Source organism: Theropithecus gelada, chromosome 1 (genome assembly GCF_003255815.1).
Source record: "Theropithecus gelada isolate Dixy chromosome 1, Tgel_1.0, whole genome shotgun sequence".
Classification (NCBI taxonomy): domain Eukaryota; kingdom Metazoa; phylum Chordata; class Mammalia; order Primates; family Cercopithecidae; genus Theropithecus; species Theropithecus gelada.
In genome coordinates this window covers 123,514,751-123,586,839 of record NC_037668.1, presented here as the reverse complement: position 1 = coordinate 123,586,839, position 72,089 = coordinate 123,514,751, and the positions used below count along the sequence as shown (strand labels likewise).

The 72,089-nt window shown below is 38.1% G+C and overlaps 1 long non-coding RNA gene across 1 annotated transcript; it reads left to right on the top strand.

The window, feature by feature from the left end:
- Positions 1-38,743: 38,743 nt before the first annotated feature.
- Positions 38,744-45,989, top strand: LOC112613117. The gene is made up of 2 exons (XR_003116918.1): positions 38,744-38,859; positions 45,806-45,989. It is a non-coding gene; the product is annotated as an uncharacterized LOC112613117 (long non-coding RNA).
- Positions 45,990-72,089: the final 26,100 nt, after the last annotated feature.

Genomic DNA, 72,089 nt, shown 5'->3' with positions numbered 1-72,089 from the left:
GCTACAGTGAGCCAAGATCTCGCCACTGCGTTCCAGCCTGAGCAACCCAGCAAGACCCTAGGGGGAAAAAAAACCTAAATCTATTGTCAGGAGGATAACTATAAGAATTACTAAGGCTAAAAAATTATAATTTGTTCACAAATTTAGCATAATACCTTAGAGTACTGTTTGTCACCCTATGTTCCCATTACCCCAGAGAGAAGTGACAAAATGCCAGAAGAACCACAGTCCATCTTCTCTGGAAAACCAATTTTGCTTCAAGGTTTTGGTATTAAAAAGTTAAATAATTTAACTAGTAAGTAATTTAAACAACATATGTATATTCTTAAATGTAAACATCTCAGATTGGAATGCAAATCCTATGAAATTTGAATAAAAACATAAACATTTAGATAAATATTTTCTTCCTGCAGAAGACGCCTTGAGCAAAGCCCCAGAGCCCTTGAACTGTCTGTCCCCCTCCTCCGACATGATGGGTAATCTGATGGAAGCTCTGAGAGGCACTGCCTAGAATTAAGCCCTGTGCGTAAACGAAGCAAGGAAGAAAGAACATGTGCTATCAAATATGATTCATGATTCAAATATATTTTAATATCTTATTCTTTTCACACTCTGAGAAACCATTCTGATAATGTGATTGTTTTGTAAAAGAGTGTGTCTTCAGATAATATACAGATTTTATAGCTATTGCACAGTTTTAATAAGCAAAAGACTTGCTAGGTTGAACTGGGTTCAGCCCAAACCACTGTACAATTTAATTCAACACAATATTCCTCTGTTTAAAGTGCATGTAATTGCCAATTTATACAGTCACCAAGACCAAAGGTTTGCTAAATAGAGTTCTGCAAACATAGTATGGAATGCTTTATCCCCAAGTACCGTAAACTAAAAATGAATGAAACTAATCATTAATCAATCATGTATCTAATTCATTTCAAGGGCTTCTTTCAACTGTACAATTATCCAATGAATAAATTCAAATCCACCTGTGTTAGTATTTTTCTAGATCTTATCACCATAAGTTTTAAAAAATCCTTAGAAACTCCAGGAAATGTGTAAAATGAAATTGACATTATCTTAAACAGTGTTAGATTGTTATTCCCTCTTCTTTCATAAAGATTTTCTTTATGGAGAGTTATTCTTAAATAGCACTGATAGTTCTGAAAGTTTCCCCAAGTGCTCCATTCTTAAAGAAAATTTTATTTAAAGGATGAACAATGCATAACACTGCTTAGTGTGTGTGTGTGTTTCAGTGAAAGGCGTTATACTGTAAAAGCTCATTCTACAACTTTTTTTCCCTCTAAATTGTAATTTTTGAGATGTAGTAAATACATTGTTTTGTGTAAATAGATCTAATTCTACTAACTGGAAAAAACACTCAACACTCATGACAGAGATTATTTCTAGGCACCTAGGGAGGGGAATGAGGCTTGGAATGGCAGACAAAAGGCATGTGAACTTTATATATAATGTGTTATTTATTTTATTAAATATTGAAGTAAATCTGGCAGAATGGCAACAATCCTTGGATGTTTTCTTTGTGCTTTTCTGCAATTTTAATTTTTTTCTAAATTAAGTAAATATATTAAGGATTTGAAAATATAGTCTTATTTTCTCACCGAAGTAAACAAAGACAAATTTTCCTTTTATATGCAAACAACTTTTTACAAAATTCACAAAGAAAGATTTTGCTGGCTGTTTAATGTCTCCTTTGCTCTTTGCTCTGGGGGCTCTGGCCCCTCATGCTCATGTGCACAGCAACACAGCTCCAGTTAGCTTCCCTGAAACCTGCACTGGACATTGATGCATATCTTACAGGCTCTTCAGGCACCCTATTCTGTTCTCTGCATCCTTGCATCCCACACAACGCCTCCTTAGTCACCCTGGGAGGAGGATGATCGTTCTGAAACTCGTGCCTATGGACATGCACTTTCTGGTATTTTCCAGTGCTCTTTGTGGGCCCTTGATCAGCAATTGACCTTGAATAAGATCTTTCCCTGTGAGGGATGAAACTCCAAAGTAAAAGCAAGAAATCTATGTTTACAAGATGGCAAAGCCCCTGATTCTATGTGCTTCTTCCCTCCATTCATTCAGTAACTCTTTTTTAAGAGACCGCTCTATGACAGACACTGTCCTAGATGCTGGGGATACAGTGACAAGACGAAGATCTGTCCTTGGAGTTTCCCCCCTTATTGGGGAGTTGGTAGACAGGCAATGGACAAATTAAGTAAGTAAGCATCTGATACATGAGAAGGTGGAAAATACTATGGACAGTAATCACAGATACGAAACACTTAGGGGTGGTGGAGGAAAGCCTCACTGCAAAGGCAACATGTGAGCATGTTGAAGGAAAAAAGTTGTGATGCATGTGAATATCTAGGGCTAAAAACATTGCAGGCAGAAGAAAAAGCAAGAGCAAAGGGCCTGAGGTAGGAGTATGAATGGAATGCTCAAAAAACAGCACCCCCATATATGAGGAATGCAGGGTATGGCTAGAGAGATACCCAATTGCAAAGTTTGCTCTCCTCTCTCTGTGAATGCTACTCAGTGTAGTTATCAGAACAGCAGCATTGGTCTCACCTGAGAATCTGTTAGAAATGCAGATTCCTGTATGTCACCCCATACCTACTGAATCAGAACCTCTGGGTTTTTTGTGTTGTTTGTTTGTTTGTTTTGAGATGGAGTTTGTTTTGAGACGGAGTTTCACTCTTATTGGAATGCAATGGCCCAATCTCTGCTCACCGCAACCTCCGCCTCCCAGGTTCAAGCGATTCTCCTGCCTCAGCCTCCCGAGTAGCTGGGATTATAGGCATACGTCACCATGCCCGGATAATGTTTGTATCTTTAGTAGAGATGGGGTTTCTGCATGGTTGGTCAGGCTGGTCTCAAACTCCCGACCTCAGGTGATCCTCCCACCTTGGCCTCCCAAAGTGCTGGGATTACAGGCATGAGCCACTGCGCCTGGCCCAGAATCTCTGGGGATATTTTAACTCTCCACCTGATTCTTATTCATGCTAAACTTCTCCAACACTCCTAATAACAAAAAAAAAATCAATTTTTGGCTTCAAAAATTCTAAGATGAAAATGTAATTCTGTCCCTTACTAATACTCCAACATTGAATTCATTGCACAATTTATCTAGGCCTCAGCTTCCTTGTATATAAGGCAGACAAATCCATGTCTGCTCATTTGAACCAAGAGAGTTACTTTTAAAAATTTAAATATCATTATATGACTAATTAATGTGTGCAGCACACCAACATGGCACATGTATACATATGTAACAAACCTGCACGTTGTGCACATGTACCCTAGAACTTAAAGTATAATAAAAAAAAAATTGAGAGATACAAAAAAAAAATTTAAATATCAAATGTGATGGCAAATATTAAAGGAATGTGGTGACTGTAAATCTCTTGACAAATGTGGGTTTTTATTATTATGAACATAAGCTCCCAAGTCCATCCACCCTCAGGCATTTGTACTTTTCTGTACCCCTTACCCTATACCCCCACCCCCTCATCCCCTACAACTACCGCCAATGCCATTGGGCTGGTAAAGACTTGCCCACGGAAAGCTTACAGCGAGTCTGATCTGGTTTTGTTCAATCTGGCACAGAGCCTTGGCATTGGAGACTGCAGCTGGTGTAGCGCTGTCATGATATATATCATACCTGTCCTCGCTTTGGCAGGCAAGACTCTTGCCACCAAGCATTGCAGACTAGGATAATGGCACAACAGAGATGCTTGCAACACTTAGCCCAGAACACTTCCATCACTCTTTCTATCCCAAAGTATTTGTTATGTTTTATGCAAGCAATACATGTTTGCTTGGTGTATGCAGTGGAGAGGACACTGGGTTTGGAGTCAAAAGAAAAGGGTTCCAGCCCCCAAGTTCACTAGATGACCCAGAGAGCTCACATTACCATTCTGAGCTTGCCTTTGCTATCTACTTCCCAAGTGGGTGAGAGTTATGTAAACTAACATACATGAAAGCTCTTTGTAAAAAATAAAGCACTACGTAAGAGAATAGGACATTGTTATCATAATCCAGTTCCTCAACAGGTCAGTCACTCAATAAACAGCTGACAAATATTTACTGAGCCCACAAAGTACCTGGCTCTGTGCCAGTCTCTGGGACACAGCAGTAAATGACAGAATAAAACCACACCACATGTGGCACTTACATTCTAATAGAAGAACAGAGAAAACAAATGCAGCAAAAGTGAAATACGTAGTCTGTCCAATAGTTATAAGTGCTTTCAAGAACAATAAAAAAGAGGAAGCTGGAATGTAGGAGGAAGGGGATTATAAGGTCAGAAAGGGTAGCTAGGAAAGGCACTGCTGAGAAGGTGCATTTAACCAAAGATCGAAGGAAGGGATCGAGTCCGCCTTAGTGTTCCAAGCTCAAATCACGCTCAGAACATGTTCAGACCAGTTCTAGGTCTGCTTGACCTTCTGGATCTGTGATGCCAGAATTTTCCTTATTTCTAGCCTTTTGTGACATATTTGGGATAATTCACTGAATATCATCGGTGCCATGGATAACTCATACAAAGACACAAACCCAAGCCATGTGAACAGCCTATTTGAAAACTTTTTTTTTTTTACTGAGGCACCTGGACAGTGGCTGTTGAATGAACTCCTCTTCTACCAACCCCGGAATCCAGTGACTTTTCACCAGTATGAAGATGGGAACCACTTGCTATACTTACAGACTAGAGATAAACTTCATGTCCATCTTATTTTTATTGTTAACATACTGTTTTGATTCTATCCTTCACTCCTGCTTGCTGAGCATCTATTATGAGCTTAGTATTTTGTGGCTATATTGAGAAAAGGAATTTTTTTTAAAAAATGACTATAGCACTCTCACATTGTAGAGGGACAGGATTCATATTTAGATATCTAGATGAATTTTTCATTTCTGCAAAGGTGGACTCCAGAACCTAGTGTGGAATGGGCATATTGAGTATGCTATGTAATCAACTAAGAGAATATTTTCATTTTCCATTCGCAGATGTGGGGGTTGGGGTTCAGGGAACCCAGAAATAGAAGGAGCTAAGAGAAGGTGACAGGGACTATGGGAGCAGGTCCCAAGAGATGGAGGGCAGCCAGAGCTGAAAGAGCATGAGAGTAATGAGAATCCCCTGGGGCCAGAATGGGCAAGAAGTTTAGGAACAGTAAAAACTAACATTTTATTTTAAATATATTTTCTATTCCATGCTGTAGAGCTCCTCCATCATCAAAACCCCCAGTAAAATCTGTTGTACACAACAACTTTCCTATTGTCTTTGGGGAATGAAGGAGAATGGAGCTGGATCTGTAACAGGTGCTACAGAAAACAAGACGGCAAACAAGGTCCCAGCAGAAGCCAGAGTTGAAAACAAGAGAACCAGGCAAATGTGAGCACCCACCACACCCACCCACAGAGAATCCTAGGGACTGAAGTCATTTTATGTTTGCCTTCAACTTAAGATAGGTCCCAGATAATTGGAGGATGTGGGGACCAGGATGCCTCATTGCACAACTCCAGCAGGCACATTACAGTCGGTGCGCAGGAGGGCATGACCCTCAAGTTACAAACACATCATCTCATTTAATCTTCACAACACTCCTGGAAGAAAGGCATTATTATCCTTGTCTTACAGAGAAAGAAACCGAGACTCCAAGAATATGCCATATGTCAAAGTCATTATGTGTCTAACAATTAGGGGGAATCAGTGTTAAGACTCAGTTCGTTCCAACCTCAGAATCGATTCCTATTTGTATACGACCTATTTCTATGAAGCCATGAATGCAAGCCTGTGCCCCACAGACAGTTCTTCCCACAGTCCCTTCCCTCTTCTCTAAGATCCTCGTGGTTCTAGGTTCCCCACACCTCTATCTCCATATCTGCCACTAGAAAATGAAAACATTTTTTATTTTATTTTATTTTATTTTATGGCATATTTAATACTTCCATTTCACACAAGGTTCTGGAGTCCACCTTTGCAGAAATAAATGTAGTTCTGCAACTTCAGAACTATACTTCTCTACCTCAATTCAGGCAGCAAGAACCAACAGAAACTTAAAAGGACCCCAAAATCCAGTAATTTTGAAACACCACATCATAGCTTACCCAAAAACTTTGCCTGTTTTTTATTCAGACCTATGTACATGCAAATGTATACACATAGGTCTGAATAAAAAAACAGGCAAAGTTAGGCAGAAGTGTAGAGGAGTTCATAAGTGAAGGGAAATTATGTTGCATGAAATACTCTGCTTGCTTCTTTCTGCCTTAGTGTCAAATCCAAACCCCACTCCATTTTAAATATATAATTCAGTTTTCTAAGGCAACTCCAAAAGATCATTGTACTCTCCTCTTTCCCTTTCCCCTATGAAAGCTACAAATGCAATCAATTTAAATTATCACCAAGGCTATAGATTGACTGTAGCCAATCAACTCTCAGCACCAGAGAGTCCTGAAAGCAAATCTTATTTCCCTGGAGCCTTTCCACCTTCTCCATTATCTTCTTCTCTCCCCAATAACATCCTCAATATCTTCCATTCTGCTTGCAGTCAGTGCATGTGCTCCAGGCATCCAATACTAGCCTTCTCGACATTTTCATTTTCATGTTTGTATCTTCATTTCCATTCAGTCCTTAGACCTCTCTCTATGTGACTCAACCTTCAATCAGGACAAATGTTTCTTTGTTTCTTTGATGCTGTGAGTCTAGTGGAAATCAAGTGGCTGCAAACAAGTGTTCTATGGCTTGTCACTCTGACCAACCAACAAAGAATTTAGGCTTGTGACAAGCTGATTTGTTAAGATAAATCAAATCCCACCATGTGCCGGAGTACTCACTCTGAAGGACTCCCTGTCATTGCTTCCAGAGAAGCTTGTCCAGGCTTTAGTCATGATCCAAAAGACTCTTCATCAAGCAAAGACAGAGGATGCTATTAGTGGAAACTGAGAAGGTGGACACATCCTTCCTCTTGCTAGGCTAGCTGTTATTCTTAGACCACCCAAATAAAAGTACCAGATCTTATATAAGCCCTGATGCCTGTTCTCTGAAGGGAAATCTGTTTTTGATAGTTCAAGTTTCCCCAATTAAAATTTGCAACATAAAAATAAGCAAGTGGAAGGAGAAACGAATGCTTTTCTTTTCACACAATGCTGTTGACAATCTAGTTATTTCTCTGCTAAAATAATCCAAACCATGATGTATCTCCCACCCCATGGTGGCATGACTGCAGAGACCCTCACCTTGATCACCTGCATAGATCTTTTCTATTTTATTTCAAGTTGACAGGGAAGTCATTGTACCACTTCTTTAAAGAAGCTGCATAATGAAAGATACAGGAAGCACTGTGGAAGCTGAAAGAGTTCCTGTCTCCAAAATTTACTGGCCCTCTCTTCTGTGGACTGCAATCATCCCAGAGCTAATCAGAACTCATGGGGAGTTGATCTGTTAGAAACCAAACCACTTAAGGCAAAAAGGAAATATATCAGTTCATGATAGTGAAAAGCCTAGGGTAGCTCTAGACTGGCAAGGCTGGATTCAGGTGTTCCAACACTGCCGTCAGAAAGCTGTCTCTCTACAATTCCATCTCACCACTGCACAGTGAGAAGGCTGCCAGCAGCTCCACATCCATTTTCATCATCTCGTAAAGCCTACTGGAAAGACAGCCTATTCCCAGAAGTTCCAAAGAAAATCTTAGCATTGTGTGTCATTGCCATAGCTTGAGGAGGTGAAATGGCTAGACCTGTGCTTATCCAGGAGCTGACAGTGAGGTTGTAGACTGAATCACATCAGCTGAAAATCACAGAGAAATGTTCCCAAATGTAATCGAGTTTTTATTACCAGAAAATGAGTGAACAGGTACTGGGCAAAGACGTGAATGAAGGTGGACAACTGGCCAGCCAAGAGACACTGGCTCATTTCAAGTTTACCCTAGAATTCGTCAAGTGTTCCATGTTCAGTGTTTCAGAGGCTCTGCAGAACCAGAATGCTGAAGAGAGGAGGGAAACAGTGTACACTACCAGCTGTGATAGAAAAGAATGGCATCTTTTATTGAGGAGCAAAATTGCACACCCAAACACCACCACCACCATAGCCTCAAACCCCACCACCATTCCACTGGCTTTTCTCCTCTTCCCTCCAGTCCACCCTCCAGCTCACCCTCATTCATCCCAAAGCTGCCAAGTCGGGGCTTTTTTTTTGTTGCTCTTTTCTTTTTCCTCCCAATTTGTGCTTGAAAGTCATCTAAATCTAATATTCTTTTAAAGTAAGTAACCTCTTATGGATGACTGCTGGTGAGTTCAGCCATACCAATAACTAACAGAATTTTGCATTCCCAGGTATAAAACAACACACATCTGAAACCAGTCATGTCAAAATAAAATTTTACACGCAGCAACACCAGAACAAGGATCAAGAATCGATGGGATAAGCCAGAGTTCTAACTGTGTAAAATTGGAGGAGGCAGGACAAAAATGCAGCAATTTGCTTCAGATGCTCTATCTCCTTAAAGCAGACTCTAGATCTCACACTCCCTGGAGGATGATCCCAATGGCCTCCTGTGTTGGATACAAAAGAATCAGAATGTTCCTTCCTTCAAGGAAGGCAATCATATACTTATTGAATGGTTACTAAGAAAGTCCAAACCCTAAATGACAAAAAATAGAGTTGCCTATTATGGTGAAGAGTCTAGCTACTATAGGCAGTTAAAGAAGGAAGCTATATCACAGGACTGCTCAAAGTTATTCAGGAAGGTCTGTCTCACAATATGGGATAAATGTCAGTGTTATTAGTTATGTCTGATAGGATTCTTTGAGGAAAAACTACTGAAATCCACACTGGTTAACTTAACCATAAAGTGGGTTATCAAAAAAGCTACAGTGTGGCCCACAGAATTGAAAGAATAGCTAAAGAATGAATGAATGTAACAAGGGCAAGACCTCTCCAGGGATCAAGGCTGCAGCAGAAAATTGATACCCTAGCAGGGTGCAGCTTTTCCATCCAGATATCACTGCTCAAGAGTTTAGTATCCCTGAAGAGAAACTGATTGGCCCAGACTGGGTCACATGCCACTACCTGGTTGTCAGGGGTGGTAGTATGTGGGGTGTGGAGAAGAAGACACTTAGACACCTTGATTGACTGTTCAACCAAGGCTGCACCCAATGTGGAGAAGGAATTCCAAATGACATTGGAGTACTATTACTTGAAGAAAAGGGCAATGGTGCTCAATAGAGAAGGAAGGAAGAGGGAAGGAAAGAAGAAGAAAGGGAGGAAGGAAGGAAGGAAGGAAGGAAGGAAGGAAGGAAGGAAGGAAGGAAGGAAGGAAGGAAGGAAGGAAGGAAATAAGAAAGGGAGGGAGGAAGGAAAGGAGGGAGGGAGGGAAGGAAAATGGGAAAAAGGAAGAAAAAAGAAAGAAAGAAGAGAGGGAGGAAGAGAAGAAGCAGGGAGAGACGAGAAGGATGGGAGGGAGGGAAGGAAGTTACTTAACCTCTTTATATTGTAGTGTCCTTTCTACAAAATGGATGTAATTACTGCATATACTTCCTAGAAGTGTTATGAATACCACATAAAGCACTTAGCACAGGGTCTGGAACATAGGAAATGCTCGATAATTTTAAGCATTTATCCTAGATGGGAAGACACAGAAGGGACATTTGTCAAAAAGAAACAAACTACGTGCTGCTCTGAAATAATTGCTAATTTTTTTAATTATTAACTTACTGAAAATCATCAAATGATTAACTATCCAAGATATACAGCAGAGCAATAGAAAGAGATACATAGTGCAGTGTGTCTCCAAACTGGAAAAACTCAGGAGCATCATGGCATATAAGAAATGTAAGTTGACAGGGTTGTCTACCCATGAAAGTGGGATTGTAATCTGAGTTTTCAGCAAGTATTTTAATGCAATGGTGAGTACTTAGTCCAGGGAGAAAGTCCTAGAAGCCAGACATCCCTGACATATCCAAAGAATAGCTGCACATTTAATCCCTCAGCCTCCTTGCATTGCCCATTGACATGCCTGCTCTGCTACTCAGCACAAGGTTCCAAGTCTGTCACACTTGGCTTCCGCTTAAGTCTGTTTGGAGTGATGACAATCAGGGTCCCATACTGGCTGGCAATCCCTTCCACACAGCTGCACTAAAGGAAACCTCCAACACAGTAGGAGTGTTATTAGAGGTGAACCAGCCCTTTGTTAGGTCCCAATTAGGCACAGTCAACTATGATGGTATGGGGAGGAGAGATATTTCAGGTAAGAACTCTGAATTACATAGAACTTCAACGGAGGAAGCTGACCTTCTAGGAACAGTGTTCCTGTGCTGGTACCTCAGCCACGCAGACTGTCAACTAGCCAGTCCTTCCTATGCACAAACCTACGCATGTACATGATATGCATCTGATGACCATTTCTCAGCAAATAAGTGTATTATTGAAAATGGAGAATTGGGTTGAGGTGAAATGAGAAAGGGGGAGGCATCCCCATCAGCCTGCTATGTTTCCATCACTGGTGTCGGCTGTTCTGTTCCATCCTAAAGGGGAACTGCTCTCTTCCGCATCATCATGTCATTTTTATTATGCTGGCAAATGATAAGGAAAAAACCCATCATCACAGACCAGCCTGTGAAAAACTAACTAACAGTATGTAGTTGAAAATGAAGAAGAAAGTCTTGCATTTCCTTTCACCTATAGGGGAAAAAAATGATGAAGCCCAAGGCAAGCTCCTCACCATTCAGCAGTCCATCTTACTTTAAAATATACGGCATACAGACTGAACAGGAAGATTTCTGCTATGCACGGCAATTGTTCCATTTTCTGTATTTCATAACCTGCAATTTTGAAGCCATGCTTGGTACACACGCTTGTAAAATAGTCATATCAGATAAAAGCAGAGGGATGCTAAACTATTGGAAAATAAATCAAATTCTCAGCAAGCCGTTATATCCATCATGTTGCAGCAAGCGCACGTATAGTTTAAGCTCTGTGCGCACAGTCTATCCATTGTAATGATTTGGGGTCAGGATCCTGCCACATGCATTTAGCATTCACTAAGAAGTAAACCCAGGAGTGTAGCAGGGAAAAGTGCCGAGCTATAGCTTTTGGTCCTGGAAGTTGCCCTCGATGTATTTGTTTGAGTATAGCCATTGTATCTAAATAGCAAGGCAGAGAAGAATTAACACATGCATAGAATGTGACTGTTTACAAGGAGCTTGCATGAGCATTATCTCACTTGATCCCCCAAAGAAACTCAGAAGATGAATGGAGAAAAGCACTTGCGTGTTACAGTAGCACAAAGACATTTGGAAACATCTGTGAAATGTTGAGTAAAAAATCTGAAAACCCATCCACACCCACCCCCATTCAAAACTAGGGTGGGAGTGTTAGAGTGATAGTTCAGCAGTGTCTTGTCCTGGAGCCAACATATTCACATTTGACCACAACAAATATTCCATGTCTTTGATTTTTTTTCTTTTAACACAAACATAAGACTAGTTTATTAGATAATTGCACAAGACTTTGTGAAGCCTTATGTAAGCACCAAATATGAAAATTATTCAGAGAGAGAAACCAAAACTTATAAATACCATTAAACAAAACTACACATTACACTGTATACTAATATGGAGACTTAAAAAATATTTCAAAATGTTCACTGTAAAAAAGTAGAAAAATATAAAAACCACAGATTTTACTTGAAAAAAACATAAAGCTTCAAATTCCATGTCTGGAAATCACAGAAAAGCCAGTTTGTTCACAAGGCTACATAATAAGTCTTAACCACATCAATATAGCACTCTCCCAGAAATAAATGTCCAACAATTAGCCTCCAATTCCCTCAAACCTCCACTTCCTTTCAGGATGAATTCTTCCTGATTCTTTTCTTCCCTGCTTGCCAAGACCCCAAATTTGATCATCCAAAACATTTTCTTTCCCCTGCTTTCCACTTTGTAGTATTTGTTCTTCCCCTTTACCATTAATTGAAAACTCAACCCTGGAACCATGCTGTAAACCATGCATTTCACCTCTGGAGAGGATCACAGGATTCCATAATCTGGCCCCTATATTAATCAGCTTGACTGCTACAACAAAATATCATAGACGGGGTGGTTTAAACACCCTACATGTATTTCTCACAGGTCTAGAGGCTGGATGTCCGAGATTGAGGTGCCAGCGTGACTGGGTTCCTGGCAAGGGATATCTTTCTGCCTTGCAGACGGCTGCCTTCTACCTGTGTCCTCATGGCCACAGAGAGGAAGCTCTGGTATCTCTTTCTTTTCTTACAAGGGCACTAATCCCATCATGGGGAAATCCACTCTTGTGACCCTATCTAAACCTAAGTGTTTCCCAAAGGCCCCATATCCAAACACCATCACACTGTGGGTAGAGCTTTCAACAAATGAGCCTTGAGAGGACAGAATTCAGTCCTTAGCAGCCCTGTTTCCAATTCCTGATGTCATCCTCTAAATGGCCTTCAATGCTAGACAGCAGTTCTTCTACTAATTCCTGTCATATACTCTCATATACTCACTCTCCTAAATTTATATATGAAACCAAAGAATTGCCCTGGCCATAGCTAAGGTTATATAAATACAATGCTACTAATACACTTCCGTGAAAGAATAGAACATCAAAAGCCAATGTATTAAAGAGTCCACACAACAAACTCTTCTCATGATTCTGAAAATCCCTTCAGGGGCTCTCCTAAAGTTCCAAAAATTCTCCTATAATTAAAAATTGTTTTTCTCCAAATCTAGCATTTAATATAAATAAATATTGACTTCCTTTTCTGTTTTTACAATTTTATTCTTAAATTTGCTGTTTTAGCAACTGTTTTTCTTTCTACCTTACAATATAAATGTAAAATATTCCAGGTACATTATGGATGAAAACAGTTGTTTAGAAATATAACCATATTCATAGTATTTCTTTGGATAAGTGCTTTCTGAGTTTCAAGTCAGCAAGTTTTGAAATAAGCTTATAAGAAATAAATAATCTGTAAGTTGGGGACTATCCTATAGGAAGCATCATATTTTCCAAAATAATATTTAAGATTTGAGGCAATATAATTAAATTTAGAAAAAAATTTCAAATTTCATAAGGGGAAGGGAAATACATACATGGATCAGATGACAGCAAATACCAATGTGTAATTACTGATTCTTTATGAAAGTGGAAACTTTGCTGTAATACCAGGCTTCCAAATATGAATTGAAGAATGAACCTGTTCAACTTATTAGAAAAGTTGACACGGGCTCAAAACAACTTTTTTAAAAGTGTGTTCTAAGAACAAACTATTAATATTTCTGTAGCATTTAGAACCAAGAAGGACAATCAATCAAAATGAGAAGTATAACAAATATGCCAGAAAGATCTAGAGATGATGTTCCCTTAAAGCATAGATGTGACCTGGTGGAAAACTTCCAGTTATCAATCTGAAACTGTAAGACAATTCCAAGAAATTTTACTGTCTTGTAGACCTCCTGTTGCCCAGAGCTAGCCAAGATAAGTCATGGGCTCACTTGTCACATTACCCTTAAGAGACACATCAGGTCCTGCTGAAGAGGATATTCAAATCAATCCACTACTGCTTCCCACACCCTGCTCCTTCCAACCCACTGTCAAGTTCTAAGAAACTACCAAAAGATCTAAAGTCATCTTGGGAGGAAGTGCCCTCAGCCCTGGTTAACAAGTGATACCTGATCACCACTCACCTAGTCTTTTATTTCTACAAATTTCAACTCCACTCCTTAGAAAGAATCAGAACCAGGGGATGAGCACCATGAACTGAGTTTTTCTAAATCCTGAAAAATTTTCCTTCTCCATTTTGAAATCATTTAGCCCCAAACCTCAGGTACATATCAAACAAGGAGACTGAACTGAGAAGGAGACAAAATGAAAGAAAAGGTCTGAGACACAGGGCAGGCAAGAGATGCCTGGACCCTTTCAGCTGCTCCATCCCTTGAAAGCTTTCGCCCCACTGGGCTAGCAGCACTCTTACCTTCCTGAAGAAAAGTGCTTTTGATCCATTATTTTAGAGAATAAGAATATCACTTGTCATTGCCCTTTTTAAAAAGTCATCTATAAGTTAGTAAATTAACAAGTAGTTTATATATCAACTTTAGTCACATGGGTTTCACACCATATAACAAGTCTTTGAATTTTAGAATTTGAGAATTTTTGAATATGTCTTCTTTGCGATTATTACAGTCAAATGTAAAATATTTTGCCTACACACTTAAAAATATGCCATATAAATTATGTTAAATGCTTATGGTAAATATCTGCACTGGAAGGAAAAATCTGGTCTCAAAGAAATTAGGGCCTAAAACTTCATACAGATTCAATAAATACATGCCAAATGAATAAAGTGAGAATTAATGTGTATTAATTTGTGCTAAACCTAATGCTACATCTATACATATTCTCTCATTATGATATGATTTGGCTGTGTCTCCACCCAAAATCTCATCTTGAATTTTAATCCCCATAATCCCCACGTGTCAAAGGAGAGATCAGCTGGAGGTAATTGAATCATGAAGACAGTTTCCCCCTTGCTGTTCTCATGATAGTGAGTTCTCATGATAGTGAGTTCTCACGAGATCTGGTGGTGTTACACATTTTTAGTAGTTCTTCCTGCATTCCTTCTCCTTCCTGCTGTCTTGTGAAGAAGGGGCCTTGCTTCCCCCTTTGCATTCCGCCACGATTGTAAATTTCCTGAGGCCTCCCCAGCCATACTGAACTGTGACTCAATTAAACCTCTTTCCTTTATAAATTACCCACCCTTGAGCAGCTCTTTATGGCATATGAAAATGGACTAATACAAATCATTTGGGTGTTGTTCTTATTTTATGAATGAGGAAAGAGCTACTTGTCCAAGGTTACGAAGCTGATCAATGATGCCACAAAAACTCAAGAACAAACTATATGTAGTTAGAATGTTGACATAAGACCAATGTCCAGGAACATAGGTTCTAGCTCTGGCTAGGCCACCAGTTTTCTATAACCTTGAATATGATTCTTGGTTTTTCTTATCCTCACTTTCTTTATCTAAGGTTCTCTTCCAGTTCTAAAATTCTCTAATTCTATAAATTTATGCCATCTCGCACCTGCATTTCAGTTAAAGATCCTTTCAGACAAGTGGCTGGATGAAATCCTCCCACATGTGGTGTAAAAACCACACAGTTCTTCTACCGTGCAACACTCTCATATTAGTCATGCCTTGAGTGCACTACCTCAATTTTCTAATCCATGCAAGTGCTTAATTTGTTGTATGTAATTTGTTCTCTTTCAAGTTAATATCCCTGTATTATAAAAATCAATAAACACATATTGAAAATAATTACAAAGATATAAACCTCTTACTTTGCAAAAATACGTTGTAACACATGCATTTTTCTACTCAGCAACATTTACTATGTGTTAAAAATGATGCTCTGTGCAATCTTAGGCAGGAGAAAATGTTTCCTAGAGAAATTTTAAACATCTACATGAAAAAAAGAGAATACACATAATCAACATAACGATCTCAAGAATGGAATCAACAGAAATAAAATCACCTCCTTTGGTTCTTCTGGGAAAATAGCTAGTTAAAGATAAAATCAATGCTAGCAAGAGGGGTGGCTTTGTTAGCCAGCATCAACTAACTGCTGTTCAGTGGGTGCATTTGTTTATGGCTTTACTACTAAAGCAATGCAGGATCAATAAAGTTGTTTGAGGGCCTGGAATTTCTTACTCTATATAACTACTGATGCCAACCCAGGGAGGGCTAGTAAGGTGGGCAGTACAGCAAAACAGGCCCATTTAACTGGAGCTTTTCTCACAGGCTCTGACCACTGCCTCTAAGGAGACCTTAAAGCAAGACCTCAGTGGATTCAGGCATCCACATTACAAATTGTACTTCATGAGACACTCATTCAGGTCAATTAACTGTGAGAAATATTGCATATCTATCCTTTTCTGAATACATACAAGGCAGATTAACTTATTAAAGTCTTTAAGAAGTCCTTCATAAAGACATATACTTAAATTTGTTTATATCACTTTCTCCAAATCTATTGCCCATAGGACCCCTCTTATCCAATATCTATTAACACCTCACAAAGTATTCTAGGGAACATGTTCTCTTTAGCCACTGCTAGGGCTACTGATTTCATAACATGAGGACTGAACAAGGGAAAGGAGAAAAGGGACTACCATTCATGGATCACTTACAAGGGGCCTCACTTTACTCTCAGGGTTTTAAATGCACAATTTCATATAATCCTCACAACAATCCTGTGAAATAATGTCATATTATCTTCATTATCTTCAGTTAAGGGAACTGAAAATATATGTGAAATTGACTGGGAAAAGTACTTACAATTAAGTGAAAAAAATCAGATTATAAATATGTTTATAAATATATGCATATATCTATTTTATATAGTCTAAATATTGTTAACTAGCGGCATGTAGGGATTTTTAATTAAAAGACATTGGTTTCCCACATTTAAAACTGAGGAAGTTTCCAATATTTTCAAAAAACAGAAGCTTTAGCAATGAGGGGACCCTTCTTTTGGGGAACCTCCCTCTAATGCTAAACAGTAGCTACTTCTTTAAGTGAGGTTTGAAATCTCCACTTGCCCAGATTCCATCTGGCTCACTTAATTCACACATGCCAGCTGTCTGGTCCACACAAACATTCAGGTGTCTGGTCTAAATAGAGATATGCCAAAATGCTCTAAGAAAAGCACTGTGGTTTGGCCCTAGGTTATAGCACATCAGAACAGCTCCTACCCTAACAGAGCTCAGACTCCAGCAGGAAATACAGACAATTCAGCAAGCAATTTCATAATTGCTTGGAAAGTATTAAGTTGTAAAGTATTGAGAAAATGAAGGAATAACTTAGGAGCTCAGAATGGGAGCACCCAAAGAAAGTGATTTTTGAGCAGAGACTTGAAAAATGAATAAGAATTGTCTAGGAAAATGAAGAGGGTAAAGAGTATTATAGGAGGTAAAGAATATTGTCGATGGACCCCACAAATAAACATTTTTTGAGCACTGTTACACATAGGGAGTAAATGCAACCTCTACAAGCTGGTAATCATTTGGACAGACAAGACAACAGGCCATCAGAAATAGGGCACACAACGTCATTGATGAGCATGGGGGTTCATAATTTCAACTTGGGACTCCGGCAAGGAGGTCTTCCATAGCAAAGTCACTCAGACCATCAAGAAAAAGGCTGAGAAAACAATATAATACGATAATAAGAGCAGACTGTCCCAAATGCATGGCAAATTCTGGTTCCCCTCACTCATGGCATTCTCATGACTGAGGAAGTATGAGTGCCCAAGGCTCATACCCCTAGGGAGCGCACCCACAGGGTGAGCTTGCGGAGACAGAATGTGTTCAGTGAGCATGAGCGTGGGAAGTTACACAGCCCACAGGAACGACGGTTAGCCAGGAAGGTTTGATATGTTAGCAAGTGATGTATCCATCACACCACAGCTTCTGAGAAGTTGGATCACCTGATCTTTTGCTTATGCCAGGACTTATCTTCCTAACCAAAAAGAAAGTTTGGATCCTTTTGATTTATGACCACTTAAAATGTTGCAAGAAACATGCCTGGCCGTTTATGTTATTGTCTCATTTAACTTAATCACAAAATAGATCATTAGGCAGAAATTAGTATCCCATGTTATAAAAGAAGTAACTGAGGCTCAGTGGTTATACATCTTGCTGAATATACATCTTACTGCCATGGCAGTAGTAAGTGGCAGAATCAGACTGAACTTAGGCATTCCAAACCCAAAGCTCATACCCTTAGTCAGCATTTTGCAAACTGTAGATAAAAAGACCCATTACTTAGTAATAACATCTACTGAGTAGCTTACAATATAAGAATCTGTAAATGAAAAATGTAAGATAAAACAGAATAAAGTATCATGTTTCACATATAATAACACTAAGTTCACTTGACCCTTGAAAAATATAGGTTTGATCCATGTGGGTCCACTAATACACAGACTTTTTCCAATAAATATATTGGAAATTTTGGGGGAGATTTGCACCAATTTGGAAAAACTTACAGATGAACTATGTAGCCTAGAAATATTTTTTTTAATTAAAAAAAGTTAAGCATGTAACAAGCAGATAAAATATATGTAGATACTAGCCTATTTTATCAAATAAAATAAAATATACACAAATCTATTATAAAAAGTTAAAAATTTGTCAAAATTTACAAGACTTCATGACCAAGAACCCAAAAGCAAATGCAACAAAAACAAAGATAAATAGATGGGACTTAATTAAACTAAATGGCTTCTGCACAGCAAAAGAAACATAGCAAGCACCTAAGTTAAAATCAGATTTATTTCTCAAAATCACTGCATGCCCAGTGTTCTAACTCACACTCACTCACTCAGGACACCTGGCTGATGGAGGCTCTGCGTTGAAAAGCACTTTTACAATCACTACGGTACTGAGGAAGACACATAGAGAATAAGACATAGTCTCTTAAAGCTTCCACATTGATATGACATCTGTCACTTACATTTTATTAAGCAAAGCAAGCGATGTGGTCACATCTAATTTCAAAAGTATAGCAAGTACCACTGTTCCATGTGTCTGGAAAGCAGAAACCTGGAAGTTTTGGTCAAACAGCACTGTATTAGTCCATTTTCACATTGCTGATAAAGACATACCTGAGATTGGGTAATTTATTTTAAAACAAGAGGTTTAATGGACTCCCAGTTCCACATGGCTGGGGAGGCATCACCATCATGGTGGAAAGTGAAATGCACATCTTACATGGCGACAGGCAAGAGAGGGAATGAGAACCAAGCAATACGGGTTTCCCCTTATAAAACCATCGGATCTTGTGAGACTTACTCCCTACCACGAGAACAGTATGGGGGAAACCGCCCCCATGATTCAATTATATCCCACCAGGTCCCTCCCACAACACGTGGGAATTGCAGGAGCTACAATTCAGGATGAGATTTGTGTGGGGACACAGGCAAACCGTATTAAACACTAATGACTATCAGGGGAATCACTGTCATGTTGGCAATAGTTGAGGCCATGAAGATGAATTAGATCTTATTCTATTCCCAGGGAAGAAAATGCCAACATATGTTTTAATAATATGGTGCCTATACTCAACATATACTCACTAGGCATACAAATGTGCCTAGGACACATTTCCAAATGTCCTACTAGTATCTTAAATACAAAATATCCTAAGCCAAACTACTTATCTTCCCTGCAAAAATGAGTTCCCTGTCCTCATTTGGATATAATTTTGATTAATATCATCTCTATTCACTCAACTGCCCAGGTGAATCACTTTGGATTCATCTTTAACTCCTCCTTGGCCTTCACTGGCAGACCCAATCAATCACAGCTCTGTCCACCCAGTAAACAGCTCATGAATCCATCCTTACTTCTTCATTTCCACTCTCACTACCTTAGTACCAGCCCACATCATCTCAACCAATGCCAACTATCCTAAATAAGGTTGTACTGCTTTTATACAATGAACAAACTCAGAGATCTGTCTTACGAAAATTGGCTGTTATTGTGCCATAAATAGTTTCTATAATCTTTTTCTTAGTATCTTCTTGAGATTTGGCGAATATCTTTTCTTGAAAATGCCTCCTATTTTGGAAAAAAATCCAGGTATAGTGATTGAAGAGGAAGAAAATATTTAGAGAACCCTTGAGAAGAAAAAACAGGAAAAGAGGAGCAAGAAGAGTCAAGGATACTTATGACTGCCCTGTCTCATGAGAATAGTCACCTTTCAAAGTTCTCTCTGCCTCTAACTTAGAGGGTTTATAGTTTTATTTTAAAGAGAGAAGCTGATTCCTTGTGAAAAACTTTTATAGTGCTGTAGGAGTTGAAATCACAAGACTGAGTAGAATCTCCAAGGAAGATAATGAAAAACAAAAAAACAAAAAAAAAACAGAGAGATGAGGAGTAAACTTGGAAGTGTGATGATGAGGGAGGAATGAGAAGAAAGCAGAGCCAGAGCAGGGCGGGAAAGGAACAGACAGGAAGGTGGGGGAAGCAGAACAGTGAGGTGTGTGTTACAAGAAGGGGTAATCGGCAGAGCTAAATGCAGGTGCAGTCCCGGAGAAAGAGCACCTCTAAAGCTTTTGATTCAGTTATTGGGTGGTTGCAACCTTGAAATCAACATTTACAATTGGAGGATGGGGTGCTGGAGTACAGGCAGCAAGGAATAAGCGGATGGTCCCATGGCAGCAAAGGTAACATACTCCGCCAAAAGTTTGGTAGTGTGTTAACAAGGAATGACAGCTCTATGAGGCAACAAGTTCTAAAAAAGATGTCTTCAAAGGCAAGGAATACAAGTAACATATGTTTCATGAAGGGGAAAGAAAGAGAAAATGGGTGAGAATGAAAATGGCAGAAAAAAAGAAAATACCAATGAAAAAAGATTCCTCTCATCTAGACATTCTCCCCAGCCACAAAATAACTCATTGGTATGACAGCAGCTAAGGATGGGTAAATTCATATTTTTATCATTTCATTTTTTTCTGCCATAGCCCTTTAAATGTTTCCATTACTTCACTTAAAATTATTACATATAATAACTTAAAAAAGAAACCAGTTCACATTAACAAGAAAGATCTACAAGTGAAATTTTGGAAAAGATTCCAAACCTCCTTCTATCCCCTCTCAAAAAATTCTACTCTTTTATTAAGAGTAGAGTTGTGTACTATTAATGATAATAATAGTATCATTATATAATATTAATGATAATAATAGTAGCTAACATTTATTTTATTCTTATTATGTATCAAAACCTCTGCTAATTCTTAACACAAACTTATGAAGCAGGTGTTACTAGATGAGAAATCTGAGACTACCACCGCATGTTTTCTTCTAGTACTTTCATAACTTCCTGTTTTAGCTTAATTCATTGAACCCTTTGGAATGTACTCCACCATAATGGTTGAGAAGAAAATCTAATTATGTTTTTCAAATATCTACACAGGTGGTCCAAAACTAATTCCAAAACTAATTTTTGAATAGTCCACTTGCACCATGTACTAAAAGTCCATATATATTTAGACCTATTTGTGCGTATACCTGATTATTTCTAGATTTTTCAATTTTGTTTAATAGATCTGTCTCCATTCATTTATACTGTTTTATCTACTTGATTTTTAAAATATGTTTTGATATATGGTAATGCTTTTCTCATTTCCTTACCATCATTATCAATATTGTTCTTTTTCAGAGTTTTGTTAGTCTTTATTTTTCATGTGAAGATTTTTTGTTTTTTCTTTTTTTTTTGAGTCAGGGTCTCACTCTGTCACCCAGGTTGGAGTGCAATGGCATAATCTCGGCTCACTGCAGCCTCTGCTTTCCAGGTTTAAGCAATTCTCCAGCCTCAGCCCCTCAAGTAGCTGGGACTTCAGGTGCGAGCCATTAACATTTGGCTAATTTCTGTATTTTTTGTAGAGATGGGGTTTTGCCATGTTGCCCAGGCTGGTCTCAAACTCCTAGGCTCAAAGGGATCTGCTCACCTTGGCCTCCCAAAGTGCAGGGATTACAGGCATGAGCCACTGCACCAGGCCTGAACTTTATAATTCAATTGTCTAGTTTCAAAAAATGAATTCTTATTTTTGTTGCAATTAACTTAGAAAAAAATTGACATCTTTATGATGACTTCTATCTGTTCAAGGTTTTTCAATATACTTATTTGGCATTCTGTGGAAGTGTTTTAAAGTTTATTTTGCTATTTTTTAATAGATCGCTCACATTTCTTCTAGCATGTACTCTTAGGCATTCAGTATTTTGGGTTGCTACTGTAAATAGCATATCTTCTCTTATTCTATCTACAAGCTATTAATTTATTTGTATTAATTTCTTCTCACTAATTACAAAATTCTCTCATTGTAGTGTTTTTTCAACTAATTCCCTTGGGAATTCCAGGTAAAACCTCACATTATCTACAAATAATATTAATTTTATTCCCTCCTTTTCATGTATCTGCTTTGGCTCATACTTAAATAATGTAAAATAATATAAGTGATAATGGACATCCTTCACATTTTTTTTCCTTTAAAAGGAGTGTCACTATTGTGTGCCATTAAGCTCATGATTCTGCCTTTTCTACTGAGCCTGATATATTTTATCACATTAAGGAAAATTCATCTATTCCTATTTTATTAAATACATAGATATTAATAACTGCTTTTTAAACTATAGTTTAGATTCCTTAGCATTGTGGCAGATCTAAAACATGGTCACAAATTATTTGACAAATTATTTGTCCCCTAGAGAAGTGAGATGTTTGCCACCTCTCTTGAATCTCTGCCGGCCTGTGACTACTTCAACCAATAGAGCACATGTACAGTGATGCTATGTGATTCTGAGGCTCGGTCTGGTCTGAATGTTTGTGTCCCCTTTAAATTTATACATTAAAATCATAGCCCCCAAAGTGATGGTATTAGGAGATGGGGCCTTTGGAAGATAATTAGGTCATGAGGGTACAGCCCTCAGGAATAGGACTAGGAACCTTTTAAAAGAGGCCCTAGAGAGCTAGCTAGCCCCTTCCACCATGTGAGAACACAGAGGAAAGCACCATCTGGGAACCAGAAAGTAGGCCCTCATCAGACACCAAATCTGCCAGCACCTGATCTGGGACTTCCCAGCCTTCAGAACTGTGAGAAGTCAATTTCTGTTGTTTATTATGGCCAGCCAGTTTACATATTTTGTTATAGTAACCTGAATATACTAAGACTGAAAATTGGTACTGAGAATATGGATATGGGGCGCTGCTATAACAAATAACTAGAATATAGAAGTAGCTTGGGTGGCCATGGAGGGTGGATCACGAGGTCAAGTGATTGAGACCATCCTGGCCCATATTGTGAAACCCTGTCTCTACTAAAAATACAAAAATTAGCCTGGCGTAGTGGTGGATGCCAATAGTCCCAACTACTTGGGAGGCTGCAGCAGGAGAATCACTTGAACCCGGGAGGTGGAGGTTGCAGTGAGCCAAGAGTGCGCCACTGCATTCCAGCCTGGGTGACAGAGTAAGACTCTGTATTGAAAAAAAAAAAAAAGAAGAGGAAAAAGTGGCTTTGGAACTGGGTAAAGAGTAGAAGCTGAAAACATTTTGAGGTACATGCAAGAAAATGCCTGATTGCCATGAACAGACTATTAATGGCAACTCTGTGAGGGCCCAGAAAGCAACAAGGAGAGCTGTAGAGAAAGCCTCAGTCTTCTTAGGGAATACTTAAGTAACCCTGAACAGAATGTTGTTGGAAACATGAACGGTAAGGTCCTTCTGATAAGTTCTCAGCTGGAAATGAGGAACATGTTTTTGGACAATGGAGGAAAGGTCATCCTTGTTATAAAGTGGTAAAGAACTCGACTGAATTGTGTTCATGTCCTAGTGTTTTCTGACGGTAGAACTTATGAGACTAATCTCCTTATCAGATGATTGTTTGGTCACACCTTTGGTTTTCTCTCTCACTATTCTATCTTATTCTTTACAATATGATAGGCTGAGAATATTTCAAATCTTTAACTTTTGGCTTCCCTTTTGATTAATGTTAAGAGGGCAGTCTTATGTGCAGTCTTTTGACCCCCACTTGGCCACATAAAAATGGGTATGGAAACTGAAACACTTCCTTACAAGAGGTAAAGTGCTCACATAGCCTTTGTCAGGCTCATCACCTTGTGTGGAAAGCTATTTTCCTGTTCCATTCTCAGTAAGTATTCTTTTGTTCTGTTTCAGCGTGTGTGTCCACGCTATTGAAGCTGACCTTGCTCTGTATCTTGTCTATATAAGTAAAGCATTGCTACATCCAGTGCTTGATTGTACTGTTCCTTCCTTAGCAATTTCTATAGCAAGATGCAAGAGGCAGAAGTGTTTACAGTCCTCCTCTAGGATGCACAGTGTTCTAACATGCACAGTGTTCTTGTCCCCTGGAATTGATAACCCGTACACAGTGTTCTGTACAGAGTGTTCTGCCAAGTGATTGACAATTCCATCTTAAATCATTTCTCTCATCTCAAATTTTACTAGAAACAGTCAAGAATAACCAGGCTACTCCTTCAGCATTTTGATTAAATATTTTCTCAACCAAATATCCAATCTTCCAGTGCCTTGATTTTGGACTTCCCAGTCTCCAGAACTATAAGTAGTAAGTTTCTTTCTTTTATAAACTGTTCCATTTATGGCATTTTGTTATGGCCATACAAATCAACTAAGGTGGTGTATTTGTCTGTTCTCACACTGCTATAAATAACTGCCCAAGACTGGGTAATTTATAAAAGAAAGAGGTTTAATTGACTCAGTTCCATATGGCTGGGGAGGCCTCAGGAAACTTATAATCATGGTGGAAGGCACCTCTTCACAGGGGAACAGGAGAGAGAACGAGTGCCAGCAGGGGAAATGCCAGATGCTTATAAAACCATCAGACCTTGGCAGGGCATGGTGGCTCATGTCTGCAATCCCATCACTTTGGGAGGCTGAGGTGGGCAGATCACGAGGTCAGGAGATCAAGACCATCCTGGCCAACATGGTGAAATCCCATCGCTACCAGGCATGGTGACAGGTGCCTGTAATCACAGCTACTCAAGAGGCTGAGGCAGGAGAATTGCTTGAATGCGGGAGGTGGAGGTTGCAGTGAGCCAAGACGGTGCCACTGAACTCCAGCCTGGGCTACAGAGCAAGAATTCGTCTCACCAAAAAAAAAAAAAAAAAAAAAAAATCAGATCTCATGAGACTCACTGACTATCGCGAGAACAGCATGGGGGAAACTGCCCCGAAGATCTGATTACCTCCACCTGTTCCTGCCCTTGACAAGTGGGGTTATGGGAATTAAAATTCAATAATTCAAGATGAGATGTTGGGTAGGGACACAACCAAACCATATCCAACAATTATAAAAGGTCATGAAGCTTCCTCCTTTTTCCCTGTGGGCATTTGCTGTTGGATTGCCAATGTAAGAAGTCTGGCTGGGCACGGTGGCTCACGCCTGTAATCCCAGCACTTTGGAGGGCGAGGTGGGTGGATCACTTGAGGCCAGGAGTTCAAGACCAGCTTGGCCAACAAGGCAAAACCCCATCTCTACTAAAAATACAGAAGCTGGGCATGATGGCACATACTTGTAATCCTAGCTACTCAGGTGGCTGAAGCAGAAGAACCGCTTGAGCCCAGGAGACAGAGGTTGCAGTGAGCCAAGATCCACTCCACTGCACTCCAACCTCGGTGACAGAGTGAGATTCTGTCTCAAAAAATAAAAATTGAAAAAGGAAGTCTGACAATCCTGAAGCCAACATGCTGTGAGGAAGCCCAAGCCATATGAAGAAATCATGCTCAGGGGCTCTGGTTGACAGTCCCATATGAACCAAGACTTCAGTAATCCTAGCCTGTGCACAGGCCATGTGAGTGAAGCATCTACAAGATGTTTCTAGTCCTCATCTATTTGTATCTTCCCAAAAGAGGTCTCAGATATTGTGCAGCAGAGACAAGTCATCTCTGCTATACCCTGTTTGAATTCCCACAAAATCTGATAATTTGATGAAATGGTTGTTATTTGTCACTAAGTTTACAACAGTTAGTTTTGAAGCAATTGAAAATCAGAACTGATGTAATAAAATGCTTTATGCTTTATCTGTCTCATTTAATGATTTTTGACCCGAATTCTACTTTGTCTGACATTTAGATTGCAATCCTTAATTTCTTTTGTTTGAATTTGCCTCTTTTGCCATTTACAACTTTTCTAAATCATTTTGTTTTAAGTCTTTGGAATACGGCTTACAGTTAGGTGTTTCTTCAGAATCTAATCTGAAGGTCTTTCTCATGTAATAGTTGAGTCAGGCTCATTTATAATTTTTAATGTAATGGATATATTTTGTTTCAGTTCACTTGTATTATTTTATATTTTTTCTTAAGTTTAGTTTGGTCAACTTTGAGAAGGAAAAAAAGAGAAGGAGGGATGGTGTGCTTTATGTGTGTATAGTCATTCTGCTCTTTGAGGAATTTTCTATTTTTATGCTATTGGTGCATTTATAGTTTTAACTTTTTAAAAAATCCTCAGATTTTTAAATTTTTCTATAACATCTATTAGTTTCTTACTCTCTCTCTCTCCTCTCTTTCTTCTCATCATCTCTCTCTTTCTCCTCTACCACTCAATGACATATTATCTTTGTCCTTTGAAATAAGCATTTCACTTTTATTACTTCACTTATCAATAAAATAGTTTGATTGTCAGCTGTTGCCCATGAGGACTCGGCAAACTTAACCTACCTGCCAACTTCTTTGTCTCTTTCTTTTCTTCATTGTAGTTAGTTGTTCATGTAGGAATGACGTTCCTACATGGTCATTTATATAAGATTTGTATTCTGTTCTGTTACCCTAATTTACACAGTTGTCTTTCAAATATCAGTTAGCTTCACGGTTATAAAAGAATAAAGCTGGATTCGTATCTTATACCACATGGAAAAATTAACTTAAAACACATCAAAGACCTGAGTGTGAGAGCTGAAACCATGAAACTCTTAGTTAAAAACACAGGGGGAAAGTATCATGACATTGGCTTGGCAATGATTTTTTGTACATGACACCAAAAGCACAAACAACAAAAGACAAAATAGATCAATTGGACTCCATTAAAATTAAAAATTTCTGTGCATCAAAGAGAACAATCAACAGAGTGAAAAGATAGCCAAGATAGCCACAGAATTGGAGAAAATATTTGCTAATCATATCTCTGAGGAGGGGCTAATATCCAGAATATATAAAGAACTCCTACAACTCAAAAACAGCAGAAAAAAATAAACCCAAATTTAAAATGGGCAAAGGATTTGAATAGACATTTCTTCTAAAAAGATATATAAATAGCCAATACGCACATGAAAAGATATTCAACATCACTAATCATTAGGGAAATGAGAATCAAAACCACAATGAGATGCCCCGTGACACCCATTAAGATGGCCACTATCAAAAAAATAAAATAAAACAAACAAAACGAAACAAAACAAAAATGACAAGTGCTAGCATAGCAAGAATGTAGAGAAATTGGAATCCCTCTGCATTTGTTGGTGGAAATGTAAAGCTCTGCAATTGTTGTGGGAAAAAAACAGTATGGTGATTCCTAAAAAAATTAAAAATAGAACTACCATATGATCCAGCAATTCCACTTCTGGGTATATGCTTGAGTCTTGAAGAGATATTTGTACATCCATGTTTATAGCAGCATTATTCGCAGTAGTTGAAAGGTAGAAGGAACCCAAGTGTCCATCGGTGGATAAATGGATAAGCAAAATTTTGGCATATACCTACAATGGAATATTATTCAGCCCTAAAAAGGAAAGAAATTCTAACACATACTACAACATGGATAAATCTTGAAGACATTTATGCTAAGTAAAATAACCAAGTCACAAAATGATTCCACTCATATAAGGTACCTAGAGTAGTTACATGTGTAGCGGCTGAAAGTAGAATGGTGGTTGCTAGGGGATAGAGAAAGGGGGATGAGGAATTATTGTTCAATATAATCAAGTTTTAGTTTTGAAAGATGAAGAGCCCAAGAGATTGGGTGCACGACTATGTAAACATACTTAACACTACTGACCTGTACACTTAAAGATGATTAAGATCATAAATTCTTTGTTATGTGTTGCCATGGTTTGACTGTGTCCCACAAAGTTCGTATGTTGGGAGCTTAACTCTCGGGGCAACAGCACTGAGAAGTGGGATCTTTAAGAGATGAGTAGGTCATGATGGCTCTGCCCTCATCAGTAAATCACCGTTCTTATCCCGGGAGTGAGTTCATGATCACAGGAGTGGGTTACAAAAGTGACTTTGGCTTCCTCTTAGAGAGAGGAACTCACAAGTGTTCTCTCTCTATGTGATGCCTTCTACCATGTGAAGATGCAGCAAGAAGACCCTGATCGGGTGCAGCCGCTCAGTCTTGGACTGCCCAGCTTCCAGACAGTGAACCAAATAAATTTCTGTTCATTATCAATTATCATTATCATAACAGAATACCAGGCTGTGGTATTCTGTTATAGCAACACAAAATAGACTAAAACATGTATATTTTACCACAATTAAAAACAAAATTTAAAAAGAGAGAGAAAACATATACACTAAAAGAAACTCAAAGATGTAATCAATTGCAAGATATGGCCTTTATTTGTAGCTCTATTTAAACAAATTAACTATTTTTTTAATTATTTTTAAAAATTATTTTAAATTGTTTTTTAATTGTGAGGCAATCACAGAAATACAACCACTAACTGGATATTTTATGGTATTAAAGAATTGCTATCATTTATTTTTAGGTGTGATAATGGTATTGGCATTGTGTTTTAAAAAATATTTTTGTGTAATAGAGATACATACTAAAATAGTTATGGAAGAAATGAAATGAGGGGTTATTATTCACTGGAGGATGGGGAGAGAATGATGAGATATAGATGAATCAAGATTGGCCATCCAAACTGTTGAAGTTGAAGTACATGAGATTTTATTAGACTATTCTCTCTACTTTTGTATATTTTCATTTTTCTCCTAATAAAAATTTCAGTTCCAGAAAGAAAAATAAAAAGCTCACTGCCAGTTCTTTTGCCACAGTTATACAAGCCGTCACTTGATGGCAGAACTTCTCCCTTGAGTTGCTTATTCACAAAAAGATCCTGGCAACAGAATTCCCTGAAATCTTCTGTGCACATGGGTGGATATAACATCCTTGACTCACACTTTCTTTCTCTGAGAATTTGAAAGGTACCACTTTTCCACCCTCTAGTGTTGAATATGGCCATGGATATGAAGATGAACTTAGCTGATGGTTTTCCCTTTCCAAGTTACTTCATCCTTTTACTGCCTTAAGAATTCTTCCTTCATTTCTTAGAGTTCAATAATTTCACTAGGGTATTACTTGTTGGTGATGATCTGGGTCACTTTTCCCTGGGACACGCGGTGCCTTTTCAGTGTGTAGAGTCACATATTTTATTATCAGAAATTTTTCCTGAATCATATCTTTAAACGTTTGGGTTTTGTTTCATTGATTGTGTTTCTCATCTACAACTTCAATTGCATGTGTCTGGGATCTCCTTTTCTTTTCTTTTATGTTCATTATTTCCATCACTGTGTTTTTATCACATCTCTCTTCATGTTTCTTCCAGTTGTGTCATCATTCTGGAATTACATATTTCCTGAATTTCAGCACATGTTTCATATTTTTCATTGACTACTCACTTCTCCTCTATGTTCTTGTGTTTCTGCTTTGGGGTCTTCCTTCAAAAGTAATTGCTCAATTATGACCATTCTTGCAGGAGTAAGATGGTATTGCATTGCGGTTTTGATTTGCATTTCCCCCATCATTAGTGATGTTGAGCATTTTTTATAATAGATGTTGGCAAGGATGCAGTGAAAAGGGAACATTTCTACACTGCCAGTGGGAATGTAAACTAGCACAAGCACCATGGAAAACAGTGTGGAGATTTCTTAAAGAACTAAAGAGTAGATCTACCATTTGATCCACCAATCCCACTACTGGGTATCTACCCAGAGGAAAATAAGTCATTCTACAGAAAAGATACTTGCACATGTATGTTTATAGCAGCACAGTTTGCAACTGCAAAAATATGGAACCAGCCCAAATGCCCCATATATTTTTATGTATATATATATCGATATATATACACACACACATAAATATGCAATGTATGGCCTTTATCTGTAGCTCTATTTAAACAAATTAACTATTTTTAAAAATAGTTTTATATATTATATATATTTTTCTTTTATTTATTTATTTATTAGCATATAAATATATTATATATTTATTTTATATATATATATGATGGAATACTACTTAGCCATAAAAAGGAATGAATTAATGACATTCAGAGTAACCTGGATGGAACTGGAGACCAGTACTCTAAGTAAACTAACTCAGGAATGGAAAACCAAGCATTGTGTGTTCTCGCTCATAAATGGGAGGTAAGCTATGAGGATGCAAAGGCAAAAGAATGATACAATGGACTTTGGGGACTTGGGGGAAAGGGTAGGAGAGGGTTGATAAAAGACTACAAATTGGGTTCAGTGTATACTGCTCGGGTGATGGGTGCACCAAAATCTCACAAGTCACCACTAAAGAACATACTAATGTAACCAAATACCATCTGTTCCCCAAAAACCTATGGAAATAAAAAATTAAAAATAAATAATGACGTCTCTAAAGTCTTATAAAGCACAGCACAGAGTGGATGATCAATAAGTGAATACACTTTTTAAAAAGGAATTGCTCAAGGTAATGGCCTCATTGCATATGTTTTTATTTTAATTCATGGCAAATAGTTAGGACATGATTTTCATCCATTTATGAGTGTCCTCCATCTGCCAGTGATTTCGCTGCTTTTTCCCACCATTTTTCATATAGTATATTTTTATCAATGCCCCTTTTAAAAACTTTTTCACCACTGAATGAGTTACATTTTCCCAAACAATTTTCAAGAGGTCTTTTACTGGGGAGGGGCCAGGTGGCCTTTCAGGCTTCATTCCCCTTCCTGTTGCCCCAGAAATAAACTGCTTCCTCCAAATATAGCTCATCTTTGGTTTCTTTGTTCAGCCTTCTATATTTCTCAGAGCCAAACCAGGGTAGGAACACTTTTGCATAGACCCTGCAAACCTCAATTCCAGAACACTGTGTTAACGTTAGCACTTCAGGTGAGTCCTGCGCCTTCAGGATGAGTATTTTTGCTGGCACTTCCTCCAAGCTGCCAACCCTGGGCTCTCTCGGTGCTGCCTCCTTCTGCTTCCTTCTTGGCAGCCACCGCACAATTTCAGTGTCTCCTGGCAGCCTTTACAGATGTTGCAGAGTCTATGGTTTATATTTGCCTTTTGAGCTTTTCCTTTTCAGTTTGGTTTTTGGTTTTTCTTTTGCATAATTTCTAGGACAGGAAGGGGGAAATGCTGCCATGCATAGCCTGGTTTATATCAGAAATCTGACAACATTTTTAGGAATATACTCTTGAGAAGCTTTCTGCTTCCCATTTTATCATGGTTGACTTTAGTTTTGTTACTCTGATTTTAATGAATTTACCCTCTATAAAAATAGTTCGCTTTTTTCTCACATTATGTGTGTATAAAACTTGCTTTGTCCATTGGAGGCTTTCTTAGCAAGAGTAAAGCATCTCACCTGGGAAAGCATAAAAATAATGTAAAGGGAATGATAAGCCCAGATGCAACAGAATTCTTCCACTCAGTCAATCCTGAAACGGGGGCAGGATTATTGCAAACCAACTTATGATGCCTTACCAGCTGCTGAATAGGATCTCGCTTTAACTCTGCAAGATGATGGGATGAACTCATTTTCTTTCATGTAATGAAACCAGGATCTTTCATGGTCAGTAAGAGTACGGAAGCATCTGGATTCATTGACTGCAACAGACCTTAATAGTGCGTAATTCGCTGGGGGAAAATTGTGTGTATCATATTGTCATTTTGCATCTGTTACTCTGATTAGGATCACTGTAATACATTCAAATTCATTAATGGTGGCTACTTCGGATCCCTAAATAATTAATGGAATCATAGGTGTCTCCCTAAGCAACAACCCAATGGCACTGTGTATTAGGCAGCACTGTGAGCTCTGAATAAACAGCTCTGACACAGCGACATCTGTTTTGTCAGGCACCTCCTCTTGCACCAGCTTGCCTTAGCTGAGCTTGGGAAAATGGGCGGAAGCAAGAGTAGAAATCAAAGGAGATAGTCAAGTAGACTCTGTGTAGTGGTTTGATGTAAAATGCAGGATGCCAGGTCCCAACTCATCCCATGAATCAGAATCCCTGGATGGTGGAACCTGGGAATCAGCCTTTTAATAGACACCCCAATGATTCTTATGTGCCCTGTAGTCTGAGAAGCTCTGGATAGAGACCTCTCTCCCAAAGGAAAAAAAAGACAGCAAGATAGGGAAAATGTTACATTGTGGGTCCTAGCCCACTGGGGTACTATAATATAGTGTGTGAATTTTTCTTACCCTACATGCTTAATATGGTTCCAAGGCTTGAAGGAAATAATTTATCCTATTTCTGAAATATAAATAAAACATCCCCACGCCCACCCAATCTTGTTGATTTCTGCATGTGCTCTGAGGATAAGCAGATGTCCCCAAGTGAAGCAAAAATGTTAATATTCTGAGACTTCTCCCAGAGTAACTTAAAGAAATAAAAAGCCAATTTATTAGACTATGATTAAAAATGCACACACAATTAACTGTGGAAGTGCTTGTTTCCCAATATCCTGCGGACAACAATTTTTGGCAGATTTTGCAACTTATCTGCATTTCATCGAAGTAGGAGACTATACAAATAAATGGCAGTGGCATATCCTAGGGCACTAAAGAGGTCATGAAAATATCTATAATCCACACAAATTGCAAGTGTTAATAAAGATAATGTCCTAGTCAGGAACTGTGAAGTTAATGTGTATTTGTAAATGTCTAAAGAGTAGATGGAGAGAAGAGAAAGAGAGGGCAAAAAGAAAGTAGAAAGTGAAGGTTGTAGAGGGGACCAGGAGAAAAGATGGAAGAACTCTGATGCAATTTACATCCCAGAAATCGCTCTGCTGTGGTTGCAGAAAGCCAGTCTGGGTTGTCTTTCTACCTGGCTGCTCCACAGAATGCCCTCCAGAAAACAGCCATAAATGAGCTCAGTAGCCTCCCACTACCACAATGAGAAAATCAAACTATCAGCAGCATTTCAAAGCAAATGAAGGAAACCAGAGGATGAGTGCAAATTCCAGGTGTCTAAGTTTGTACTCACACAGCTAAATAATGCCATGGACACAGTGGAGCTAATGTAGGGCAAGCAAGAGACATCACTTGCCAATGGAAGTGGGTATTAAAAGAGGAGCAAATTTTAGCACAATGTTATTAATAACCACCATTTGTCAGGTCTTACTAAGTGTCAGCATTTATTTATTTATTTAAATTTAATCCTCACTGCCGTCTTTACAGATTGCACTCGTTTTACTAATGAGAAAATTGCAATTGTAATAAGGATGCTCACCTAGTGAGCAGTGGAGCCAGGATATGACTCCTACATGTCTAACTCTGATGTCCATGCTTTTAACCACAATTTTACTGTGGAAGATGCTGTATCTCTTCAGTGATACAGGGTTGCCCTCCTGGTAAGATATGCAGGAGAGTCTGCATCTATGAGTCTACACTCAGTTTGGCTAAACGAGAGATGCCAAGCCATATAGGACAACTCATCTAGCTTTGGACATATGGGCAGCACACTCTTTGGATGAGGGCTGAGACCAGAAGTCAAGAATTTCTGGTTCCATTAAACCATGAGTTACATGTAGACAATAAATATTCATTAAATACATGATTTAATTTTGCTTTTGTCTGTCTGTGTTCCCAGTGTTAAACATAATATTGCCTGGTACATAGTAAGTGCCCCAAAAATGCATGATTAATGAGTCAATAAATACATGAACTAGTGAATAAATCAATCAGTGTACAGAGAAATGAGAATTCCCACACTCATCTGTAGGAAATTATTGCACAGAGAGCAATACGCCAACCCTAGATCATCAATCTTTTCTTGCCGTATGTGGGTCCCAACATTTTTTCACAAGTAAAGGGAATATGGCATTGTCATAGTTACTTGTATAACAGAATGTGTGCTAACAGCAGTAATGAACAAAGCCCAGGCCATGAGCAGTCCCAGGCTGATGACTCATACACCACCAGAGCCTTTTGTCCCCAGTCATTATTTTCCAGCATTTTCTTGCATTGCCCTTTTGCTACAAGAATCAATCTGGACTTAATCATTTGCTCTTTGACCTGAAGCGTACAGATTTACAGCGCACTTTTTAGGGCTATGAAATCTTTGTTTTGGATTTTCTATAGTTTAAAGATCAATTTTGACTAATCAGAGCTAACTAGAGATCAACAAACCCTTCCAATCTCTATCTAGGGCCTGGGCAGGTGTTAAAAACCTACATGATTTCTAAGTCAAAATTCATTTCACAGGCAAATGTAGAAAGAACCCATGTTTGGCAAATATAATTTCTAGTTGTGCAGCTTTCAATTGACAAATGCCTTAATGATGGAAAAAACAAAGCACAGAAGTTAGACCTCCTAGGTTTCCAACATGTTGGTTGTTATCACGATTAGATGTGTGACCTTAAACAAATCACTAAGCCACACTAAATCTCAGTTTGCCCAACTGAGTAATGAAGTGTTGAACTCTCTGCTAGGTCTATAAACACACACATATCATCTTATTACAGTCTATCTTACTCTATTAGTTTGCCTTGTTTATAAACAAGCTTGTGAATTACTTGAGGATGTGTCATAAACTTTCCTTTTTTGTCTCTTCCATTGCTTCTAGAACCTTTAAATACAAAAAGCTGATCAGCAGTGAACTAGATAGAAGTAAATCAAGGTTCCTTGTGTTTCCCTACCCAGGTTTTCAAGAGTATGAAAACCTTCCCAAATTTATGTAACAAAAACTCTTCAGGAATCAGAACAATAAGCTGCATTTCTATAGGGTTTTTCTTTTTTTGTTTTGTTTCTCAGATATGTGTGATCCCTTAAATACTGTGTGTGTGCATGTATTTAAAACAATCTGTGCTTCTTTCACTCTTGGTTAAAATTTTTATTGGTTTCGTACATAAAATTCCCAAAGTAAAATTTTCATTGAAAATGGAAAATACTCAATTTCTGTTTGCACTAAGTGGCTGACAATTAACAAATGAGTCACGTGTATTCCCTTCCTGTAACTAATACCCTGCAAGCCGAATTCATCAATTACAGCAAGGAACAATATTCACTTTACCAAACATCCAAGTTTCTTAGATGTTGCACCTTTTTGTGTCTGTGTTTGCTTTCTCATTCTCTATGTGTTCTATTCATAAATTGTGTCCAGCAAATTATGGCAAAGGTGTTTCTCTTCTCTATTGCCACATTGCAATCTATACTTAACTGCAGGGTAACAACAACGGAAGCCATAACTAACAGAGCCAACTCTAGCCCTCTAAATCTGCAACTACAGCTTGGGAAAAATCTTGTATCAGGGTGTTACATGCTAGATTTAATGTGAATGTTGTAGTCTGAAATGAAAATTATTTGTACAGCTGGAATATAACATTTGCATAAGTTACAATTAAAAGGGAAAATATAATTACAAATTTTCAACTTAATTTGAATGGTTTTTAAAATGCTCATTTGGCATAGGCAACAGCTTGCAGGCAAACAGAACACACTCTCAGAGTTGCATCCCTTTGTCTGGGTAGCAGTAGTGAGCTCATTTTGAAGTGTTTGCTTTAACCCCTGAATCCCAACAGCAACCAGCATTGAGAACCTAAAGTACAAGGCAATGTTTGTTTTCAAAATCGGATTACAACATACACAGTGATTCATAAATATTTGCATCTTTTAATTGTTTCTAAAAATGAAGTGGCAAGTGGCATCGCACAGGAATGTTATTTCTCCCGTGGAGCGAATGAGCAGTGGAATTTTAACTAGTTTCATTCCCTTTCAGTTCTCAGATCTGAGATCGTCGGTCATATCTCCTGTACAATGTTTTCCTCATATCACAGTCTCTTTAATGGCTCCAGTTTCTGATTTTTTTTCCTCCTTAATTACATGTCCTTTTCTTGTAGCTACTTCATGCTGAAGGCATGTCATTCTTCTCAGAGATAATCTTGGCTAGGTGTCCATGGACCGAGTCCATTTGTTCATTTGTTTTTAGGATTTCTTTTCTAAGAGGCAAAGGAATCCTTTTATTATCCTCAAACTCAAAAATTGAAATTTTCATAAAATACTTTGTACAGCATGTTTACTTGAAACCCTGCTTCCCCAAAGTCATGATATTTGTGATTATTATGTAACATGCATTGTGTTGCATCAATGAGTTTTGTAAAAGGGAGGAAAAAGAGAATATTATTCCATTCTGTCTTTCCCAGAAAAAAAGCATCCAAACAGACATATAAACAAAAAAATTACTGTTACTGTGAATTACACAATGAACTGTGCCTTTCTATTTTCCCAATCTTTCTTTTCACAGCTATCTCCAAATAATGAGACACCAGAAGATGCTCTTGAAAAAAAATAAATTATAAAAACTGATCCTTTGTTCTATTTACCCTGGAATCTGAAAAGAAAACTCCATGCCAAAGGGAAAAACATAAAGTAATAATACAACCCAATTTTATCTTTTTCCTGAGAAACTACAAAGGTACTCAGTTGATCAAGAGTATTATTAAGTAGTGTGATTTTTTTAAATCACAGAAATCTTGCTTATTTTAGGAAGAACAAATACATAGCAATGAGAGGACCACCACACCACCTTCAAGAAAATGCTCCTTACAATGACTTGCTGAAACCAATGACAAAACCACATTTCCCATGCCCTTGTGGATAATCATCTTTTGGGCAATGGACTTAGAAAAACTTCATCACTCTTAACTGGGATGTAAATGTAATACATATATATGATAAGCACATATAAATGTAATTTATCTTGAAAGGAATTCCAAGGTTTTAATAAATACTATGCTGGGGTCTATAGCTTCCTTCCTAGTCTGTCAGCTTTCCCATTTCTCTCCTCTTTGATGTTCACAGTGGACAATTGTATCAGCCCCTAGGTTTGTATTCAAATTCATAAGCCAGTAGCAGACCATTTCCTCCAATGATATTTCCCAAACGGTGGAGATTTGTCACTGGTGAGATCATTTTAGTTGCCCATACCCCAATATTTAAGCTATCTGTTTTTTAAAAAATATAACACACTTGTGATTTCACCAATTTTATCAAATAGTAAGAATTTATCCAAGAATAAGGCTAAATTATTCCATTTTAAATTGATAGAAAGAAAATATTGAGAAAAAAGCGCAGATGGTATGCAGATAGAGCAAAGATCACGAAAGAGGTATGCAGATGACTAAAGTTTAGGAAACTGTCCTAGAAAAATCACTTCTCCATCAAGAGCTGCGCTCTTAAGGGGAAAAAAGAAAAAGAAAGAAAAAAAAAAGTACTTCTCAAAAAATTTTTGGAAGAAAATTAAAGACCCAGAAAAGAATCAAATATTTCTCATTTTTACTTTTCCCTTTGATTCATGAAAAACATTTTTCAAAAAGACCAAAAGCACCACAGCACAAGGACTTCCCTTGCATGCAAAGAGTAGATCTGGAGAAGGCATTCTGGGGAAGATGTAGACATTTTTCGACAAGGCTCCTCCCAAGAAGCCAACTTGTCAAGGAGAGCCTCAGGCAAGTTGAGATGGCAAGGGTTGCCACTAGCAGCTCCAGCGGTCACACTAGAGTAGAACTAGAGTGATGCTGAGCACCAGGCAAGGACTGCCTACAAATGAGGATGGGGCTCCCACAGAGGGAAGCAATCAAAGGTGCAGGGTTTCAGGAACAGCCAGCCACCCTGTCTCCCAAGCTCCCACCACTCCACATCTCGGGCTCCCTCTGTCTCCCCTTAGCTTCCCTCCCTCCCTTCCTTTCTTTTCTCCTCAACTGTCTTTCACCAACTGAACTGACTATAACTGTATAAACTCTATTTTTATTATTGAATTTCTTTCTGTAAAGTTCTTTGTTTTCTCTTTTGAGTTTTAAATATATGGGTGATTTCAAAATTTTATATTCCCAGTTCCCCAAAAAGGTTAGAATTCAGCTAAAAATGGTGATATGTTGGCTTTTACTTGTATGTTATTGTGAGATAGATATGTTGTGTGATTTGGTGTCCACTCCCACCCCCACCATTGAAAATAGAGCAAAAATTGGAGCTGAAGAAAAAGAATCATTTTCCCTTTTTGGTGGGAAGAGTATTGCATGCAATACGTTACGAGAGTAATTTTGAGAGTGAAAAATCACAAGCAAGATTCTCGAGAAGGATGTTTCCGAGAACCATTTTGTTTCGTTCTTTCTGCTATCCTAAAGAAGTCACGCCATTTCCAGTGGTAACCAAGGGAAATCTAGAGTTATTCACCATTAAGACAAAATAGGTCATTCTTAAAATGTTCCTTTACATCCTTTTTTATATAAGCTGCACCTCCCAGAGTGAATGTCAGAATCAATCGGTTGGGTAGAACAGAGGCTTCCACCCTCATTTCCCCAGAGCCCTACCTTTGATGGGGGGCAGGGGTACTATAGGAGAGGGAAAGGGGCGCTAGGAGGAACGATCTCCAGGCTCCACACCTCCTTCAACCACCACAGCCCCACTTTTGTCTGTTTAATAGAGCAATCATTGAAAATTTCCTTTGAAAAAAATGGGTCTCATGTTTTAAAAATTTGTAACATAATGGGAATAGAAAAACTAATGTGCTTGGATTAACCCTGGAAAAACAGGATATAAGTTATAAGGATGATGAATGTTTCTTCAGACTAATTGTTTCTTTCTAATTCCTCACAAGGTTCATGAAATTGTATGCTGTTCTCCTGTGGGATCTACTAACCTTGCACCTTGCGAATCACTCTCCACTCCCCTCACTTTCTAGTCCTTAAGCTGGGGTGGTCAGGGGTTAGGGGAGAAGCAGGTGAAGTGGGGAGGGCACGTAAGAGTGAGATAAGCCTAAATGTTTCTTACAGACAAAGTTGACAAGATTCAAAAGTGGTTTGGGTAACAGAGACTCAATCCCAAAGGGGCATTTGATTCCCAAAGGGAAACAGATGTACTTCATCTGGAACATCGTGATATTCCAGAAGAACTTCAGAAGTGTGCCGGTCGGAAGGGAGCCCTGTGAGTAAGTGAAATGAAGAGTGAATAACTGCCTAATTAGTGGACATGAAAACTGGACAGTCTCCAAAGTCATCAGAGATGACCACGCTTGCCAGGCAGCTTCCTAGACTAAGGGTGAGTCCATTCGTAATCATCCCAGCTGGGAGGTGGCTGGGAGATTTGGCACAGGGCTCAGAAGACTGGCTAACCTGGATAAAGCCATTCAAGACAATCAGGCGTGACATCATCTCCATGGCTGAGGTCCTCTGGCTCAGTAGTTCTAGAACTTCTTGTGGCCACTCCAATATAACAACACTCAGGAATCACCTCCACTACTGCTGGGGCAGGCAGTGGGAACAGATGTAGAGAGGGTAACCTTTATTACAAGGAATGAGGAAAATGGAATTGATTCTGATAAGGGGCATTGTCAATCATTAGCTCACATGACAGCCAAGAAGATAGAGTCCTGTCCCAATCAATATTATAAGAGGTGAGTCCACAGACCACCCACAGACCAAGGAGACATCAAGCCTTTGAACCATAGATTCAAAACCTCCACTCAACAGGAATATCAGGGAGTTCTTTGATATCTAGCTTTCACGTGTTAAAGCTAGTTGCCTCACCTTCCCACTCCTATTTTTGCCTAGAAAACAAAGTCTGAATTCCTTAGCATCAAGGCTCTTCAAAATCCAGTCCATTCTACTTTCTCAGTCTTCTCTCTTGCTATGCCTTGGCATGTTCTCTGTCTTACAGGGAATATAGGTTGCACTAGCCCCTTGGTCTAGTTATGTCCATTTCTAAAGTCTCTGGTAAAAACACGTTCATCTTTCAGGATGCAGTTCAAGTTTCACTTCCTTCTCTACATAGTTCATGACTCCTTTGTGTTAAAGGCACAGTTCAAGCATCTACCTTAGCACCTTACTTGAAGAAGAGTCTGAGGAGAACAGTCCTTGCTTCAGCTTCAGTTGAGACATAATTACACAGATCTAGCAAGCCAGTGGTGTGCACCCAGGAATCACATGGCGCTGAGAGACTTAACTGACTATGCTTATTTGCCCCAGGGTAACTGTGAAATAGGGCTTTGGAGTGTGGTATCAGTTTCTTGCATCTATCCCAAGCCTAGCCCCATGGACACATGTCTAGGTTCTTGTAGATGGGTGATTAATAGCATGAATCTAAAACCAGTTGCCTGATTTCAGATCTCAGTTCTGTTGCTTACTGGTCACCTTGAGTCAGTCAGTTAACCTCTCTGGCCTCAGTGGAGATGAAAATAATATGGGGCTGTTGTAAGCATTACACAAGTTAATGTATGTAAAGCTCTCCCAACACTGCCAGGCACACAATGAGCCTCATGTAAGCATCAGGTGCTACATCTAGGAAGAGAGACGATGGTAAGTAAAAGTTTATTCAATCTGGGAGCACAAGCCACACTAATTCAGAACCACTAAGTTGAGAGAAAATTCAAAGAGGGTGATCTTCCTAATTCCACCATCGATTAGAAGCAGCTTAGCTCATTGAAGTGGTGGCATCATAGTGGGGCTAGAAGCAAGCGTAGTCCCAGCAGAAGGTTTGGGCACATGACAGGAGCAGTGGTGCTCAGATAGAGGTGGCAGCAGGGGCAATGGCATCGCCAGGTGGTCTCTGTGACACCTACAGGTGGCGTCTCAGGGTGCTCAGTGAGTGAAGCTATGTAGAAGTGACACAGAAGCCTGCTGAAGGAGATGACACCCAGTGGCCATGGGACATTGTCAGCAAAGACAGTGATGAACAGCATGAGAGATCAATACTCCGGGACACCATGGGGCAGATGTCAGCCTTATTCTCATGCCCATGAGAGAAATTCCCTGGGGTCGATCAGAAGTTCGTGGAGGTGAAGCTTTGCCAGGTCCTCATGAATCCAGTGTGACAAATTCCTCAAATTACCATTGGTGGGAGCTCATTCTTCCAGAAGAGGAATATTGGGAAATGATAGAAAGCACAAGCTTTAGAGTCAGTCAAGCTTGTACCGCATTCAACTGAAAACACTTCCTGAGCACCTGTTTCATGCCACAGGCTCTGCTCTAGTTGGTGGAAACACCACAGTGAGTGAGGCAAAAAGTGTCCTCCTCATAGGACGTTCCTTTACAGAGGGAGACACAGTTGAGAAACAAGTAAGCAAATACATTAATGGGATGTTTCATGTGATAAGGGCTGTGAAGACAATAAAGTAGGTAATGATGTAGGAGAGGAGTAGAGCAAACCACTTAAATAGAGAAGCTGGGTCAGTCTCTCATTCACAGTGAGGATGCAGTGGCCAGAAGAGGCATCCCAGGGAAGATCTGAGGTGAACCCTCTGGTAGGAAAGGCTTGGCAAATTGGAGGAACAAAAAGAAAAAATAGTAAATCTAAAACAAGGATCAGCAAACTCCAGTCTACAGGCCAAATCCAGCCTGCTGCCTGTTTATGTCAATAAAGTTTTATTGGAACGTAGCCACGCTCATCTGCTTATTTATTGTCTATGGCTGCTTTCATGCTAGAATAGCAGAGTTGAGCAGCCGCATGGGAGACTGTATGGCTTGCAGAGCCTAAAATATTTATCTGGCCCTGTGCTGAAAAGTGTGCTGATCCTGGTCTAAAGCATCATAAACAAGCTAGAGGGAGAATAGTAGGAGATGAAGTTAAAGGGATCAGGGAAGGGTGGCAAACTGCAGGGCCTTGTAATCCATGGGAAAGGGCTGGGATTCTGTTCTGCATGTAATGGGAAGTCACTGGAGAAGTCCAAGCAGGGAGTACGTGATCTGACTTATGTTCTTACAAGGCCACCCTGGGAGCTTAAGAAGAGTAGATTTCCAGTCTTTGGAAGATGGACTATAGGGCCAAGAGGCAACCAGAAAGTCTACCAGGTGGCTACTGCAGAGCCCAGTGAGAGGCAAAGGTGCCAGGGATAGGGATGGTAGCAGTGCCAATGCAACAAGTGGTCAAGGTATATTATTTTAGGTAATATTTTAGGGGTTTAACAAGCATGAGAACCCTTACTTACTCCACTGTGTAACCTTAGGCAAGTTATTCAAACGCTTTAAGCCCAGTTTCTTGTCCAAAAAAACCCTGGGAGCCCTATTGTGTGGATTGAATTACAAAATACATGTGAGGTGCCTGTCAAAAAGTTAAGTGTTCAATAAATGTCGACTATGATTACTGTGTGTTGTTGTTGTTGTTGTTGACTGATGAGGCCTGTGGAAAGATCAGGTTGCAGCTTACAGCTCATTGTGTCAGTTAATGGTGCTCTTCTCTCCCTGATTAAATTTGTGAGTTCCCTGGAGACAGGGAAGCTCCGTTATTCATCTTTATATCCCCAAAAGTGTGCCTGGCACATGGTAGATGTTTAATAAAAGGTTATTGATTAAACTATTATGTTTTAAGAAAGGAGGAGTATTATCTATTCTGCCATTTTTCACCAGAAGTGTTTTGTTTTCAGGATTGATATAGCACATTTCTGTGACACAGAACCATTCCGAAGATACAGAGGTAGCTGTCTCTAAGGAAAGCTGGTACCCAGCAAAGGAAAACTCAGATACTATTCTTTGGAAAACCTCTAACCTGATAAAATACGTCAATGTTTGCAATAATGTATTGAATCTGGGCTAAAAATTCACCATGCACAAGAGATCCAATCTTATCAGATACATATCAAAAATCTCTACCATAGTGTGGATGAGAACAATAAGTCCAAAAATCATTGCTCTAATGTGTCAAGCTGTTTTCAGACTAATTTCAAAGCGGTTGGATATTCTGGTCCCTTGCTCAGCCATATTGAAGCGTCCTCCATTTTGCATTATTACCTCCTTCCTTTTATTCATTCATGATTCTGCCTTTAAAACTAAAAGGATTTGGATTAAAATTGAGACTTCAGAATTGTTTGTCAACTTTCTTATTCTGTGGCATTACCACTTACCAAAAAAGACTGGAAATCTACGCTTCTTTTAGAAGTTAAAGTTTGTCATTATATGATAATTTCAAATGAAATTAAATAGGACACAAATTTTAAAATAAAAAATGGCACCTGTAAAATACATACATACTCCTAGGTGACATTTTTATTTTTCAAAAGTGGTTAAATACCATAGTGGTCACACAATACAAAATCAAAAAACCTTCAAAGGGCCAAAACATAAAAAGTTACCAGTTGCATTTACCTGTTGTATTCAGAGTAACTAAATGTATCCTTAACACATACATGTTGCTGTATCTGAAAGAGGAACTCTAATTTCTTAAAAATTAATAAATTACCACCAGGTGAGAAATGTCTTCAAGGCAGTCAACCGAATCACAGCAGTATTACACAAACTTACCAATTTAGCTAACAAACCCCAAAAGAATGAGAAAATAAAAATAAGGAAAATACTTAAAATAACAGGACACTAAAAAAGAGGATCCATTATTATAGGAAAGAAAAAGCTGAAATGCTTGCAACACCAGGGAGCAGCCATGAGGAGGGATTTTTTTTTTTTTTTTTTAAACACGAAGCCTGGCATCTCACAAATAACGTATGTTCTATATTATGTGGCAGTTGCTATGGTAACAACCTTTATTTTCTGAAACAGTACACAGATGTGTACAACATACTAACTTACTGGTTATAAATTACAGCTTTTCCCATAGTTCAATAACTTAAGAATTCTACGTTTTTGAAATCTCAGAAGTTCTGTTGTTATTACATTTCTTTTATGAGATAATTTTCCTTGTACTTTCAAAATGAGAGTGTTCCCAGACCAAGAGAAAGGAGCAATGAGAAAATGGGGTATCTCAGAGAGTAGCAGTGGACTGAGTACTGTGACTATAGAGTCTGTAGGAAACCCACTGAAAGAAGGGGAAAATTACTTTAATGAATTCATGAACAATAGTCATGAAAAACAAGTCTCCAGCAAAATGATGTCATAAATAAACTTATGAATTAATTTATTATTATAAGGTGCCATATTTGCAGTTTTAAAATAAATGAAGATTATTTCTTAGAAGTGTTACAAACACTAATATAATTTTACAAGGTACAATAGTGTGGTTGCATGAATTAACCTGATTTTTTGACTTCAAATGAAATGTTTTGAGCCTTGAAATGACCCAAATCTGGGAGAAAACGTATACTACTATATTTAATAAGGGATTCATATCCCTTTGTCAGGTTATAAAGCAAAATACAGATTTTTACTGATTGGGATATTTTTATATTCTAACCTTTATCAACAAATACTTGCAAAGTGCTTTCTACATGCAGGGAGCTGGCTGTCCATGCTTAGATGCATACTGACATGTGTAGAAACATAAGTTATAGGAAAGTTTAGTTCTATAGATGATTTTTTACTATTATAAAAATTTATATTATATTTTCCATGTGGATCTGAATATTTTCTTTAAATAGGTAGCTCGCATCGTAGGTTTTTTAGGGTTATCAGAAAGAATCATCTCCGCTGCATTTATGAGGTGAGAGTTCATTACCTGGGAAACATTTGAAAAATAAGCTTGTATAGCTAGCATTTACAGTTAAAAACCATCTATCTTAAATAAGAAAAAAGATTTCTAATTATAAGAAAATTGTAAGTACCCTTACATAAAAAGTAACAAAGCATCCCTGATTTAGAAAGTCCAGTAACTGCACTGCTAATGGCTTTTCCTAACAAACATAAAACACTGGGAACTGCTATTTCAAGTCACAATACGGTTACATTCAAATTCAAAATTGTCTTATAGCAGCAATGAAGATGAGAAACAATTGAATACTGTGTAGATAAGACCAAACCATTTTGAAAAGCCTGCACCATTAAGTGGTTGTTAAAATTTTTGCTAATGCTTTCCACACACACTCCTTTCTATATCTTTTAGAGATATATTAAAAACAGGACTATGACTAATCCATTCAAATCCTTGCACTATCAGAGAGAGAGAGAGAGAGAGAGAGAGACAGACAGAAAGAGAGACATTTAAGTTATCACCTAATGGGGGCTTAGTGGCTAGAACTCAGAACCCAACAGAAAAAGAGTACTTCACTGCTAGGCGCATTTTAAAAGTATTACTTAAATTACATTTAAGTCATCAGATAATTATGAACTTTCTTCTCTTTTATATTTATATGGCATATTTATTGAATTGCACAGTATGCTTTTACAATAAAGTGCTTTTTACGTTGCCGCCTTTGTTCATCCAAAATAAAACTGACAGTTATCCTTTTATAAGCTATTCTGAGAACATTTTCTCTTCTTTGAAGCTGATTGATGCACTACTTTAAATGTTCCTGCAAATATCTTTTCAATTCAAGTTTTTGCATAATGTAATAAGAAGATAAAAGAATTCTATACTTCAACAAGAGACATTACAAAGCAAGTAGAGACATTATCAAGGGCATTAACATGCTCCTAATAGCAATAAAACCTTTTAACTGTCTGATGTAGAACATGCTCCCACCAAACCACCACATATTATGGTAATTGGCTCCAATTTCTGAATCTTACATTGTAAAGTTACAAAGAGTTAGGTAGAACTGAAAAACAAATCTCTAATACTCATCTTGTTACTGTTCCCATTATAAGATGTTTACTTTCTACCTCTAAGGAGAACTGGTCTGCTGTGTTGTGCTGCTCTTTACTGTGCTATTATATTTTTGTATCTTGTCTCATTTTTATTTCTACTCAATGATATCAAGACACTTTTTTCCCAAATAACTCTTTTCTAACTCCAAAACATCACAGTAACACAAATAGCATTTTCCTCAGAATTTCAGTGTAACAAATGGGTTCTCTGTGCATGCCTGTGTCACATCTCATTCACTTTATGAGTTCTCTCATCACGGGCAGATGCAACAGGGAAAAACAGTCCATGAGGACGCTTTGATTTTTCTTTACAACGCGTTACTAAATGACATGAGTAGCCTTTCCATCCTGGCCAAGAGGAAATATAATTTCAAGCTAAAGTTGAGTTCAGATTCTGTTAAATTAAATAGCAAAGAAAACAGTCACTCTTGGCTTTACTCCTCTTAGACAGGAAGCAGGGCAGTGGGGAATTGACATGAGCCATTCCTCGGTGATTAACCTGCAGTTTATGTTGTTTCTAGGTGACGTGCCCATCACGCAGGAAGCTTCTCCGAGGCTGGCGAGAGCAACTTGTCTGCTTTGAGAAATGCAGATCTATCAGGATCCAGAATCGGACTCTGAAAAAGCTGTCATTTCATGTCTCTAAAACAGCCTTTGATTTAATGTACAAGATGTCTAGAAGTAAAGGACAATAAAATAAAAACCAAAAAAGGAGAACTATTTCAATTAAGAAGCATTTCTATATCAATTCTTGGAAATCACATAAAATAAAAGCTGTCAGAATCAATCTCTGTTTAAAAGGTTGATTTTTTTGTGGTGCTTACATACAACATGCAAGACCGGAAAAAAACACAAATTACTAGCACAGAGCAGCCAAAGTTAAAAATTCCTTTCTCATTAGAGAGATATCTGGTTATTAAATTTTCCTAATGGATCAAGGAAAAGTGTTTTTATGGCTGGGGCTGAGAACTGAGGAGAGAAGGAAAGAAATAAACCCTCATACAGAAAAAAAGTCACAGATATAATCTCCAGTTCTACATGAAGGAGTTTCATGCATTTCCAAAAATTTCATCTTTAATTGACGATAATTAAAAGCTTCATATAACATTCTAGGAATCTACCTTTTATTGCTATGGGTTTTCAATGATGTTTGAATGCCTTTTTCAGAGAAAGATAAATATTTCTTGAAAGATTGCCCTATCACTCCAGTAATCAAATATCCTAAAGGAGAATTGAGAAAAAAATCTTTACAAAATTTGAGGCAACCTTTTAGTTAAGAGTATAATAATATTAAATAAAGATATAAGCATTGCCAAAAGTAAATAAATAAAGCTCTTCTAAATGTGACTTCTTATTATAGAAGACATCACTTTCATTTTCATTTAGGTTGTTTTGTTTTGTTTTGCTTGGAGTTTTTCTCAAATTTATTTATTTTTTAAATTGACAGATAAAATGGTATGTATTTACTGCATACAACATGATGTTTTGAAATCTATACACACATCGCGGAATGGTTAAAGTTAGCTTATTAACATATGTTCATTTGTTGTTAAAATATGCTGTTTAAGAAACATGCATTACACTTCCAACTTTACTCCTGTCCTTAAAATTTTTATTATGCATTTTATTCCACATCTTTTATTGAAAAGGCTATTGGGCAGGGAAAGAAAAGATAAATTAATTTGCTGTCCCCCAAAAGGTTTGTATATATCAGGGGTATACCCCTTTCAGTGGCCTACTTCTGGCACCTTTATTTTTTAAAAATCAAGGTTTTTTTTGAAGGGGACTATTTAAAGAAGAAAATTCACTCCTTGATCATCAAATCAAGAACTTTTCTTAAAGTAAGCCTTCCACAGCAGTAAAAGAAACAGCCTAAGAACTTCCTCCAATCAAAAGAAGAAAAATAACAAAATCAGCTCACCCGTGATTTCCTTAATAAACTTAAAAGAGATAAAATCCCATTGATGCCTCTAAAAGTGAAAATGAGGAAAGGGCAACTTTATTGATTCCCTGAAAACCAACGAACGTGTAGCTTATTGATAACACTAAACACCGTCTAAGCCTTTAGTGATTTTCAACCAAAAGTCTGCCTCTGAATGATGGTTTAAATCATCGTATTAATATATTAGGGGAAAATTACCATGGGAGGCACTTGGAAATTAATTAAAAACCCTGCACTCAGTTTGTTTGTGAGAGAAGATAAATATCACACATGGGAAAAGATGCCTGACAACCGCCATAGTTTTCAGATCCAAATTAGACCCTGACAGCTATGTCTTTGTATGACTCTCCTTGGGGTATGATAAGCAGAAATATAGAATATGAAGATTTCTGATAGAAGTATTTATTACTGACACTTCCGAAACATTCCATGTGTGGCATCAGCAAAGCATGCTTCACCTCAGACAGAAATGTCAGGTTTTCTTCCAAGATTTGTTTTTTTCTATTCCTCTTCCCCCATTCCCATCCCTCCCTCCCCATCCGCCACTACCCCCCTTCTCCTCCAAAAGATGATCTTTTTTTAGAAGTTCAACAGCAGCCCCTGGTGGAACTCAGCAGTTGTTTCAGCCTGAGCACAGTTGTTCAAGCAACTCCATTCATCTTGTCAATAAAAAGAAAAGTCTGTACATGTGTATATTACCCCATCAGTATGCTGTTCCTGCAGGTCAGGGATCAGAATACAACCCTGAATGTACAAAGGCAGTGCTTTATGATGGTAATTTCAGCCAATTTTGGTAGCTGGAGTTTTGAAAAAAATATATATATGTAACAAACAATAAACATCTGTCTCCAATGTCACATTCATTTTATGCATGAAGACCAATAATTAACTGCTCGTGAATAACGCTTACCACAGAGTGCGTCAAAGTGAAGAGGCCCCACACATGTGAGGGGGTGATCGCTATTTTGTTTGACTCATGTTGTGACAGATTCAGCTTTGTCACTTAGCAAAATGAGCTATACAAAGTGACAAAGAAGGGATTTCTCTGGGTCAGAGCTCAGAAAGCACCACAGTATGCTACTGCACCATCAGAATGGCAAGCTAGGCTTAACAAGAAATCCCACCAAAATGCTCTTCAGAGAGACCATCTCTATTCCTTTCGGGCTTGGTTGGCAGCCCCAGATTACCATGTGGGGCAAGGGGGAGATGTGGGGCTCTTTGTTTGCATTAGGCAGTGTCAGTCTCTACACTTGACAAAGTTGCCTGGGAGAGGCGCTCAAAGCCAACTCCACTCCCTCTGGAGCCATCTCCCTAGAGAACACTTTTTTCTTAGCACAAAGCACAGTCCTATTGCTAAGCCCCATGCCTTTGGGGCCACATCACACCAAAGGAGTTGCCTTCCCAATTCACACAGAGGTGCCATATCGGCTCCTGGAGGCTCTGATGCTAGGCAAGGAGAAGGAGACTTGCATAATGAAGAGGATGGCTCTCCTGACAGAGTTTCATGTGCTCCGGGGTTGAGGAACACAGCGGGCATTCGCCCTCCAGGAGGCTCACATTAGGACACAGGTGTAATGAGAAATTTACTCAAAGACTCAAAAGTCTACTTGAATAAATTTATTCGATGCGTATTTCGCTTGTGTATTTTGACTTTTCTCTTCTTAAATGATGAGTTTATTAAGAGGAAAAGCAAACTGTACTTTTAAAGCTTAAAATAGCTTCATGATAAATGCTAGGATCGAATAAATATTATTTTATGTGAAAACATGGTTTTTAAATTTTGAAAGTATTGTACTTCATATTAGCCCTTCACATGACCCTGAAGCCACTTAAATCTCTGGACTGATCTCATGTGAAGCTGAATCAGGGAGCTGATATTTTGAGACCAGAGAGAATCCCACGATAGGCCACTTACTGAGTACCTAATGGGTGTCATGCACTGGGGAGGAAGAGGGATAGAAAGAAATAAGCCTCAGTCTCTAATGAATTACAATCTAGTAGAAGAGACACATGTACCTAAATAATTTTAATATAGTGTGGGAGCAATGTGCAGAGTCCTAAGAAATACATGGATGCCCTTAGCTCAGCCAAGGAGTCAGCAAAGGTTTTTTACAGGGAATACACTTGCACTGACTTAAAGAAAGATTAGAAATTGGCTACAGAAAAGAGGGGGAGAAAACATTAGAGGGCAAAATAGGAGAAAAATTACTATGTCCCAAGGAGTGAAGATGTAAAACTACATGGTATATCCAAAGAACTCCAAGCAGCTTGATATTGCCAGAGCACGAATTACAGTATGAGAAAGATGGGAGTGAGGTAGGAAAGACTTGGAAAACCTTCTCTGCCCTCCCAGAGAGATGGGATCTGTCCTATGGGTCATAGAGAACAATTAAAAGACATTATGTAAAGGAGTGACCATATAGGGAAGGAAGGAGACTGACAGTCAGAAGACTGACCAGGAGTGTTGTCAAAGAGGATAAGGACCAACAGAAAGAGGATAAGGACCTGAATTCTGATGGAGGATAAGGACCTGAACACTGAAAGGAGATAGTGATTTATTGGATATGGACCCTGAGGGATGGGATGCGTCTTAGATAACTCCTAGGTTTCCAGCATAGGAGACAACAGAGATTATGGTGCCATCAACAGGGTTAGAGGCTGCAGGGGTCGAAATAGGTTTGAGGGGAGATGACACTCTGAAGAAGTACTTCTCAAAATATGTCCTCAAAAATCCTCCACTGGCTTCCAGACAGCTCCTTGTAACACTGATTATTAACACTGCCCTTGAATGTCACAGCTGGAGAGGGACCTAACAGATCATTAAGCCTGGTCACTTTCAAGCTGTATGCCATCAAGTTGAGGGGTGCTAGGGCAGGCAGGACTCCAGGCTGCCTCCCCGAATGCAACCCAGGAGGGTCGACTTTTACCTAGTGTGTATATTATAATTCTTCATAAGACTTAGATCACAAAAAGAAAATCACAGTTTGAAAACCACTGACAATTCTTCCTTTTTCAGAGAGGAAACTGAGACCCATGGAGGTGAAATAATTTGTCCACAGATACAAGTCTATAGCAGAGGCTGAGCTAGATCCATGACAGAGTTCACCACATGTCAGTTTCAAATGTCCTCCATGCTGCGGTTTCCTCCATGAAGTCACTGCTTTTGCTGTGTTTTTTGGAGCTAGCTTCAAAAACCTCCTCATGAAAGAAACTCAGTTAGCAGCTTCTTCAGTTGTATGTATTTAATAAATATTCATTGAACATCTTCTGTATGCCAAGCCTTCTTTTATCAAGAACACCTGAGCATCTCTGTTTGGATTCCCAGTTGTAATTTTTGATTCTTTGGGAGTTCTGACAGGGTCCTCAACTGGTGTTCAACTGTAACTGGATGTGGTTATGACACAGGAGGGGTTTTAGTCCCTAGTAAACAGGGTTATTACCAAAGGCATGGGTTTTCTAATTCCCTGGAAGATTATAGCTAATTTATATGTTTAAGGTAATTTTTGAAAATATGTTTTTAAAAATCTATAAATTTCCTAAGGTATTTTAAGATTCTATTCATAATTTTTTAAATAATTACTTTTCAGATGTTACATTAATTTTTTCACATATACATATAAGAACTCACTGGAAATAATGCCCCAAAACTCAATAAGCCTAACTTTACAAAACTTAGAACTGGTATCTGAAATAATTACAGGATAGATTGTTTTCCAAAAAATGAGAATTCAAATAAAATAAAATAAAATGAATTTGATAAGCCCTTCCTCCCCATCATACTAACTCAACAGCTGCTTGTGCCAATAGAGTAATTCCTAAAACAAGGAAAAGCAAATCCTTGCTCAATCTAGAGAAATAGAGACAAATGTAGCTAAGGGGTTACAACAACCTGTTGACCTCTTTCTAAAACATTATCCAGTCTTGAGAATCTTGTCCCAGGACTCCCAGAAGGGAGCAGCGGGCTTGCCTCATTGTAAAGTGTGTGAGTCAGGGTAGAAACAGGAGCCAGCCGGAGAAAGTCCTCCTGCTCGTGGACTGCCAGAGATGAGATTTGTACAGGCCCTTTCAGGATCATTATGTAACATCTTGCTGCAGGAAGGAAAACCACTGCTCAGTCTCTCTTGCTGGGGAGTTCATTCTTCATCTTATGAAGCTCTTTAAAATACAGGGCCAAGGAATCAGTCTTTCTTCCACTGCCTCTTTATACTTCACTACCCAACCCCACCCCGTTTTCTTTCTGTACTCCTCCCATTGGCAAATAGTTTTTAAAATCAGAAATTCTGCATATATCAACAAGTATAACACCCAGCTAGCAGGGGTGGGTTGCAAGAACAAAGAAGTGGGGAAAAAGGAGAAAATCCAAGATTATGGAGCAAATGGATTTCAAGACTCACTCATTACAGCCTATTTCTTTCTTTCTTTTTTTTTGGCGGGGGGTGGGGGACGGGGTCTCACTCTAATCACGCAGGCTGGAGTGCAGTGGTATAATCATGGCTCACTGCATTCTTAACTTCCCAGGCTTAGGTGATCCTCCCACCTCAGCCTCCTGAGTAACTGGGATCACAGGTGCACGCCAACACACCTGGCTAATTTTTTAGTAGCGACATGGTTTGGCCATGCTGCCCACGCTGATCTTGAACTCCTGGGCTCTAGAAATCCACCTGCCTCGGCCTCCAAAAGTGCTGAGATTTCAGACATGAGCCACCACACCCAGCCTAACCCATTTCTTTATAGGTGAGAAATCAAAGAAACTCATCTAAGATTACCCCACCCACTGTTCTCACATAGTGGTATTATTGAGTATAGGAGGCAAATAAGCAAACAGGAAAGTTTTAAAGATCAGGCAAAAGGTTTACTGGCTCCACAGGCCTGCATTTCCATCAGTTTCGTTTACATAGGGAAGTATATTAGTGAATGGTCACCGTGAATCTTAGAGGGAACAAGCATATGGTTAGTGCTTATCCCCATTACCTCTTGAGGCCCAAGGAAATTCAGAGTTAATGTTCATTTGTGATTATCATGTTTTGGATATTTTGATCTGGTGTCCTGGAAAATCTCATTTAACAGCAATTTTGTTGATCAAATGTTAATTAGAAGCTTACTCTACACCAGCCCTCCAAAGTCGTGAGCAAGAGAGCCCAGGTCTTTTACTCTCTTGCTTATCTGGTCTTAACCTTGTCACTGCATGGTCATGGTGCTGGAGCCATATTTCCTCCCCAAACCCAATAAATGTACCTATCAGCTTTTTCATACAAAGAAGTTGAAAATGACTTTAAAATCTCTTGAAGTTCATGTTCTGTGTCATAAATAACAATATTGGTTTATCATCTCTATATCCCTCCTTTGGGTGTTCTGGCTTCCTTCTTTCTGAGAATTCGTCTGACTGCCATGTGGACTGGCCTTGTCTAGATGCAATGACACTGAGTTACACATTAATGGAACTCCACATAGCACATGAAGCCTCACTGGGAGCATTTCATGAAATGAAATGTTTTGGTGAGCTCTTCAAATTCATTAGAGTTCAATGATCAAAGACGTCCTGGAACAGATAACTAAATGTGGATTGGAAATAGGAGGTAGATAGGTCACAGAATCTTCTGGCAAGTCCTTGGAAGCATCTGATCAAATGCCAAAGATCTAAATCCTTTAGTATGACTATGAAGTTAGTATAGACCCACATCCTTAGGAGTGAAAAAACTTACACTGGGTCTAAAACATAGTCTATTGCCTATGAAAAAGCAAATTGTCAAATGAAAAAATGGAAAATGTGACCCAGGTCTGGGAGGCAATGGTCCTACAGATTAAAAAGGTGGCTCATCTGGTCCCTAGAGTAGTCAAATTCATAGAGACAGAAAGTTGAATGGGGGTTTCTCGGGCTGGGAGGAAAGGGGACTGGGGAGTTATGGTTTGATGGGTACGGAGATTTGGTTTAGAAAGATGAAAAAGTTTCTGTAGATGGGTAGTGGTGATGGTTGCACAGCAATGGGAGTGTATTTAATACCACTGAACTGTATACTTAAAACATAATTAAAGGCCGGGTGCGGTGGCTCACACCTGTAATCCCAACACTTTCGGAGGCCAAGGTGGGTGGGTCACCTGAGGTCAGGAGTTTGAAACCATCCTGGCCAACATGGTGAAAAAACGTCTCTACTAAAAATACAAAAAATTAGCCAGGCATGGTGGTGGGCACCTCTAATCCCAGCTACTTGGGAGGCTGAGGCAGAAGAATCACTTGAACCCAGAAGGCGGAGATTGCAGTGAACCGAGATGGCACCACAGCACCCCAGCCTAGGCAACAAGAGCGAAACTCCATCTAAATAAAATAATAATAATAATAATAATAGGAAGTTTTATGTTATGTGTATTTTAACACAATTTAAAAAGTGGAAGCTGGGCAGGAAAGAAGAGTATAATGGATTGTCCATATTAGTTCATTCTGCCTAGCTCCTAAACCAGAATTTACCCACATGAACATTTTGAGCTTTGGCTTCTTCATATATAAATGTTAATTATGATGCCAAATTCCCAGTTGTTTGAAAGGATCAAATTAATTTTGAATGTGAAGGGGTAAAAAGCATGTGGCCCATCTAAGTATTCAACAAATATTACCTCTTATTACTGTATCTCTTCTGGATATTTTAACTTGCTGCTTACTACTATGATTAAAAATATTATACAATGTCTTCAATACATGTGTGAAAAATTTCCTTTAATTTCCACATCAGATATAACTTTTTTTTGCAGATAACGAACTATATGGGGAAAAAAAGTGGTTTTGAAATATTGTTCTTAGAAAACCAAACACCGCATGTTCTCACTCATAGGTGGGAACTGAACAATGAGATCACTTGGACTCGGGAAGGGGGACATCACTCACCGGGGCCTATCATGGGGAGGGGGGAGGGGGGAGGGATTGCATTGGGAGTTATACCTGATGTAAATGACGAGTTGATGGGTGCTGACGAGTTGATGGGTGCAGCACAGCAACATGGCACAAGTATACATATGTAACAAACCTGCACGTTATGCACATGCACCCTAGAACTTAAAGTATAATAATAATAAAAAATAAATTAAAAAAAAAAGAAATATTGTTCTTGCTTTCTCTACTTTTATTTTATTAAATTTAGTTAGGATAGGGTTAAAAGTCAAAGCAAACATCCTATCAGCTAACAGTATTTGACTGACACCAAAAAAGTTCCATTGGTATGAGAAACTGATTGCAAGTAAAATGGTCTAAGGATTCCTTGAAACACATCCTATAACAACCCATGTCTTTCTCAATTACCAGAATGCTCTGTAATACCTGACAAGTAGGCTGGGCGCGGTGGCTCAAGCCTGTAATCCCAGCACTTTGGGAGGCCGAGGCGGGTGGATCACGAGGTCAGGAGATCGAGACTATCCTGGCTAACATGGTGAAACCCCGTCTCTACTAAAAATACAAAAAACTAGCCGGGCGTGGTGGCGGGCGCCTGTAGTCCCAGCTACTTGGGAGGCGTGAAACCGGGAGGCGGAGCTTGCAGTGAGCCGAGATCACGCCACTGCACTCCAGCCTGGGAGACACAGCGAGACTCCGTCTCAAAAAAAAAAAAACAACCTGACAAGTATTTGTCAAGACAATATACATCAGTAAATTTAATTACACATTTATTGAACTTATATTTCGTACAAAATATTGTGCATGGTGCTCTGAGAAAAGTTACGATGTAACATACATGTTCCTGTTCTCAAGGAGCTTGCTGTCATGAAGAAAAGTCAATTTCCTCAGCAAGTCTTTTTTTTTTTTTTTTTTTTTTTTGAGACAGAGTCTCACTTAGTCGCCCAGGCTGGAGTGCAGTGGCGCGATCTCGGCTCACTGCAAGCTCCGCCTCCCGGGTTCACGCCATTCTCCTGCCTCAGCCTCCCGAGTAGCTGGGACTACAGGCGCCCGCCGCCTCGCCCGGCTAATTTTTTGCATTTTTAGTAGAGACGGGGTTTCACCATGTTAGCCAGGATGGTCTCGACCTCCTGACCTCGTGATCCGCCCGCCTCGGCCTCCCAAAGTGCTGGGATTACAGGCGTGAGCCACCGCGCCCGGCCAGCAAGTCTTGATCACATACTTCTCCCAAGACAATTCTGAATAAAGGTAAGAAAAACTGAAAATTTTTTCCAAACTGTAAGAAACCTTTGATTGAATCACTGTGTCTTATATCATAGCTTAGAGGATATATTTTCCTTTATGCATTCTGATATTTGAGAATAATGAATTCAAAAATTACTGGAAAAAGAAGATCTGTAATTGACTGCCTAGGGAAACTATAAAAATCCTTTCAAAATTCCCACCAGGAGTAGAAGAGAAGTGGATTCAGATACAGTCTGAAATCTTCCCAAGCTTTCTCCACTGGAATTGTAATTAGTGAGACCCCTTTAAGCAATTTTAAAACTGCTTAATTTAAATACAGGAAGTGTTTCCTTAGGCTCCATAATACTTCGGCAGAGCTGATCCTATTTCCTGAGATTAAATAGAAGAAAATTCTTTCCTCGGGAGACTGAACCACACACAATAAGATCATTCATTAGAATGTTCATATAAATTCAAAATATACCAGGGGAAGACCAAATGTCTTCTTCATAAAGGGTAACAGCCTAGAAATGCTAAGTGGAGCCATGACTGGTTTTACTCTTGAGTTTTGGGCTTTGTGGAATATGGGTCCCCCGGGAAGAATTATTGAAGTGATAACTCATTTTCACAATGAAACCAAGTACAAGACAGCTAAGATAAATAAATTAATTATTAAATCTTTTATTCTAAATAAAAACCATCTGTCAATATTATTTGTTTTTAACAGTATTTATTCATGAAAATAAAGCTTTTACTTCTATAACGTGATTCTTACTCTACTTTGCACCACTTAGACTTAACAATTGGAAAATCTCATAAATTTTAGGAAGTCTGCATTTTGACCTGTCAGGGAAAGGGAAAGCTTAAGACCAAAACCTAAACTACTCAAATGCCTGATTGGTAAGGGGAGTGCAAAAGGATACCTCTAAAACTTTTGTACTGTTTGGTGAAAGAAAGGGGAACACTTTGCCATCTCTTGCCATCCTTCCGTAAATTTACATCACCTCGCTAAATTTGATAGCTAAATAGTATTCTGATGGTTGTTGAGACTGGTGTGTCAGATTTAAAAATGTGATTGTTGAGGCTTACTTTGATGGTGAGATTTTAGAGGCCTATTTCCCTGCTTAACAAATGTATTATAGAGTGATGGATAACAGAGAGTCTAAGGATTACAATGAGAGATCAAGGAGTTCACCTGCAATATCTATTGCATTGACAGCCGACTTTATTGAAGTTTCACAATATTAACTGCCTCTCTGTGGACTGGCTTAACCAGGTAGGTGATTATCAGTTTATCACCAGTCAAAACACAGATTGCTTCATGTACGGTGTCTGTGGCATAATCATGTACCTTGAATCTCATCAAACTCGAATGATCCTACTAGGATGATTCTTATAAGACTGAGAAAGAAACATTAGTTGGGAACTTCTCTAATTAAATTGTGTCTAATTCTCAGTTTGACAGAACATGATTCCTGGAGCATAGATCAAGAATTCATCATTCCGAAAGAGGGTAAAGAAAGCCTGAGAGATAGAATGGAGAGAGAACTGAGGTGATTCACTTCCTCTTCTTGAGCCTTGCTTCCTTTAACAACTCCTCACTCCCACTCCAGGGACAGAAGGCAAGAAATTGATCAGTCCTCAAAATCCACTCCAGAAGGGAAGACTTGTGCCCTGAAACTCCATCTAGCAGTATACAAACTGACTGAATTGCATATAGAAAATTATCTGGGATAACCATGGACCAGCACCGAGATGTCTGCATGGCCTATTTGGCCCAATTTTCAATACAGCAAGAGGTTTTAAGTTTTATAATTCCACTCTATTTTCTGATTCTATCTTTTAACAAAGTCTGATCTTTCTCCACATATTGAATTCCATTAGCTGCTATCCCAATTAATATTTGTTGAAGGCAGGCAATGAAAGAGAAGATTTTGGCCTTAAGTTTTTGTCTGATCAGGGCACAAATAAATAGCTACACTAGGCAGGGCACAGTGTAGCCTGTAATCCTAGCACTTTGGGAGGCCAAGCAAGAGGATCACTTGAGGCTGGCTAGGAGTTTGAGATCAGCCTGAGCAACATAACAAGACACCATCTCTACAAAAAAATTTAAAAATTAGCCTGGTGTAGCAGCACACACCTGTGGTCCCAGCTATTTGGGAGGCTGAAATGGGAGAATCACTTGAGCCCAGGAGGTCGAGGTTGCAGTGAGCTATGATTGTGCCACTGCACTCCAGCCTGGGCAACACAGCAAGATCCTGTCTCAAAAAAAAAAAAAAAAAAAAACCCTACACTAGCAAACACTGATTGACCACTATGTTCACCAGGCACTATTCTAAGCACTTTTTCTATATTAATTTGTTTAATCTTCTAACCCTATGAGGAAAGTACTATTATTTTTCCTGTGTGATTCTTGATAAATTTGATGAATAGAAATACTAAGTAACTTGCCCAAGATTAGTCAGCCTGCAGATTGAGCCCCAGTGGATGACCCTAGAGCCTTATAAATTCTAAAACCTAATCTCTTTTCAGTCATACACTGATTAGATTGAGATTGAGTTTCTTTGCCCTTATTCTAGCTGCCTACCATTGTATAAGGCAGAACCTCTAGAGGAGTCATAACTAGAGGTTTTCATACAAAATGTCTGGCACTCGATTAAAAAAAAATGCCAAACATACCAAGAAACAGGACAAAAAGTAAAAAGACAATAGAAACAGGGCCAGAGATGATCCAAATAATAGAGTTATCAAAATTGGATTCAAATGTTCAAAAAACAGAGGACAAGAAAGCTTCACCAAATGGAACCTTTAAAAAATCAAGTGAAAATGCTTGAACTGAAAAAAATATAATAAAGCTAACAATTCAGTCGATGAGTTTAATAGTAGACTAAACACAGGTGAAAAGAAGATTTGTACTGTAAGATATCTCAGTAGAAAATACTCAGACAAGAGCATGAAGAGAAAAAAATAAAAATATAGAGAAGAGTACAAGAGACACATGGGAGATGGCAGAATCCTAATGTAAGTGTACTTGAGGCCCCGGAAGTGAATTAGAGAGGAAATGGTGGCAAAACCAATATTTAAAGAGAAAATGTCTGCGAATTTTCCAAAACAGATAAAAGATGTTAAACCTCAGCAGGATAAATACATTACTATTCACTTTACAGTAAAATTGCCAAATGACAAAGACAAATAATACACCATAAGAACAGCCAGATAAAAAAACAAATTACCTTCAAAGGAACTACAATGACAACTAAGTTCTCAGCGGAAACCGTGGAAGCCAAAAGAAAATAGAATAACATCTTGAAGTGCTGAAATAAATTGTTGGCAACTTAGCAATCTATATCCAGCGAATACCTTTCCAATTTAATACAAGATTTTGTAGATAATACAGAATTCTGTCAGCAGATCCATACTAAAAGAAATACTGATGGGAGTTCTTTAGACAGAAAGGAAATGATCCCAGCTGGAAAGACAGAATTGCAGAGAGGAATGAGGAGCAAAGAGAGGTAAATATGAGTATAAATATAAATGCCTATTGACTACAAAGTAATAATAATAGTTTATGGAGTTTAAAATACAAGTATAATTAAAATGTATGACAGCAATAACTCAAACAGACAAACGAAATAAATGAAGTTAAATATTCTTAAATCCTAGCACTGTCTGAGAAGTGATAAAACTACTAATTTATATTAGACGCTATTAAGTAAAGAATGCATATTATTATGGCCAATAAATATAATTCCAAATATATCAGTAATTACATTAAATGTAATGGACTAAATGTTTCAATTGAAAGACAAAGTTTATCCAACGCAAAGAAAAAATAAAAATTTAACCATATGTTGCCTAAATAAGCATTCTCTTAATTATAAGGACACAGAAAGGTTGATAGTAAAAGAATGGAAGGAGAGATGTGTAAACGTTACTATCAAACATAAAAAAAGAGATTTGATAATGGTGTTTAAAAATTAATCTACCAGAAAGATAAGACAATTTCAAATTTGTATTCTCTCAAAAAATGTAAAGCAAATATTGACAGAGCTAAAGGTACGAAGAGATAAATCCACAATGATAGTGGATACTTTAACACATTTTTCTCACTTACTAAATGATCAACTAGATGGTATCATTAATAAACTTGACTTAGTTCATATATAAAAAATTCTACATCTAATAAGGGAACATGGGACATTTATCAGGACTGATCACATGCCAGGCCATAAAACAAGTCTCCTAGTTCAAACAAATTTCAAATATTGAAACTTTTAATGTGTTCTCTGACCTCAGTAGAATTAAGCTGGAAACCAGTAACAAAAATGATAACTAGAACATTCCACAAATATCTGGAAATTGGTCAAAGAAGAAATCACATTGAAAATTAGAAAACATTTTGAGCCAAATGATAATAACATAACATATCAAAACTTGTGGATATAGGCCAAGTTGTCTTAGTGGAAAAAGCCAGTGGCAGTGGTTACTTGGGAAAAGAGGGATGATGACCAGGAGGCAGCATGGGCAGGGTCCCTTGGGAGCTGGCAATGTTCTATGTCTTGCAGGAGGAGGAGATTATATGAGTGTTTTACCTTTGTGAAAAATTCCCCAAGCTGCGTATTTATGCTTTGGGAATTTTTCTGCATGCATGCTATATTTGAAGAAAAAGTTTACTTAAAAACAAACTGGAAATTATTCCTGACCCCTCTTTTTCTCACATCCCACATTTGGTTCATCAACATTTCCTGTTGCCTTTAATTCAAAGTATATCCAGAATCTGGCCATTTCCTGCTACCTCCCCAGCTACTAATCTTGTCTGAACCAACAGCATCTCCCTCTCTTCATTTCAATTTCATGACTGCTCTCCCTGCTTCTGCCCTTTTTCCCTATAGTCTTTGGTCAACACAGCGAGCAGGTGAACTGTTAATGCTGAATCAGATCATGTCACCAATCTCTATCCACCAAATTGTCCAATTGGATTCTTATTTCATGCACAATAAAATCCAAAGGATTCTTACGATCTTTGTCTCTACATGATTTGAAACACCATCTCCTCTCCTATACCACCTCCTACCACTACCTTGTGTCTGCTCTAGCCCTACTGCCTCATCACTCTTCCTAGGCAGGCCAGGTACATTCCTGCCCCATGACATTTGCACTCACCATTCCCTCTCTCTGTTTCTTCCCCTAGATTCACAAAGCCGATCTCTCCAATATCACCTTCTTCTGTGACCATTATCTATCATTGCAATTCCCTCCACCCCAAACAACCTCCAATCCCTCTTCAGTTTAATTTACCAAATATTAATCCAGCAACACAGTATGAGGCAAGTACTGTTCTAGGTGCTGAAGGCAAAACAGCAAACAAAACAAAGATTCCTGCATTCATGGGGCTTACAGTCTAGCAGGGGGAAACAAACAAACAATAAGCATAAATGCATTAATAATTATACAGTGTGTTAGACATATATAAATGCTATGCATAGAAAACTAGAACAGGGTAAGGGATATTAGTGACACTGTTCAGAGGGGATGAGAAAAGAGTTGTAATTGGAAATAGCGTGTTCAGAGCAAGCTTTAGTGAGAATAACATCAGAACAAAATTTTAAAGGTAGTAAGGAAATTAGCCATGTAGATGCAGGGGAAGAGCTTTCCAAACGGGCAGAACAAATGCCAAGGCCAAAGGTATGAGTGAGTGTGTCTGACATGCCTGAGGACTAGTAAAAAGGCATCCATGGCTACAGTGGTTTGTAGGGTAAGCAACTGTCCAAGTTTGCCAGGGATTCAGGGGTGTCCTTAGATGTGTGACTTTCAGTGATAAAGCAGGAGCATCCATGGCAAACTAAGATAGCTAGTTGGTCATCTTAAATGGATATAGTTTTTAGAGGAGAGGTCAGAGAAGTAACAGGAGGAGGGTGGGGAATAGGGGTTGGAATAGGAATTCTCAGGAAGAACCATGAGAACCATTTTAAGCATCTGGTCTTCTAGAATGAAAAAAGTGGGGAGCCACAGGAGAGTTTTAAAGAGAAAAATGGTATGATCTGACTTACATTTTAAAAGACTTGGTCTGATTGCAGTGTTGAAAATGGGATATAGAAGGACAAGGGCAGAAGAAAAGCCACCATCTTGAATGCTATTGCAATAACCCAGGCAAGAGATGATGCTTGCTTGGACCAAGGAGCTACCAGTAGAGGCAGTGATGAGTGGTCAGATTCTGGATATATTTTGAAGGTTTAAAAAAAAATTTCCTAACAGGTTGAATGAGGGATAGAAGAGAAAGAGGAAGGATGACTTCCCAGAGTTTTGATCCAAGCAACTGGAAAAATGGAATTGCCAGCAGCTGAGATGAGAACAAATGAACACAGAGCAAGTTTGGAGAGAAAAAAAAATTAGTTCCATATTATGTCCTCTTTTCTCCTTTATTTTCCTCCATACCTCTTACCAACATTGACATACTATATATTTTACTTACTTATTTATCATCTGTATTCATCCACTAGAAGGCAATTTCCAAGAAGGCAAAGACGTTTGTTTTCATTCACTGCTATGTCACCAGCATCTAGAATAAATTTATTCATTCCATGAACATTTATGGAATACTTCCTAGATGATTGGAACTGTGCTAGGCTCTAGGAATACAATAAGCACAATATATGTTCGTAGAATTGCAGATAAAATATAGAATGACCAGTTAAATTTGAATGGCATATAAACAATGAATAATTTTTAGTATAAGTATTTTCTATACTCAAATATTCAAATATGTATGTTCCATATTCAAATATCCAATTATGGGACTACTTATACTAAAAATTATTTGTTGTTTGTCTGGAAACTACATTTAACTAGGAGTCCTGTATTTTTATTTGCTAAATCTGACAACCCTATGTGCTTTCTGCCTTCAAGGAACTCAGAGTATGATAGGATATATAGACAAAGAAACAATCTGTATGTAATAACCTAGGAATCCAGGACGCCATCAGAACACACAGGAGGATAACAAATAAAGATTCTAAAGGGGCATCCAAGAAGCTTCCTGAGGGAAGTGATGTGGCAACCAAGAGTAGCATTATCTACTGGAAAAAGAGAAGAAAGAGCATGCTGGGAAGATGGAACAACATGAGCCGAGCTTGAAGGCAGGAGAGACTATGGGACCCCAGGAAGCTGAAACTTGACCTGGTATCCTGAATGCACCTAGAGAACATGGCTGTGTGAGATGGGAGTTGAAGGAGTTATATCACCACAAAATATTGCTGCAATACACACTTGACTGAACAATTACTTTACCAGATATCTAGACCGAGGCCAGAAAATATAAGCACCTACAGCCAAGAGCAAGAGCAGTAATAGTGACTGTCTTCCCCACCCCACCAGGCAGTTGTGGCAGCAACCACAGAGGGTTCTGAGATTCACTGCCCACCAGCAGCACTCTGTCAGGCTGAACCATCATGACCAAGGGCAAAATGGAGGACAGCTTCATTCTGAAGGGTAATGTCATGTCCCCAGCTCCCTACAGGTAGAAACAGGCAGACAGAACAAAGACTAATTTCCTAAAAACAGATAAACACCATGAGGAGTTCGAGGAGGGAGGAATTCCCATGGAAAAGACTAGAATTTACTTAGCAAAATGGGCAAAGTTTGGAGCCCTTTGTGACCCTATTTTGAATCCACAGGATGGGGAAAGTCTTGTGACATTTGGGTTCTACTGGAGCACATGTTCTCAACAAGGGTGATCTTACCCAAAGGAGGAGAAATTGGTTCTTGAGGGGGAAAACATCTAGACATTATAATGGCTTGTTGCCTTCCAAAAGGTCACAGTGCATAAAAAGATACACACGTCTTTCTGTGGTATTAAAATTTCACCAGAGAATGGAGTAAGGGGAAAAGTGAGGAGAATTAAGGGGGAAAAATGTCTAAAAAGCCTATTTGGGGGAAATAATGAGAAAAACTGAGAAATATTAAAACCAAAACAAAGTTCTACTCAAGGGCTGGAGACCAGACAGCTTAAAAGATGTGATGTCCTGGGAGATGAGTAGGGGGCAATGATAGGAAGGAGTGGAATGGAGGGCATTCTGAGTGGCAGAAACAGCGTATGCACAGGCTTGGAGAAGGTAAACAACATAAAATGCAATCGCGTGGTCAAATAAGATAAGGTCTGAGAAAGGTTTATTGGATTTAGCAATTAGGAGGTCACTGGCCATTTAACCTCCTTGTGCTTCAGTTTCAATACTTGTTAAATTAAATTGAAAAATAATCTCCAAGGCAACTTACAGCTCTAAAGACTCTTTCGCCAGGTTGGATCTCTTTACACACAGAGACACACAAACACATTCACACACTTACACGTACTCCCAACACACATGCTCATCTTTTTTCTTAATCGGATGTTCCTAACTCTCTAAAACTATATATGTCTTTGGAGAGTTCCAGTTCTCTTCGTTTAACTATAACAATGCTTTGAAAAATATCAGTTATGAGAATCTACAGTGTCCTGATAAAATGAGCTGCTGAACAATAAACTGGTGAATATTATTTCCTATAGATGTTTCTAATGCCTTCTAAATACTTTTTATAATGTAATAAACTCTTTAGAATGTGACACCAAATTTTATTTCATTTGAAAAAATGATTTTAAAACAGATTTACTCAAACAGGGCAAAAAAAATTACTTTCTCTTTAAGCTATCTCTCATTTATTAAATATTTACAAAGTGCCTACTATGTGTCAAATAAGATATGAGTTGCGGGAATATCAGAGAGTAAAACAAACAGTTCATAGCTTCCAGAGCTTAGGAGGAGCAAAGGGGATGAGAGTAATTAAAAAGTTGATGATGTCTGCACAACTTAGTCATTGCTATCATGGCCGCATTGGTAACATATCTGAAGCCTTCATGTTCCTGAAAATAGAGCACTGAGGAACAGGTAAAGTATCACTAAGGGGCAGCACAGACAGCAGTCACTCAGGAAAGGGTGTTCTTAACCATTTTGGATCCATAAACCCCTTCTTGGATCTTGGTTTTAATATGTAAAATAAAATTACAAATGAAAGCAATTATATTGGAATACAGTCATTTTTTTAAAAAATGAACAAGATAGTAATATATGTACTTTTTTATTACATTAAATAACAAGTCCGGCAGCTGTTCTCATACTTACTGTAATTCTGAGGTAGTGACAAGCACAAATGATATGGTGAGGTACTTGCACCTCTATAACATGTTCTGGAAATATTTGTGATTTCTAGAGATGACAAAGTCACAGATACAGCTAAGAATCCTATGGTTGTCACCTACATTCATAATTGAACAATGTTAAATTTCAGCTGGAGGTTAACTAAAGATTTTTTTCCGGTCGAAATTCACAGATTCCCCTGAATTCCATCCAGAGATCTCCGGAATTGGAGGTCTGTGACCCCCTGTTCTAGGGCATTAAGCTAAATCAGGATTTTTTTTCTTTCAATAACATAGCTCCATGGTCACTTCTAGAGCTACAGCTCTATCATTGGGACTGCTCAAATGTGTAACTTGTTCATTACTTGGGACACACTGCCATCCCATGGCTCCTCTTGAAGAGTTGAGCATTAATAACCGACAACAAAGCAGCGTTTTAGGGCATTAAACCAAACCTGCAAATTAATGCACCGGTTCATCACAATTCATTAATCAAACTCAGACTGGGTTTAACAACAGATTATTAAAGACTCAAAATTATATCCACGGGAAAAAAAAAAAGCAGCTCCCAGAGGGTCAAATGTAATGTGAATGGTTTTGCATAAAACCATAAACCTGCTATTAAATTAAAAACAGAAAAAATTATGTCCACTCCTTATCTCCAGGCATTTTTTTTTAAAGGAATGCTACACTAATTTATTTCTTCGCTGTTCCTGGTTACACGGTAAAAGACTAAAAGGTTAAAATGCAATGGTTCTTTGATGTTTGGTTGAGCAACTTTCACTAACATGTTCTGATTGAGGTGAAGAAATTAATAAAATTATTTCCATAATTCATTACTAATGGGAAGCTGTCGATGCTTTCAGCTGACAGTTCACACGAATTCTCCTCAGACACTGAGACCCCTCATGGTGACTGGCTGCTGGACTCACTCCTTCCGACTGTGTTCAGCAAAGCAGAGCCTGGCTCTCTGGTCCCACCGTTTCCTGATCTCTCACCTCTGTGTGTTTGTTCTTGATAAACAAGTCTGTTCTCTCTGTGAACAAAAGCAGAAGGGAAAACAATGATTTTAATTTTTCTTTCCCTTCAGGGAATTTAGGGAGCCCCTCTGGGGAATCTCGATGACTTGTAAACATTCAGAATGCTATAATTTGGCAGATCACAGTGCTGCAACCAACTGTGCAATGAATTTTCTTAAAAGGTTAATATTTTAGTGCAGTAATCATAGATAAAGAGCATAAAATAATAAGATGTGTGGAACAAACAAATGTAAAGAACTGTATGGTGTTGCGACATCTTTGCTCTTTCCCCATTAGAATTGAATCATTAGTTCTTTCTGGTTTTGCAGAAACAGATGCAAAAATTACTAGCACACATGCTGATTAAGGTAGGTAAGGGACATTTCTGGAAACACAAAATGTTTTATTCAAATTATGTACCTGTTTGATATATATGGGGTGTTTTGGTCTTAGTACTGCCTGTTGTAAACTCCAGACTCCTAAAGGGCAAAGACCACATCTATGTTATGTATCTGAAGATAACTAATAACTTCTCTTTGACGATAAGCTCCTATACATTGGTCATACCAAGATGGCATCAAATAATATTATGGGTGAGGCAAAATATACCAGAAATTACATAATATTTGATTAATACATTATTCTATTACGTGTGTATATTTACATAAACATAAAATAGAATAGAAATAATCTAAGTCAGCATCTTCAAAGCACTTTATAAAAACAGTGAGATTCTAATACAACATGACTCAGGTTGAGATTTGGGTTATATTGTTGTGGTTACATCATGAACAGCAAATACAGAGTTTAATTTTGTCTCCTTTCCCAACCCCCAGCGCTCTTTCCTGCTGGCTCAGAATCATAATCCATTTTAACACAACATAACAGACAGCCTTGCCTAATTGCTTAGTGATAACTTAAAATGAAATGTATTCACTCTATCCAGGTACAGAACCTGGAACATAGTAGATACTCCATAAAAATTTATTGAAATGAAAAATGAAACTTCCTCCCCTTTTTCCAAATGAAAACATACTGTGTTACGATTTTCTTCCAAAATTAACTTAGTCACTACTGATTCCCACAAAGTGTTATCATAGAGATTAACTACAAATAAGTTCTTCATTAAAATATTTTGGATTAATGCAGTGAGCCCTGAATTTCATGCAGATGTTTATGACTCTAACGGGAGGAAGAATGTATATACCAGAAGAGAAAATTATACTTACTTGAAAACATGACTATAAAACTCATATCATAGAAACTAGGGACATTGCAGGCCACCATGATATCAAAAACGAGGTAAACCTTAACTTTTGAATGATGGCACTCTGTGCAAAAGAGTACTATTGAGATTCCTTACCTTTCTAAGGTGAAATAAGTGGACAAATAATAGTAATAGCTACAGTGTATAAAGCTCTTACTCTGTAACAGAAATTTGCTACTTAGATGACATGAAACAGAAGCCCATGATGTAGATGGTGTGGGTATTAGCATGACCCTTCACAGACCAGGAACTTCAGAGAGCTCAGCAGCTCACCTAAGGTCATACAAGGGAGTTGCAGAGCCAAAACGCAGTTACATCTGGCTGACTCCAATTACTCTCTACTCCTCTCCGATCTTTTCCCATACACGCCCTCCACTAAAGCTACCTCAGATGGAAAAAAATAAATACTGAAGGAAATATTTGGGCCCCATACATATTTTTGTGTCAGTTTTCCTTAGCCTACAAAATATAAGTGCCAAAATAGCAAAGTGCTCAACAGCTTGGGCCATGGCATCAGATTGTCTAGATGAGCTTCCCAGTTCCATGACTTCCTTGTGCAGATGATGTTCTTATCTTCTTTATGCCTCAGTTTCCTCATAAGTAAAATGGTTATGGCAATAATAGCAACATTGTGGGATTGTAGTGATAATTAAATGAATTAATAAAGAGCAAGTGCTCAATCCTGGACACATAGAAAGTGCTGAATAAGTGTTTAAATGTTGGGTGCTATAGTTTTAGCTCTTTTGGCTATATTAGAAGACAGATTTGGTCACCCACAAGTCAGCTCGTTAGTTGATCAGCTTCCAATCATCAAGTTTTACTGAGCATCTAAAATATTGCAAGCTAAGGAAAATAGCCTGAAAGTAGTCCTAATCTAAGACATTGGGTCATAAATTCTTTGATGTAACAGACAATTTGGCAATTCCTCACTAAGTAACCAAGAAGGGGTCATTAATGACCTTGGAAAGAATTTCATTTAAATATGATTGGGAAAGAAAAGCTTATTACAGGGCTAAGAAAATGGAATAAGAAGGACATTGAAATAGCAGTATAGGTGATTCTTCTTGGCATTTTGGTAGTGAGTGCAAGGAGGGAATTTACTCAAGGGCTTGAAAGTATACAGGAAACAAGAAAGTAACTTCAACATCAGTGATATGTGGCAGTTGTAAGAGAGAGTAAGCAGTTGGAGATTACAGCAATACTTGATGCATTCCCATGACTAAGTGACCCAGATGAGCTGATCTTTGCTACCCATTTTTATTTTTTAATTAATTAGTGTTTTACCCCAAATCAATCAGTTTATCTTTCTGGATTTCAGTTTTTCAACTCTTAAATCATAATGAGGGGTAAGGGTGAGTGAACAGTTAGCAAAAACATGACAGAGAAGGAACAGTTGCCATATATTTTGTCCATGAAATCACTAGAGCTTCCAAATTAATATATTATTTGATAGTGTACAAAAGAGGGAACCAAGATTTACCCTTGCAATGTAATTTCCAATGTTCAAATGTAGAAATTAAGGCCCACGGTCACCCAGCCAGGAATCACAATATTGAGATTTGAACCCACAGTGGAGTCTCTTCAGAAGTCTGTTATTTCCACAACTTCAACTTGCCCTTCTAATGAAACGAGAATTCAAATAACATTTGATGACTATTATCTCTTAGGTGTAACTGGTTTTTATACATTATAACTATTAGACACTTTTAGCCAATTATACATAAGAATAATAAATATATTGATAATGTTTCTTATTTGTAAAAACTGCTTGAAATAACACCTTCTATACTGGCTCCAACATATGATAAAACTAAGTATCTGAATATTTTAGCATTGTTATTAGAACTGATACAACACTAAATTAAAAATGACCACATATAGAGCACCCACACCCATATAACCTGAATTAGTTCTTTGAAACATCATACTCATTGATTGAATATTAAACACTTGTATTGCCTGCTGTAGGGAATCTTTTAAACTACTACAAGCTAGGGGAGCCAATGAACTGTCTAGACACTGGGGGCAAACACTTTCTAGACCTTTTCCTCTTGGTTGGAAAGGCAAAGGGATTTTGTTAGTTTATGGGAGAAGATAATGAGAAGAAAGAACACACAGAAGTCTAAGGTAAGCTGAACGAGGTGTAAATTCCTTCTTTGTAGGAAAGGAATCTTGCCCTTCATACCCTACCTAAGTTACTCCCAGGTAAAGATGTCTAAGTGACAGAGGTCTTCACCACAAGTCAAATCTACATGACCACAGGTAAACACAACTGTTGAGCCTTATTTCTAAGCTATATTTCATAAAATCACTCTCTCTGGATCAATAAAATGCAAATGCTAAAATTATCCTGTTAACCATCAAAATAAAAAGGACCTTGAGAATAAAGTTGTCATTCTTAATTAAAATGGTCTCTTTAATTTCTTTGCTCTAACTAACTAAAGTAGATACTAATACTGTAAACACTTAATTGACTAAAGAAAGATTCTATCCATACCCCCAATTAGAGAACACTTAATTTATATATGATGCAGCTCATAACTATTTAGCAGTATGGTTGAGATAAGTCTCTTTGGCCTACTTTTTAAATGATTAAATACTCTCCATCCAACTGAATGGATGTCTTCCGAGTTGCATTTTGCATGCTAAAACATTCTTTAAACACATAGGCCATCACTCAGATTTAAGAGGAAAAAAACCTTAGCGACAGTACATTCATTATGTCTTTATTAGCACAGGACTTTTCCATAGGGTTATGTGCAGCTGAAAATGAGGTTCAGTTTAATAACAAAGCAAGCATCCCTAGCACTACAAAAATGATAAAATTTTAATGTTTAATGTGTTGCTTAATTGCAGAAAACTCTGAAAAGAATAATATCCTTGAAATTTACTATGCAAATACTCTTAATTTATGACAAATAGCTCCTTAAAACACAAGTATTAAATCTCTATTAGATTTGTTGAGGTAATGTACTAATATGCATCACTAAGGTTTTAAATTTCTAAGTAGCAATGCTGCTTGTTAGATACAAATAAGGATTACCTTAATTAAAATACACTATCTACAGCCTCTCAGCAGATTTAGCTCAGTCTGTATATAGGACAGGTTCATTATCTACCTCAAGTTAATAAAAGTATGACCTACTGCGGTTATTTCTTTTAAAATTTAATTTTAATTACTATTTTGTTAAGGGAAATAAAGCACAAAAGAATTGTGAGTATGATCCGAAAGCAATTTTGAAAACTTAATTAAAATACCTCTTGAAAGCTTCAAAAGGAATTTAGCACTTACATGGTTTGATAATGATGGCCTTACAAATACAGCGTTAGATACCAACTCTCTAAAAAAAATGTTGAATGAAACGTACTTTAGAACTATAGAGTTTCCTTAGTCTGCATCTTGAACTAATGGTCCAACTAAATAGGTGTAAACGTAAAACTTTTAATTCAAAATTTCAACATTAGACAAAGGCTCTTAATAAAGAAATGAAATGAATAACCATTACACAACGCCTTTACAATACATAAACCTTAAGTTCATTCAGAGTTTTTACATAAAACTATAATCGTTTAATCCAGAAAATTGCAGATGTGTTCAATTTGTCTTCTAGTCCTTCGGGACCTGAATATAAAATTAAAAGACTAGTAATGTTGTATAAAATTCAGTACCAGAGTTTTATTAGGCAGCTTCCACTTCCATCTAAATTTCAAAGGTTTATACATATATTATTGATCTTATCTGTGAACATATTGGTTCAGTTAGGAGCCTTTAAACATAACACAATCCATAGATTTTATTGAGATTCACTACCCCTCATGAAAAAGATAAGAATATGAGACGGAGGGTATAACAAAGAGCATGCTCCAGGCCAGAAATACAGTCTTTGTGATATTCAAAATATATTTAGCAACTCTTACATTACAAACCTAGCAATGTTATGGTTCATACCACAATGTGCATTTTTGTATCAGACTACTTGACTACTTCTAGTAAGCAAAATCACTGAATTCATTAGCAATAATAAATTTTTCTTTTTATGATTATTTAATGGAAAAGGCGTTTTGCCAGACACCACTCCCAACCATGTCCAAAAGAAAAACATATCCAGTATTCCCTTCTATTTAGCATAGAGTCATGAATCTAATCTTTAAAACATTGGAATCCTAACTTCAGAGATAAAAGAAATTGAATTTAAAATGAAAAATGAGAACATATGACTAAAATAGTGAGATATCAATTAAGTTGAGATACTACTGAATTTCGGTAATTCTATATTAAGCTAGAAATGTGATTTAAATTCACACCCACAAATTTGACCTAATCTAATTACCTAAACAAAGTCTGTAAATATAGAAGAGTATATCTTTTGGTATATCTTTTTATTCACCACACAGAAAATTGCCAATTTATAAGTGAGTTGTTTTCTCAGAGTTTATTTACATGTTATATTTTTGAAACTTATGATGAATATTACCCTGGAAGTAATAAATGAAGATTAGGTTTTCCTGAAAAAAAAAAATCTATAAAAGCTCAATTTAGGCTTATAGCATATCTGAAATATCTGCAATGAAATATAGCAGGAAGCAAGATTGTTTCATACTAGTAATTAAAGAAAATGGAAAGTCAAATAGAATAAAAGATCGTTTATTATTCTTAAATGTTCTAGGAATAATAGATTTAATTGGATGACAAAACAACGTGAAATGAGATGTTTGTGAGCATTATGAAAAGGACTTCTGAGCTTTTTCAAGGTCTTTGGAAGTGGTTACCACCAGTTCTCTATTAGGGCCTAATTTCACATGACTACATAACAATATGTATTAGCTGTACAATTATGGTAAATTTTAAAACTAGTGACCTTCCCTTCCCTCATTACTGGTATTCCCTAATATTAATGTTGTTTTTATCATAATGATAAGAATAATCAATAATGATAAGAATAATTTTTAACTTATAGTTGGGATGGAAAATGAGAAATAACAGAGAAAGATTTTTCTGGAGATAATTAAGCATGCATTGGAAGAGAGGAAAGGGGGAAGGAAGAAATAATGGAAAGGAAAAGAAGGGAGAAGGGGGTTAAGAAGAAAGTGTGTACATGTGAAAAAATAGTAACTTCAGGTCTATTGGTGTATGGAGTTTTTTTATTGTTTGGCTTTTATGTTTTGGTTTGGGGTGTGTGTGTGTGTGTGTGTGTTGTGTGTGTAAAACAGAGAAGAAAAGGAAGGAGCAAGAATAGTATGGTTTCCTAACACCATCCTTCCATTTAAGTTAGTTTTTTCATTTCAATTGTTTCTTTTGAAGGCAAA